The sequence below is a fragment of the Salarias fasciatus genome, chromosome 2 (genome assembly GCF_902148845.1).
Source record: "Salarias fasciatus chromosome 2, fSalaFa1.1, whole genome shotgun sequence".
Taxonomy (NCBI): domain Eukaryota; kingdom Metazoa; phylum Chordata; class Actinopteri; order Blenniiformes; family Blenniidae; genus Salarias; species Salarias fasciatus.
Window position 1 is genome coordinate 5,447,002 of NC_043746.1, and position 60,948 is coordinate 5,507,949.

The following is a 60,948-nucleotide window of genomic DNA, read 5'->3' on the forward strand; positions in this document are numbered from 1 at the left end:
TTGTTAAAACAACACTTCTTTCAGTTTCACAATTCAGAAAGTTTCAGTCCATCCAATCAATCCCATTTTTTGGTTGTTTAAGTTGGACTACGGCCATTTTTTAAAATAATAATTACAAAGAAATGGCAGATAAAATAAAATATTTTTTTCAAGGCAACATTTACTAGTTTTATTTTTTGCAATGTTCCATTTTCATAAGTCAGAGGAGACAGATGAAAATAAGATCATGCAATCTATGAAATCACAAGATTAGAGCCAATATTCAACCAACTAAGTAGTTTTAGGTTTTTAGCTGGAATAGAAATAGACCATGGCAATACTGACCTCCTCATGACTATGAAGCCCCATGAATAAATACCATCAATACACAGCATGTGGAAAAATGAGGACTAGAGGGTAAAAGCAGCTGACATCTTTTGTTTCTTCTTCTTCGCTCTAATATACTAACACTTGTTTTTCTATTATGCGTGATTCATAAAGTGACATTAATGTGTATAGGCCTACTTGTGACTGTGAGATAATTTTCAAGAAAGAATAGTGAACAGGATGACTGAGAAATGCAGAGGAACAAGTTTGGCTCAGCAGTTGAATTGTTCCGTGGATCTGATTTATTTTAACACTTCGCCGTTCACAACTTGGAGTATGTGACTCACGCCGGTGTGGCTTTGCCGTCTGCCCACAGATGCCTATCCCAAAACGGAGATGATCTATACTTGGACGAAAGGGCCTCAGCATTCGGTGGAGGTCCCTCCTGAGTCCTCCAGCCTGGTCCAGTACGATCTCATTGGCCAGACGGTCTCCAGCGAAACTATCAAATCCATCACAGGTGAGCCGGCTCCTCCCAGAATGCATCTCATCTCACCGGCTGGCAGCGGAAGAAATTCATTGTTAGATATTATTCAGGTTTTCATTGTGTTTACTCAGACATTACAGTCAGTCTGTTTCACTGTGGTTTGTACAGAATAGCAGGTTCACTGAGGGCCACTAGTTTTTACCTGTGAGAAGAGATTTTAACAGCAGGAGCTGGGGGTCGTTTCACTGTCTGGAGATCCTTTGTTAACCAAAGCAATTCCTTTCTGTTGCTCCACCAGGTGAATATGTGGTGATGACGGTTTACTTCCACTTGAAACGCAAAATGGGCTACTTCATGATTCAGACGTATATCCCCTGCATAATGACAGTAATCCTCTCCCAAGTGTCCTTCTGGATAAAAAGAATCCGTCCCGGCGCGCACGGTTTTCGGTACGTACCCTCTCCTGCTCCCCCTCCTCTCACCCTGCACAGCCTCTCTGGCTTCGCTGTCTGTTTATTTGATGCCTGCATGCCAACAAAGCAATCAGAGCCAGGAGCGCGTCTCCGCTCGCCCCGGCAAGGTGACACCAAAGTGTGCAGTGATTATGGGAAGTATAAAGTGCTGCTGCTGTTTTTTTTTTTTTTTTAACTCAAGATTTCACGGTGAAATCCCATTCATTTCCGTTCTGATCCTCTTTTAAGCCATTCTACAGAATTGTTATGCCTCAAATAGCAGCTGCTTGCATCCTTTTTAAGATGCATGTTTCTATGAATAGACTGAAGATATTAATGTAGAATAAAAGGCAGGAACATCTTCAATGGAAATGAAAAGAAGCTTCTATGGACTAGATACTCCTGGGATGTAGTTCTGATCCCAGATAACTCTTAATGTTATGTAAAGAAGTGTTTTTAAGAGGTTTTTTTTTTAACATATTGAAGAGGGGGGTGTTTTATTAGGACAAATCTGGAAGCCAGAAGACCGATTGTTTTTTAGATTTTTCAAAAAAGAAATTGTGGTTAAAAGAATGAAGTAAAAGGCAGAGCTGGTACAGCAAACGCAGACCATGTAGAGCATAAAGTCTCACCAGGTAGCTGAAGTTATCAGGGCTGACAGCGATCGACTCAAGGTTTTAGATGTGATAAATGCCTCCCCAGAGGTTCGCGCTCGTTTGCATGTATTACCTCCATCCCAGTCACGTTAGAGCGAACCATAACTGACCTAATGAGCCCTTCGCAGCTTCAGTCTGGGGTTCCTACGCCTGCGTGGTTCAGTCCCTGAGACAATATGGGAAGGTTTGGTCCATGGAGAGCAATAAGCATGAATAGTGATATCTCACAAGACTAAAAGTTCTTGGCTTGAGACGACGGATGTGTAGTGTGAGAGCTGGTGGTTCAAGTCTGGTGAGGAGTTTCTTTCTTCCAAATCTCATTAAGAAGCTGGTATTTTCTTTAAATGTCTGAATAATAATGATAAGACCATATGCCTCTGAGGAGCTTTAACATATCCAAACTGTTTGTTTATTTCCTTATAGAATGCAGAACTTGTTTTGTTTTGTTTTTTAACTTTGGGCATTTGTAGCTTACTGGTGGGTATTGAGTTTATAGACTAACCCAGCATCCAGTTCTTCCATTACACATTTTCACAACTCATGCATACAGTTGATCTCCAATTTCTGATAAGAGTAAATGATTCTACCTAAGTTGATTTTCAAGCTACTGCATGATCTGTTTGTACATAGGTTGTGATATCTATCTTTTGGCTGTCAGGTTTACAACAGAAGAGCAAAAGGTTAAAGTTATATAAATGATGTCTTAAATGTGGGATGTCCAAATTTTCACAAGGGCCACTAACTAGAGAACAACTTTCTGCACCTGCTTTGGTTTTTGATCGCCAGCAGCTCAGTTTTTCTTTGAGTGGACAGGTATATTTAGCAGAATTGAGTTCAACTTTGGTGTATGTGACCAAAAAAGAGTGAACCTTGTGACTTTGACCATGATGTGAATTGTTATATTGGCTTCATCTGCAGCCTGTCTGAAGAAGAACCATGGGCAGGATGGGTTAAAGGAAGAGAAACAATCTAACCAAATGGTTTATCTAAGTCTGTGGTACGTTGGGTGTCATGGTTGGTACTTTGGAGTTTGTGTTTGAGATAGACCTCTATTCGTTGTTTGAATTTGCTGTAGATCAAACCAATTCTCCTCTGCATGGCGTTCATTTCATTACACAACCGCTTGATGTCGGCTGCAAAAAAAAAAGAAATGTAAGTGCGGAGTGATCAGAGGCAGCGGATGTCAGTCTGCACAACACTTTCCAACAACAACCCACAAGGAAACATTTGATCCAATTACATCAATTAAATCCATTGGTGTGCGGCGCTGAAAAGCCGGAGCAGGAACAATGGTGTTTAAGAATCAATCGCCTGCATGTAAGCGGCTCATAGACGTGTAAGAAGCTTCTTCCAGATTTGGCCTGCGACCCAGTTGCGTTGGCCCAGGCTCCCCTGGTGCCATGTTTGGGGTCTGTCCCAGAATAGGCTGACTGCTGTGTGTCGATGCAGAAGTGCTGAAACTAGACCAGTGCTGCCAAGGCTTTGTTTGTTCTCCCATTATAGATTTCTCAAGGTTAGCCGGCTGCTGACGGGGAGTCGCTCACAGACAATATCGCTAATACCTGCTCCCTCCCATTCTTTGACTTTCAACCACCACAATAACTGTTGATTCAGAGCTTTGTGACAACTTTTCACCATTTCATCCTCTCTAATTGGAATAACGAGCATGTTGTTGGAATTCGGTCAAACGGTCACGACACGGTGAATCACGGTGGAGGCTGGGCCACTTGTTACTCACATAAACATGCTACAGTGTCACATGAGGTGAAGAGAGTTAAAGGAACACTGCTGTGCGACCCCCCCTCAACGCCCCCTCGAACTATCCACCGTGACAGAGGCGTCACGACTCCTGCTGAATCAGTCCAGCCTCCGAGGCGGCGGATTTGGGCGGTTATCCCTCCATGTCGGGGCTTCGGTGGCGGGACGGTAGGAGGTTGGGGGGGGGGGGTCGTGTTTGGATTACTCCTCTCCTCCCGCCTGCAGCCACGCTCCCTCATGACTGCTTCCTGCCTCGCTGACTCAAGTGGCGATGACCTGTTTCTAATCGGGGAAGTAGCACTTTTGTCAGGAAGTGGAGGCAGGATTACAGCTGCAGCTTTGCTGGCATCAGACACACAGCTTGAAATTAAAAAAAATCCACTATTACCAAGCAAGGGACTGTGCGATTGGCTTCTGCATTCTTTGTAGTGTTTACAGAGAGTAAATGATGCGACTAAGGTGATGTGAAAATACATCGTTGTTGAGTTTTCATTTCATTAAAGATCTGCGTTGGCACAGTAAAGTTTTGAGAAACAATGTTCAGTTTCAGAAATGTTGAAAACAATGAATTTTTCATGTTGGTGCTGTTGGCTCCGAGCACCGAAAACCCAATAGAAATGTGCCTTTAGTGAGTCTGACACTCATTATTTCTGTAAACAAGCAGGAGAGACTGATTCTGTGGAAATATTGGACTGGATGAAGAGGTGGCAGTGTAGTGGTTGGCTCACTAACAAGACCCCAGATCAATTCCTGGCTGGAGTTTCCATGTTCTCTCTGTGCATTAAGTGGTTTTCACTCGCTGTTTTGGCTTTAATGAATTGGTGCCTGAGCCTTGAAACTTCAGTCTTGAGACAAAGTGATTAAATCTGGGCCTGTTCTGATGGCGAGTAGGAAAACTTCTTGAAACAAATAAATCTACAAATACAGTATCAAACGCAAGAAATCCTTTCCGTGCTCTGGATAAACTACGCTACAGCTACTCCACTGGTTCTACGCTCGGTGGATTTTTTTTTTTTTTTCCACCTAATGCTTTTAGTTTAATAGTTGGGGACCACCTCCCGTCTCGGTTTTTTGCTTATGTAGAGGTTGATATCCTCGATCTGCGGCCTTGAGCTGCGGTTCACCGATCAATGTCATCTAGCCGCGTTTGATTGACAGGTAATTATGAGGCGGTCACGTCCGGGCACGGGGGATGAATTTATGTTGGCCAAGGACTCTGCAGCACAGATTGTTCCAAATCTTCGACGTAAAGGGGATTTTCTCCAAATCACATTATTGCTTTTGGTTAATAATACCAAGGACAAGTGATGAGCTCCAGGCTGATTCTGTGGCCTTCTGTCGTGACGGGAGCCGTGCACGACCTTGCGTACCGGCCAGACTGATGCCTCGCTCTGGTTTGAAGCTCGATCTCTTGGTAGTAGGATGAAGGATAACAGTCCCATGATGGACTCTAGTGATGTATCTCCTCCCTTACCCTGCGTAGCTGGAGGGTCGCTGTTGCTGCTGCTGACACTTTGGTATTTTTGAACAATGTTTAGCTTCTGGAGGAGTTTTATGACGTTGGTGATGATCTTTCTATTGTCAGCAATTATTCTAACCATCGGTCATTTTCTAATCTTAAAGTAAAAAGTGTGTGATTACGTGGAGATAGTCCTTGTATGATGAAGATGATTTCTTAGCTGCGTTTTTGACTGTAATGATGTGAATAAAACACCGTTATCGGTTTTCTTGAACGATCTCTGACTTGCACAACAGCTCTGTGTGCCGAGTTAAGCACACTTGGTGAGATTATTCTTTGGCGGTATTTCACCAGCGGAGAGCTCTCACCCGCAGCTTATGAAATATGAAAAGGAATCAAACCACCGTCAGGAATTTGCTGGCTGCTCATGCCAGCGCCGACCAGGAGGATGCGTTTCGGGGAGGTGGCGGCGGTGCTGACACCTGTCATGTCCTGCGCCCCGTCCATTCAGACGGCTTTGATCTGCGCCGCGTTCAGACTTCAAATAAACTGCACCAGAGTCTGTCGGAGACGGGCCAAGAGAGTCTCTCTCTCTCTCTCTCTCTCTCTCTCTCTCTCTCTCTCTCTCTCTCTCGCTATTTTTTTCCCTGCTGCCTGTTTGGTGCCATCAGGGTTCAGATGGCCACTTTTCACACTTCTACAAACGGTTCAGCACAAACAGAGCAGTCACACCAGTGTTTGTCTTAAACCTGCCTCCTTCTCTCCTTCTCTTATGGAGACCAGTTCTTACAGTAAATATTGGAGTTGTGCTTATCAGGCAGCCAGAGCTGAAATTCCAGAGAAACAGGAAGGCTGCTCGGCTTCGCTGCCTGCTGGATGTTTAAACAGGCAGAGGCATTTGTCAGCCCCAGGAGTGTCTGCTATGTATTTTTACTTCTTGTTGTCTCTGCCTCCGACTCCTGTTGCCTTTTATATCACTCTGAATTAGAAGCGTCTCGATCACACGCTTGTCTGTCGGTCGCGATCAAACCAAAATAGTCATTGTAATTTATTCCATCAGTTGAGCCAAGTTTCTTCAAACATTTGCCCCAGTCGGTCCGTCTGCCCACGAATCTGACCGACCGAACAAGTGACCAACTCACTAATCGATAAGACACATTTTCCTGATAAATTCTTGTTAGTTGGAGGAATAAAATCAAATTTTCGTCATAAATAATGATGCAAAGTATGAGTAAACCCTGCAACATTCAAATGAATATATTTTAAATGTCTTTCCTACTTCTACTGATCTGAATCAGTCCACAAACACACAACCAGCCAAACACAAACAGTCATTTTCAGTGTGAAACGTCTGCAAGCTGCACACATGATCTTGGTTTTCATAAATAATTCAACAGTACCGTTCCTCAGTAACCTTTCAGGCGCCGTATATCTCTTACACTGCAGCAGAATTATTGTTCAATCTCTGTAAAACATGCGATCCAAACTTTGAGATGCTGCAAGACGACGGAATGCGGCGTCTCTTCAGGCTGCCGGGGGATGAAGAGGCAGCTGCTGAGCATGTTTGAAGGCAAAGTGGAGCAAATTAAATGTTTTTGTACAAATGTGATGTTTGAAAGAGACAAATGTTGTCCTCTCGATTTCAGTTTTAACTTCAGAACGTGTCATTAATGTGTTGTGAAGCACTCTGTTCTCAGATCTACTTTCTCTACTGTGATCAGTCACCGATTTTAAATGCAGGCAGATAATATCATCTCGTATTTGACATTGTTTCTGTTTTTCTCAAACAAACCAAAGGCATCACCACCGTCCTGACCATGACGACGCTCAGCATCAGCGCCCGCCACTCCCTCCCCAAGGTGTCGTACGCCACGGCCATGGACTGGTTCATCGCCGTCTGCTTCGCCTTCGTCTTCTCCGCCCTCATCGAGTTTGCGGCCGTCAACTACTTCACCAACGCGCAGCTCGAGCGAGCCAAAAGGAAGCCGGCCAAATGTCCCCCGGTGCCCCAGACCACGCCTGTCAAGGTCAAGGACACGGAGGAGGTGCTGCAGGTGACGCGTGCTTCCTCCAACAGGAGGCTCCATAATCTGATTGCTCTTTACTTCAAGGCGCTCTCACGCAGCGTGTGCTCACTGCGTTTGGCTTTTAGACTTCTGAAGGAGCAGAGTGAGGTTTTCTGAGGTTTTCCCAGCAATGCAGGCGTTGAGAGAGCTGGAGAAACCTCAGCCTGCCACTTTGGAAACCCCAGTTAACCAGAAACTGACGCGGCTGACGACAGGCTGGTTAAAAGTTTTCTGAGAAGCAACAAATCATTGTGTCACGAAAGTGAAAAATCTGCCTTCTGGGGTTCACTCGAACAGCAAGGCTTTGATGAATGAAATATTTTTCCAAAAGTTTAATCAGGAAATTGTAAGGGATGCCAAATATACAGCTTGAGGGCCAAAATGAGCCCAGCAGAGGGTTTGAAACAGCCCATGGGACGACTTCACAGTCTTTTATTTTAAACATTAAACAAGAGAAAGATGCATTTTTGTTTGAAACAAAATTGAAGACATTTTATCATGACATGACTCGGCTTTTTGTACAGCAGGAAAAAAAAAAGGCATAATATTGAAATTAGAATCGTTTTTCTTTGTAAATTCAAGAAAAGTGTAATCAAGGATTTAATTGTAAAATGTGTTGATGGTAAGGGATATGAAATACACAGCTTGTAGGCTAAAATCAGGCGACCAGAGGGTCTTTAACAGCCCTGGGGCGACTTTACAAAGTGTAAAAATTGCAAAGCAAAAAGTCACATCTTTCTATAATTTGCAGCAGGAGGCATTGTTAAAAATGGAACAATGTTGAAAATGGACTTATTTGCAAGGTGAATTCAAACTTTTCCATGTTTTTCATTGTGTTTTGAAAGATATAAAGTTACATCTTGAAGAACTAGCATTTCTTTGCAGCAAAACAGAAGAAAACAGTTTGGATTCAGGTCATTTGTGGGTTATTATGCTGTCATTGTGCTGGTCTGATCCAGCCAGATCAGGCCTTATCCAACAGTCACACTCTGGAGGAAATTCATTGAGTTTGGATGAATAAAAATACCAGTAAAGGTGAGCAAACGCAGAGCAAACGCAGAGCCTGACAGCGGCTTCACGGCACAGATGTGTGTGTGATCACGAGGTGTTTTCTGCACCAGGTTCATGTTCAAACGGCACGTGGATCAACGGGCAGAATCCCGTATTTCTCACATACATTACCACGGCGCAGAGCGACATATGGATTCATGAATATGCCATGAAGCTAATTTGGCGCAGTTATTCAGACATGATGTCGGCGTTGCACACTGCTGCGGGAGTGTATTCTCACCGCCGTGTTGGCTTAAGCGCAGTTTTACAGCTGAGCTGGCTGTGAAACGATCGGATGAGGGCATTTTCTCCCGGACGGTATTTTCTTCTTAAGGAAGTGAAATGAGATTCGCGCTCCTCCTGTGTTAACTGATCAGCGGAGCTGACACCACCCAGCAATGCATATGTCAGTTTCACACTAACTACTTTAAGTTGCCCCCTCCAGTCCAAATCCCAGTGTGGCGTAATCACGCCTGAATGCAGGGTAGTGACAACGGCACTTCAGTGGATTAGCGGGTTGCCATGGCGACGGAGCCCGGGTACATCTGTATAGGTTTCAGAGAGAGAGAGAGGCTCTGGCACTGGGTGGAAAAAAAAAAATTAATGCTCTCTTCCTCGAGAGCAGGTCCTGTTACCAGAGGGCTCAGAGTTACGGGTCGGGGCGTGTTGATGGCTCCAGCACACCACACACACACACACCACACACACACACACACACACACACCTCCTCTGCATGGGAAACAATAATTCTTTCAATTTCGGTGTGGGTGAGGGTGTTGGTGGCTGTGGATTATTTTCTCCCAGCGCCTCAGCACCAGCATCGCTCTCCCCTGCATGGAAACATCAACTCTCAAAGGATAAGCTCCTTCTGACGCTCCACCACATTACCAGCCGACGCAGTGCTACCTACTTTCTGTCTTAAGCTGTGAAATGAGTGAAATCCTTGGTAAGTGACATCTGTATTGCACACATCGCTCGTCTGCTTCCAGATGAAGGCCATCTGTGTCAGGGGGGCTGTAATCAGATCAATATGACAAGGTTTATGCTGCCCGGCAAAAACGCTGCGCCCAGGAAATGAGCTTTACCTTGCCTGCAAGCACCTTCGAACAAGCAGCGAAGAGGAAACACAAACATTAGTCACCCAGAGAATCTTCTAAGACCCCCTTCAGGCATGTGTTCACAGTTTTACCAGTCTGGGTTGCAGAAAAGTTTGATGCAACCTTTGCATAAATCAACAATAATTACAACTAAATTCTTTTTAATAACTTTAAAACTTCATGAAAAAAATCTATTCATCTATTTGAGCCTATGTAATGAGAGAATGTTTTATGAACTGATTTATCAATGCCGCTGTCGTCCACACATTGGGCCTGAGCCACTGAGATCCATGGAAGAATCACACAAATAGCTTTCAGTTCATTTCACAGGTAATCAACCCAGATTTTGTGTGTGTTATTGATTGTGTCTGTGGATGTCCTGGATGGTTTTCTTCTAATCCTCCAGCCCTCTGTGATCTGCTGAGAGTGAGTTGGGAACCACTGTTGTTAATGAAAGCCTTTTAGGTTGCACAACTCACACTAAATCATCGACATTCACAAACTTTTATGTCTTTTTAACTACAATCTTCACTGTCTCCCTTGCTTTTGTGATAATCGTTATGGCCACTAGAGGGCAGAGTGTACAACTGATTGTTTTTCAAACATGGTAAATCAGGGGTGTAAGCACCATAAGGCCAAAACTGCCAAGCAAATGGTAAAAATGTATATAGCAGACACAAAACAGCACTGAGACCTGAGCTGTGATATCGGTGACTTTGTCATGCAAGCTAGCTACCTCGTTGCTATCAAACGAGCCCCAAAGCCGTGCTGTCAGGGTGAGTTTGTTAAAAGAGCGAGAGTTTTTTAGACTTTTCACTGTATTTTGCACCAGATGGTTTCATCAAAATCAGCTTTACGTGGAGATTGTAGTCATTTCCTGTGGTAATCCTTCGGTTCTGTGAAAATATCATCGCGTTTACTCTGCGTCACAACAAAGAAAAACTTTAAAGTTTAAATCTAAAGGTTATCCTGGCACTATTTCACCAGTCCGGCCGACTCCAGATGGAATTGGACGGTATGTGGGCCCTGGTCTAAAATGTGTTTGACAGTTGTGGTGAACTCATAAAGAATGAAGTCTCTCCTCAGTGCCACTTAAATATTGCTTGTTTTTCTCTTTTCACAGCAAAATCCCGACACCAACGGTAACCTGAGAAAAAGGATGAACTACATCCCCCACCAGGAGGCGGGCAGCCACCAGAGAGCCCAGTCCACCACCAACATCTCGGGGCTGGCCGGGGCCGGCCGCTGCGACCTCTGGTCAGCGGGGCCAACGGCAGCTCCTCCACCCTGTCCCGGTCCAGCCCCAAGTCGGAGAGCCTGCTCAGCGTGGCGTCCTCCTCCGCCCAGCTGGTGAAGAGCACGCCGCAGGCGGCGGCGTCCACGCCGGACGTGATGGCGGCGACGCCGTGCAGGCAGGGCGCGCACAGCGCCCAGTCCCTGCAGCAGCTGCTGGGGACCAAGCTGGAGCGCATCCAGATGATGGGGAACAAGCTGGAGCCGAAGCAGACGCCGTGCTCGCAGCCCACCGCCGGCATGGGAGGCACCAGCAAGATAGACAAGTACGCCCGGATCCTGTTCCCAGTGTCCTTTGGGGCATTCAACATGGTCTACTGGGTGGTTTACTTGTCCAAGGACACGATGGTGGCGAAAGGCGGCTAGACTTTGTTCCTCGATCCACGGGGAGCTTCATAAAAGGATTACTGGAGTTTGCAAACAACTGTTTTTGCCAAACAGATAAAGAAAACGTGCTGGACGAGCACTTCCACATGGCGGAGAACACGCTCTCAACGCACTCATTTTGTTCTTCCTGAGGTCCTGGGACAGCGAGCACGGGAACAAATCCACCAAATTAGAAATGTCTGACTCAACTAGGAAAGAACACCTGCACACTGGAATACACTCCTGTCCTCTTTCTGCAGCGTCGTGCTTCATCGGACTGTGAAAGGTCTTCATCGGCTTCAACTGCCTCCTAATCCCGTTTGGCCTGCAGACCAGATAAAGCCTGGGATCTCTTTTTTCTTTTCTTTTTTTGATTTTCCTATTTTTGTACCCTGCACCTGGCAAGATTTGGGGTGTGTGTGCCACCGTCCTGAAGTGAACTTATCAACAATGTAAATATCTCAGTTTAATAGGATCAGCAGATTTATATTTAATGAAAGCCGTCTACTTCCATTTCAATAATAGGACTTGTTGCTTTGTTGCCAGCAGGTTAGAGGATTCAAAGTCAAATTATCAGAGGGTAGAAAGGGACTCTGGTTCGGATCCAGAGGGACCTTCGACCGAAAAAGCTCTGAATGTTAGCCAAATAAGCTTGAAAGTAAAATGAAGTAGATTTTGGTCAGGCTGAGTGAAGCTTTGTTTGATCGACTACAAAAGCTTTGTACAGTACTTATCTGCAAAACATCTGTCTTATACAAGGAGGATTACCTGATCTGGGAAGCCGAAGATGAAATTGCCGATAAAGTTGGTGGAAAATGTGAAGGACAAGCCATTAATTAATGTAACGGTAGGATGTGAGCGTCTCTTTAGCCATAACAAGTTACCAAATAGACAGAGATTGTTCACACCTTCAGAGGAAGAGCCGGGAGGGAGAAAGTGTCTGAAAGTACCGGTACATCGTCCTCTCTGTTAAAGGCACTTCTATGCACTTCCATTTTTCAGCCATATTACTTTATATCGTCTCTCGTGTAACCGGATGAGAGTGGTGGACGCAGCCCGACGAGCTGTAAATGTGCAGCGGAGCAGTGTGACGGGAGTGTCGGGCAGTTTTGCTGAAATAATTGCTTTTGTCATGTAACTCTAGTGTTGGCTGCCATGCAGCTGTCGGCCATTTAGTCCACAGTGTTCATTTGCCCACCTGGTGTTTGGGCGATAGGATCGGATTTACTGCAGCGCTACTAAACAAGCACCTGGTAAAATCCCAATAAAAGTCTGAGTGTGGAGCTGCTCTCTCTATCTCTCTCTCTGGTAACCGTCCGTCTTCCGGTCCAGCAGGGTCCGAACGTGCTGGAGCCGGTCCCAGCTGGCTATAGGCGAAGGCTGCCAGCCCATCACAGGGGAAACACTGAAACAATCACACACACACACACACACACACACACACACACACACAATTCACAGTCATTAATTAGCCTCAAACACATGTTTGTGGACTGTGGGAGGAAATTGGACGGAGTTGGATGAACACGTTGATTGAAGAATGCACTGTGATATCGATATTTAACACTCTTCGTCTGTTCTCTTAATTGGTGATTAAATTGCCCATCGTGTTTGAGTAGGTATTTTACCTTCAGCCCAGATGGAGAATGGAATGAGAAAAGCGAGACGCCTCTTAAAAAGATGTGATCCACCACTTCAAGGGTCCATACTCTGCTTTTGGTACATTTTGGTATATTTAAAGTGTCAAACTATGAGTAATTAACTTATTTAAGCAGATTCTGCTTTCAAAACTCTTGAAACAGGAGGCTCAGTCAGAAGGAAGAGGTCTTTTCATGGCGGGGCGGGCTAAAAGAGAGAGGAGCAAAAGGAGCTGGTTTCAGTAGAGGTGAGCCAAGGACTTCGTATATTACCAAAAAATAGCCTTTAGAATTTGAATCATAGTCCCCGCTCCATATAGAAGCTGCTGCAGTATTTTCAGTGTGTCTGAACTGAAGTGTGTGAAATGTGAAGCATGCAGCTGAGTCAGAGGTAAAACAATTAAACTGCAGCAGCAGCAGGAATAGTTACTACTTTGCAATCAGTATAAAAAAAATGCAGTGTTTTTTTTAATTATTACTGTATTCAGAGGACACAGATGCAGATTCACTGTCTGCTGTAGCATCTTTTTTAAAGTCATCCAGACAGAAAGAGGAGCTTGTTGAGATCCATCTAAAAACTTAAAGCAATAGTTTGAGAGGTGTATAAATCAACTTTGCAGCACCTATAACTCATTTCTCTTAGTTACCCTCAGAAATGAGAGTTTCTGCAAAGCATCAGTATCATATTGACATTATCAGCGATGCCAGCTGAGATTCTTCGGTCCAGGATCAGATAGGAGGGATATCTCAGCAGCTGCTAGCTGTTGCTATATTTGAGACTCTGTTCCGTCTTCTCATTTAACTCTGGCAAAACATCAAATAACCTGATTTCCTCGACGCTGAGTTCCTGCTGCCCCAATTAATCTGTGAAATCTACTTTACACCTTTCAAATGCTAAAGACCAACACATGTGAGGCTCCAGCGCGAGTCAGATCTCGTGCTTTCGTAGATGTTGGTGACCCTCAGAGGCAGCGAACGTTCGGGTAATTGAATCCTTCAATAGGTAAAGGACGCCATTATCCAGATAACCATGTGACGGCAGAAAATCGTCCTGGCAGCGAGGCTGTTCTTTCACCGCCGGTGGAGGTGAAGTGGGGGGGTTTGCTGTCATTGACTTCATTGTGTGGACAAAGTGACATTTGTGTGCAGAGGGGACTCACAATGGGTGTCCTAACAGATGCTTTTGACATTTAAATCATCCCGAGCTCTTCATTCATCTTTAAAGATCTATAATTATGATTTGCAAACCGTTGCCTCACATTTAGATGAAGGGATGTCAGGAAACCACGCTGGACCAGAGGGAGCTGCTGCCTCCTCCTGCTCCTCAGCTGAAGGTTAAACAGTTGCTGGATGAGCTCAGCGCCGCGGTGCAGACACGGGGCGCTGCCCGCGTGGGGATCCATCATGTCGCGGGCGCCCGGGGTTTCTCGCTCTGATAGCCGTGTCATCCGTGCAGCCGTGGCTGGCGGCCCCCGTCGATCGGTTAGTCTAACAGGAGTTATGATGCTGTCACTGCCACCAGGAACACGCCAGCTGATGGACAGATCAAGATGCCCGGCGCCACTCACCTCTCCTCAACGCAGCCATGTGTGAAATTGATTTTGCCGTTATTACCTCCCCATTGGGTCTCTGCTACCCCCCCCCCCACCCCCGCCACCCCCCACCCCAACTCCACCACATTCCTCTCTGTCTGTGACAACAGGCTGCAAAACAGATCTCATCTTGAAAAAGCAGAGAACATCCATGTCCTAATGAGGGCCCTGTCAGCAGCAGATTGATGCTCAGTCTTTATGTGCTGCTCTGAATGTGTGCATGATTGATGGAGCTGCCAGCACCAGGTTGTGTGTTTTCTGGTTGTGTGACTGAGTGTGATCTTTTTCTTTTTTTTTCCCCCCCTCCCTCTCTTGTTTTTTGCTTCCATAAACATGCTGTTCTCGATGACAGGCGAGTGTGGGTAAAGATGCTCAGCGAGCCATTTCCAGCGCTGACGCCGTGCAGATTTGTGGAAAGTAGGAGCACATCCTGAGATCAAGCTCGCAATTAATCATCGTCAGGAGCGACAAAACTACATTTAGAGAAACTAAAGAGTGCAGATGAGCAGGCAAAATGGGACACTGTAGCTGGAGAGCACTGCGGTGATAAAGCATGGTGTCAGGCGCCCTCTAGTGGCTCCACTCAGGGCTTTCAGCGCTTATTTGCAGCTCTGCCTTTAGTTGTGTTGCTCAAGCCAACAACTGGAAACTCACATGGAAAAGGAAGATTGAGTGTTGAAAGATTACAGTTTGAATCAACATTAACAGAGACAGAAAAGCAAAGGAATACCGGAACTTTATTCTTTTTATTTGATCAACACAGTCATCAGAGCAGAGACTTGGTGAAACATACAGTATAGGAACTGGACAGAAGGCAAAATAAAGAAGTGCACTGCATTGTAACTTCAACCTGCAAGCGAAAGTAAACGTTTGCATGATTAAAGTACATATATGTTCCACCTTTAAGGCAGACCAATCAACAGAATGGAGAGTTTGATCTCATCTGAAACCCACAAGTTAAGACAATAAAGGTCATGTGATAAATTTCACTGCTCATTGAAACTGTGATGCTTCTCAAAATGAGGGCAGAGAGTCCAGAACGAAATAGATTCAGTGTTTAAAAACTGATTTGATTTACAAAAAACATTCAGACATAATGATACAAGTCAAGAAAAGAAGTACAAAAATATTTCGTACCTCCTCAATGCCTGATGCTGGTATTAAATTCGATGAGGCCACATTTGGAGAAATAGGTCATAGTTATATATACCTTGTGTTTTCTTTTAAAAGAGGGCACTGATGTAGGAGCAGAAAATGACCAAGCAAAAAGTCAAGTGAAGTTTTGAGTGACCTCTTTATTCTGCTGATGAAGCAAAAGCTTTTCAATAAGATCATTTGGGACTGGAAGACCTAAAATGTACCTAAAATGTACCAGATGCAGCAATGAGTACGGTAAAGTTCCACTGTTTTTTCAATATACAGGGGCATGACAGCATTATAAATAGCCTGAAATCCAGTACTGTGGGACGTTACTGAGACAAAGTCACAACATTTCTCCTTGTGTATTTCACAGAGAACATAAAAATGAAGCAGATTTTTTGTGAGGAATCATAAATGAGCACCAAATGATCTGAGACTTCCTGCTGTCATGCCTAACAAAAGAATAGTAGCGCAAATAATAACAATAAGAAGGTTATGAGAAGAACAAAGAGAAGAGAAGACTGAGTCGGTTCCTGATGTTCCTGACTGGAGTTTGCATGTTGTCCCTTGAATTTCTTCTATTTTCCTCCTACATTCCAGAAAACATGCAGCTTGCAATAATGTGTAACCTTAGAATTGCTCATAGGCGTAAATAACAACAATACTCTTAGGAATCGTACTACGACTGACGTTACACTTGTGTGTGTACTCTAAACAAACCACTAGAGGGCGCGTCACGCTGCATTTTCCTTATTCCCATCAGGATTTAAATGATAAGATCAGAGTCTCAGTTCAATTCGATCAAACACGGCGATGTGCATTGTTCCATCTTCTCATGTCAGTGAACCTAATGATAACCTGATTCCATTCTGCCGGGTCAAAGGTCAGTCTTTACAGACTGACTCCAGGTGAGGTAAATAACCTGAGTCTGTACTGACAGGAAGGAGCCTCCTGGTGTTTTCCTGTTGGTTGAAGCAGTGATTCAACCCTAAAACTTTCCTCGTGTCTCAAACGACGACTTTTAAACTTTCAGATTTTTAGTGGGAATCATCAGGCCGCCCCCCCTCCCGATGAAACCAAGCTTATATTATTGTTTCAACCAGTTTAGAGGCCGACTGGTCAAACCCGCTACAGTCGATGGGGAGACGTCCCCGCCAGGCGCCCGTAGCTTCATGTTGTCTTCCTGTTTGAACTGGCTCGCTTGCAAGCAGAGGCTGTTTGCTCATATGATCAAGAAGCAAAGCATTATGGGAGCCACTGTCAAAACAACAAGACAACCAGGTGGTCTCATATGAACAATAACCGGCTGCGTGCGTCTCAGATGCACATCTGTTCGACAGGTGTTGGTAGCAGATCATCTGAGCTTCCATCTGTCTGATAGACTGTCAGTGGACAAAAACCCACTTCATCGCCACAATACAAGAGCCTATCCTTCTCTCTAAAAGTTTCAGTTCATGTTGAATTCAGTCCACGGCACACAGCAGACAGACTTCCTGGTTTTCTAGTCGGTGCTGCTGAAGTCTTAAAACACTTTGATGCAGCACTGAGCTGCAGTGGAACCAACAGACATTACAGACAGGATTTATCATGAACAATGAAGTTATTGAAGACTGTATGAACTCATACATTCATTTTTTTTTTCTTTCAAAGAAACGATTCCATTTCCGAGGCCTGGTATGGCACAGCTTCCAGAGTCATCCTTAAAAAAGTGAATCCATGTTTTTAATCCCTCGATTAACATGTTGGAGAGCACTGTCAAGAAAATATCTTGTCCTCGTTGTTTCAGCCGCTGCGGTCGGTAAGCCAATCTGTTCATGAGGCAAGTAAAAGCTGCATAAACAGACTAATTCACAGCTCAGATATTGTTTCAGTTGACCGTGGTGTCTGATCGTTTTCCTCCGGGCACACTCCTCATGCAGATTGTGTATCTGAGTGGTTTCTGTGTGTAATAAGACCTCACTTAACCCAGTTTCTGGAGCGCCACAGGCCGAGATAATTAACATGTAGGCCCTCAGTAGCTAATGGGATAATACATTCTAATTTGTGTAACACTTTCTAGCTCACGTGCGAGTTATTTGGAGGGGTATTAATCTTCCCGCTGGAGCAGGACTGCCTGATTCTCACTGTTTGTTGTGTCGCTGTGTTGGAAAAGCCTGAAGATCCTGCTGGTGTCTGAAGGGCCATGTTCACGTCCAAAACCTCTGAGTGATGTGAAAAGAATGTAACAAATCCTCAGTTAGATTACCAGTAATACTCGGTATTGTAGGAGCAATATCTAGACGACAATGATGAAAACAAAGAGGTCAACATACACGACCTCTAAACGCTTCCTGATGTTAACGAAGGCTGCACCAAGGACTCATCACAGAGCTTTTCCATCATGTAAGAAGTTAAGATGAATACCTAAAGACAAACTGGCAGACCGAAGACAACTGAAGATGGACTGGTGGTCGTGGAGTGTGTGTTGTGTCGGTGTTATTGATGCCTCGTTGAATCAAAATCCAAAAGGTGACGACCCACCGCGGTACTGTACGTTAGTCTGCTTCAGCTCGAACTCTCTGTCATCCCGTCAGGCTGTTATGTTCAACACAGGTATTTGCGAACTAATGTTTGGTTGATCATTGGTTGATCAGTCCTAATCCGATACACCGTTTTCAATAAACATGTTGGACACCGAGCGGTGACTTTGTTTGCTTGATGGAAAACAAGTATGAGCTGCTCAGTGGAGCAGTGGTTCGTGCTCTTGGCACACGGTGAGGAAATCCCTGGTTTAAGGCCTGCAGACCTGGATGTGCAACTTTTAAAGCTCCTAGATCTGCTCCTCAAGTTGTTGTTTTTTTTTTTTGTATAAAATGTACAAATCACATTTTCATTTATTCTATAGCCCAATACTTGATAAAACAAATAATTATTATTTAACTTTTTAACTTCCTTCTCAGCAGAGTCCATATTTTGAAGGATAAAACGAGGAACTTCATTCAACCTGACTGAAGCATTTCCACTGACCAGCTGAGGTACATACTGTATGTTATACTCATTTTTAACTTTTTATCTTTTGGAAAAGCAAACTGCTGGTTTCTATTATTGAGACAAATTTTTTAAAAAAAAAAGCTTAAAGAAATTTTAGAAAAATATAGACTGAAAGAGACATATTTTTAAGTACCATTCTTTTTTGTATGCCAGGTCTTATACTCTATGTTCTATAATTCAGTGGAACATACTGAAACACAGAAAATAATTTTTAGATAATAACGTTATCTTCAGAGAATCTTTGACTCTTTAAAACCACTTGGTTGCAAAGTGCTGAGTCGGCTTTTTCTTTGTTGTTCATCACTCACTTTTCCAGCCCTTCGTTCCTCTGTGGGAACCTTTTCAATGAGTTTCTGTCACTGTTTTTCCTGAAATGTCAGTTCTGTCACCATCTGACATATTGTGTGTGTGTGTCCCTCTCTTTGGAGATGATCTGTGTGGATTGCATGTTCTCTCTGGGTGTGTTTGTATTTTTTCCCCGGGACACTCTCCTTTCCTCCCACTGTCGGAAAATATGTGTTTGAGGCGAATTAGAGGCTAAGTGATAAATGTATTAGTCCATTAAGTTTAAAAGAAATGAAGACCTGAGTGAGTGTATTTATTGAAAATTGCTGGATTTCATTACTTTGACTGAAATCACCCAATTTGTGGCATTTAATTGAGCCTCTGCCTCGCTTCAGACACAGATTCCCATCCTTCGATCTCCCAGCGGCTGTTGGGAAACTTGTGCCCTGATATGATGATTACATTAAAGCCCATGCAGCCCTGAGATAAGCTGGCAGCTGCATTTAGCTAAAAGCATGCAGGTGAGATGCAGGGGAGGCTAATCTGATCAGGGAAGTGCAGATGTTTACCGCCTTACACGAAGAAATGTCAGAAAATCTGGCTGCTTGACTGCATGGGCATGACAGTCACTCTCACTTCACCCCAAAAGCTTTGAGAGACAAACATTTATGGCTTTTCCCTGACGCTGTAAACATCAGTGAGCTTCATTTTCAGAGACGAGGGTTGTTTAGAAGTTGTAGTGAATTAATTATAGACAACCAAGCTAATCTTTTTATTATTATTATTATTAGTAGTATCACGATCAGATTAAATAAGAGGTCATTAAGATGTGAACATTTAAAAAAAATGAAATTAAATAAGTAACCCTAATACAGTAGGTATCATCCATAAAAACTGGTTGTGTGAAAATATCGACGTTTTCGTCACGTCTACTGTTTAAATCTAAAGATGAATCCATTTTACCCGTCCAGCACACTCGAGACGCCGTCGGGCCGTCTGCGACCCCTGACCTGAAACCTCTTCGACGCCTCTGCTCGGCCATATTTGTTTGTGCTTTTCTCCTCCCAAACTGCTCAGAATTCTCTTCACACATCAAGAAAAAACAAAACAAAACTGGAATTCTGACCAAATCTCAGGAGTGCCGCCACGTCGCCCTCCATGTGTCCCGGTGGGGAAGCAGCAGGCGGGGGCCTGATGCTACAGCTGACACACACACACACACACACACTGCAGGCGTGAGTGCTTCAGCGCCACAGAAGACATGGAGTTATTTATAGATCCACAGTGGGGAAACTAAATATTCTCTGACGTCAAAGGAAGTTCTGTTAATGAACACAGAGAATAATAAAAACCACAACAAACACCGTCTGCTGCTTATGTGTCCGCACGGCGCTGCTGTGGTCAGTTCCACTCCAGACTCGGGTGACTTGCAATGTGAAGTTTGCATGTTTATCCTGAGCATAAATCCAAAGGTACTTTTCAGGTATTCCTCTCACAACATGTGTAGTCGGTAATTATTGTCTCTAAATTGCACATTTGTCCGTCCTATGATGGAAAGTTTTTTTCTTCAAACTCTTAAATTAAATTAAATTAAATTAAATTAAATTAAATTAAATTAAATTAAATACACCTAATTACATGCATTGCTAGTCATATATATTCATCCATATTACATACTGTATGTTCATAGAAGCAAATGAATAAACAATCAAGGACACAAAACAGAAAATGGATTACTCACATTCATAATGTATAACCTATGGCTATTGACTGAGGCAAACTGCAAGACTAACGTTCAGACGTTCAAACATTTTTCATGAATATTTTATTCACCTAAAGCTGAGTTTGTTTCAGTTTTTAACATAACATCCTTTTGTCATTTAAATCTTTAATTTTAGCCTGTTTTCTAGTCTTGTCTCGTCTTTTCTTGATTTCAATGCATCAATCTTTTTGTGAAGAAATGTTAATTTCACAACCTCCATGAAAAGTGTAATTTGAGTAAAGTTTTTCTAATTGATTGAAAGTTATCAAATGATGGATATTGTATCCAGAAAAAAAAAAAAAGCCGTATAGAGTGTATTTTCCATTTTGACAGCAACATGTCTGAATTCCAGTGTTGCGTATCGGCTGCGCTGACTTCATTACTCGTCTCCGTGCTTCATTTAGAAGAGCTTTTAAGGTATTACTGATGGCTGCCAGGCCCAGCGGCCCTGCCTTCACTTATCGGTCAGATCTGTTACCTGCTCTCCCTTCCTGCTCCTCCGGATCCTCCGACGTGTTTTGCTGCTTGTTCCTCCTCTGATGCACAAAGCCAGCAGAGACTCTTCAGCCTCACCGCTCCTGCTCTTTCAAATTCTTTCCTGGAAGCGATCAAGAATCAGATTCTGTTACAAAATCTGCATTTACGAAATTTAACATTTCAGTTCACATATTATCTTCCTATCCATGCTTAATGTGAAGTGATTCTCTTAAAATGCTGCTCTCTCAAAACAAAACAGCGTAGCTGTATTTACAGATTCAGTGTATAAAAAGTCTTTTGTTTCTGTCCTTTAAAGTTACGTTTCTTTATGAATCAAAAGGACAAATGCAGACCAATTCAATAATGGATCAAATAAAGTAAGAAAGACATTATTTGACATCTTAGATTAAATTGAAGAGAGTTTTTAGTGTTTATTGCTTCACTTGTAAGTCCTGCATCGAGTCCTCATAGAGTCCCCGTGTGCAGATCAATGTCTTTCACTAGGATTGCGTCCCTCTGTGTCTTGGTATCACCAGATTACCTGTTGTGTTCATGCGTCTATACTCTTAAAACTGCTGGGTTAAAAGTAACCCAGATTGGGTGAAATTGTTAACCCAGTGCTGGGCCAAAAGGCATCGAGCCAATGTTGGGTTAATTAAGATTTTGACTCAAAAATGGGTAATACTTACTCATACTGGTGGGTTAAAGCTACCAAGAAACGGGTTATCAGGTTATCAGCCGGATTGGGAAGGTTTCTTTAAAAATGTAATCCCCTACAAGTCACACACCAGTGGAGGCATCTGCCACACAACAAAATAAGACCAGATGACACAAAACTAGACAAGATGAGACAAGACAAGATCAAATAAGATGAGAGAAGGCAGGATAAGATGAGATAAATGAGAGGAGAGAGGATGATGTTACGGCTGTCGCTGTATTTCCTGCATTTTCCTCTGCTAAGTGTGTGTGAGAGTTCCGGTTTGTGTGTCTGTGTGAGTGCAGTTCTCAGGTTGATGCTGCAGCTGTGGAGCCTGACCAGCAGCTCGTCAGTCCCGTCAGCCAATCCCACGAAGCCACCCGAGGGAATAAAAGCGGCTGGCAGATCACCGACCGGCCGCTAGCTGCAACCAGAGGCGCTCACATGGCTCCTGAAGTCAGGAAAACTCTGTTAGCTGCTGAGGCACTCCGGTCTTTGTTGTTCAGTTTTGGTTTCAGGAACCTGTGCTGCTTTTCTCTTAGTTTCATTTTGGCTTTTGTGTTTTTTATTTAAAACAACTGTTGAGTTGTAAAAAGGCATCATTTGATTAAAAAGTTTCTCGGTTGATCAAATTGGTAAGTGCAGAGAGGACAATCTGATGGAAACAGCTGTTCACTTAAATGTCTCTTTTGCAAAAACCCTTCTGAAGAAAGATTTAAAAACTTATTGTTAATTGGGGTTAATTGTATTGCAGGTACTTCCTGATTCACCCGAGTCTGAGGAAACCTGTTGCTGAGATGAGATCAAACACACTTCCAGTGTTACAACAGCAGAAAGGGAACAAGTAACGGGAAATAATGCAGATAAATCAGGATACACATATAAAGATGACTGACTTTTTATCCCGGTTTTCCCGTCCCGACCAAGAACGGCAAACTCCAGATTAGCTTATGTCTTATAAGATTGTCCTTTAAGATGATCCTGTAGTCTGAAGTGTGTTAAGATTGAATTTAACCTGATAATTGACTCCTAAATGAGTCGGAGCTGAATCTTTGCTCAGAGAAAAATCCTTATCTGTGTACAAATTTGACACCCAATATTATGGGTGAAATTCACAGCACTTATCGCCTCTATAAAAAGAAACACACACATTCTTCAAATAAGTTTTTGTTTCCATTCAAAGCGCACAGCTCCTCCTGCTATTTCTGTCACGCCACCTCAAAGTGCCCACCCACAGGTCTCCGCTCTCATCTTTCCCTTCCTCCGCTGCGCCGTGATGCCGAAATGTTTTCCGGCATGTGACAGTAGAAAAAAAAAAAGCAGGTGCGAGAGCCCACGCTTCGGCTCGCTGCTGTTTGTACACCAGCTCGGCTGTTAAATATAGCCCAGGATGAAACGAGACTTATTGTAGAAACTCTGCGGCTGGAGACGGGAGATGCAACGTGGCCAGGCGGCGTGCGCAGGGCCGCTGCAGTTTCCCTGGTAACCTGCAGGAAACTAGCAACGGCCAGAGCAGAAAACTCCTTCCCCATAAATAACATCACCGAGGTCACGAAGCAGCTGACCTTCTAATTTTCATGAGCTGAGTGTGGCCGCGGTTCATCTGCTGACTTACAGGAGAAAACCCGGACGCCGAGCCGCAGCGTTTTGCTGTGGTGGGATCATCTGGCACCGGATCTCCTGAACTCTGAGTGAACTTGGCTTGTCTCGATCTGCGGCGTCCTCTGAAGCGTCTCTCTGCTCAGCACCTGTCAGTCAAACACTGCGTCCGCGGGCCTCACGGTCCTGGCGATGGCGCTTCAGTTTGTGTGGACGGTGCGTTTCCCGCTGGTCAGTACAGACTGTAATGTATTCATGGAGCGCCACACATTTATTCATGGGCGCTAAATGCTGAATTCTTGATAAATGATATCTCAGAGTAACGGATAACATCAGAAATGACAGCACGACTGCTACATTTGTATGATTACACTAACATAAGCATTATAGAAGAATATTCAGCATGTTAGTTATTCATGGAATGATTGAGGGAAATGGAACATCCTTTATCTATTCAATGTATTTATATAAATTATATTTAAATATTTCATATGTTCTGTGTATTGTGCACATTTTTCACATTAGCACTGGGACATTCTACAGACTGTATCCTTCCACCTCAACTTGTTTTTGATAACAGTAATGGCTGAAACTCAGATCTTCACAAATTGACAACATCCATTCAGGAACCTGCGTCGAGATCAAATTAAAAAATATATTCAAACCCCAGCCATAGAACAAAACAAAATATTTCTAAAAGAAAGTTTAGAAAGGTTGATCACATGCTTCCACCTCGTGCCAGTTTTCTGATCAAAGATGTCAGAGCAGCTTTCCACTGCGTTCGTCAGATTTCCGTGGCCGTGTCCTTGAGCAAGACGGTTCTTAAGAAGCAGGTGATGCAGCCTCTGTGATATGTAAGAAAATATAGTAACCGGCTCACGTTACACTGAGTAGACCGGTTTGAGACTCGTAGGAGTCGTAGCACTCGATCGAATCAGGGCTCAAAATGTAAGGAGTCCACAGGAATTGCTTCAGGACTGTTTGCCCTGGCTGCACCTCTTCCTCTCTGACCTGCTCTATGCTGTCACTCACCTTCACCCATTCACACACACCGTGGCCACAGAGCCATTTACAAGCTGCTGGTCCTCCGCTGGGGGGCAACGCGGGTCAAACATCTGATCCAAGGACGCTTCCTAACAACCCAGCTCTGTGAAGGCCAAGCCCAAGCATCTCCGCTGTGGGGTAGCTGGTTAAATCCACCTCAAATAAATAGGAAATAGTCAAAGCCGCAGCCCCGGGTGGAGGGGAGGAGAGAGAACCCACCACAGGAGGAGGATTGCAAGAGATTGGAGAGTGATAGGAGGAGGGATCATGAGCTCAGCCTCAGGCTGGGACCAGCTGCTTTCTGTACCCGACTGTTTTGAAGGGAGAGAAATAAACCACGAGGTTTGGGTCTGACGGGTGGGTTTACACAGCCCCCCGGCCCCGGATCATAAACTCTGAATCAAACAAGCAATTTGAAGGAGTTTTACTCCTCTCACTCCTTCACATTGCAGCCAAGATGAGGTAGTACCAACGTGTCACATCGGTCTACCAGATGAGGCCATCAAGGCAAGACTCAGGACATTCAGGTCCTGCTGGAGACATTCAGGCCCCTTCTATAACGCTTAAGTGAAACCGCAGCGTCCTTTGTGATTTTGACGTCTCATGAACTGGCCCAAATCCCGTCAGGTGGATTCTGGATCAGGATGGATGAGGATCTGAACAAAGACCCAAACACACTGTCTCTTGATGTTGTGACTCACCGTTTGGAGACACCAGCATGAATATGTGCTTCTCTACAGATGTGAACATTTTTAGTTGGTCAAAGTGACACACATGGCTACAAAAGCTCCAGAGATGGTTCAAGCCAACCTGATCGCCTCCACCTTTTCCTGGATTCCTGTGATTAGCAACAATGGCAGATCAGTAGGACAAAAATAGGCTTCCATTGTACCCTCAGCTCCTGCGACCTGTTATTAGTTTATCTGGATCATGTGACGAGCCCCTGCTCTCATAAAATTGTCCCCTCTGCTGCGAATGCTCCTCCACAATTATAATGCGAACACTTGATGTGTTTATTTGAGAGCTCCCGACCTGCGGGACCGTTAAATTATTTTCTGGCAGTCATGTGTATGAAGATCCAGTCGGGAGGGGGTCAGAGGGAGGTCTTTCACACGCATGATTTCAGGCGGCTTAGCACATGTGCAGTGCTCTCCGTGAACCCAAAAGTGAAAAAAAAAAAAAAAAAAAAAGAAGAAAGAAAGAAAGAGAAAGAGGGAAACAAAAGCCTGAAAAAACCTTTCGGAGCACGTGCAGCCAGCCAGCGATTCATTTGAGCCAAATGGAAGCCTGGGATGTGGGATCCATTTGTTTTACTGCCTCCATGACAGTGGTGCGTGTCCGCTCATTCACACAACTCGTCCTCAGCCAAGCCTCGTCCCCACAGACACGGCGGAGGACGGACGGGATTAACATTATTGGGGCGGACGCAGTAACGTTACATTGCAAATATTAAAATTTCATTTGACACCATGAATTTAGGTCACCAGCAGCCAGTCAGGCAAATTCAGTCAAACGGAGCCTCCAGTTTGAAGACGAGGAGCACCGAGGTGGATGCTGGGTCAGGAGTTGGGGGAGGAGGAGGAGGAGGAGGAGGAAGAGGAGGGGTGCAGCTTGTGTGTCAGCTGGTTAAGTTTTCCCATGATTTTTGTTGCTATGGAATAGAGCTGCTGCGTTTCAGCGCAGGATTTCTCTTTTTGTCGAGGGCGACCTATCACTTTAAGAGTGTCAGAGCCCCTTGATGGGCTCCTCATCTTTTTTCTCTCACAACATCTTTCTTCTGCTGTGCATGGCTTGTTGCCGAGGTAACCGGCCTGAGAACGGTTTTCCAGCACTGCCTGGTGAATCAACTCACGCTGACATGCAACTGACAACAAAACGCCGACGACGGGCTTAGGTATTTTCCTCACAGACACACACACACACACACACACACACACACACACCACACACACACACACACACAGCACGCAGCAACAGCACGCCTGTGGTGTGTGTGTATGATGGAGACATCCTTTGTTGTGCCGCCACAGTCACATGTTCCGACATCTCCCTCCAAGTTGCGGCGTCTCTCCAGCAGAGGACACTGTGTTTGTGCATCATGTGCGTTGAGCATGCCAGTGAGTCATATCACTTCATACAGCTCCTGCTTTTTTTCTTTGCACTTCCTTTTACATGGCTGCAACAGTTAACTCTCAGATTGCTGAGCGGAGAGGCATTGGTGAATGTCACGGCTTTACCACAACCAACCCCTTCTTACATGCTGAGGAACATTATTGTGTTACCTGCTCTTTTCTTTTTTTTTCTTTTTGACTCCCCAGATCATTACAGAGTCGCTCCCCCCGCTGACTGAAGGCGCATCACTCAATTCCTGCCCGTCTCTGCCCACATTTGTATTCCGCCCCTGTTACAGATAATCTGTGATTTGGAGACCAGTGGAGGTAAAAGGGTTATTGGCAAGTCTGTCTTGCCAGCAGCAGTGACAGATTGGACTTACTCAGCCCTCCATTAATCATACTAATGATAAATACTTTGCATATCTGGATTGTAGCGTTTGTGTTAGTGTGTGTGCTTCGATTAAGCAACATTCAACAGCTTGCCTGTTCCTGAGCATGTTAAACTGTCAGTGGCACTTAGAGAGAAAAAAAAAAACCCCACACAGATTAAATGGCGGCTTAAATGAAACATTTACGGCTCATAGTCGACTCACCTTCCTCATACGTGGAGTTGATCAATATGCATTGTCACTCATTGTGCCCAGGCCGGGATGCACTCATGCCTCGGCAGTAGGCTGAGCATGAGGCAACATCTTGCAATAAACAATGTGCTGTAAGAGTATGTACCCAGGGGCGAGCAGGCAGCGCGAGTGAAAGCCCCGGCTTAAAGGAAAGCGAGACGTGTACCCACACATGCAAACACAGTTTAACCACAATAAAAACAAAGCCTGTGTGGCGTCAGCCTCTGCGGTCCGCGGCTTCCTGCCTCTGCCCGTCTGCTTGTTGGACTCGATGAAAGGCCCAAGGGGTCGCTGTTATTAAGATGACCTGCTTCATCGGATCACCTGCCACAGGCACTGATAAAAAGAGAGATCAATGAGAGATCCTTCTTGTCTAAAATATAGCAAAGGGGGAGGCTGTGGACGCTTGATAATGGACCGACCTCTGAGGTCCGGGGCCTGTTTTGATCTGTGTGTGTGTGTGTGTGTGTGTGTGTGTGTGCCTCAGCTCCTTTGCTGCTTCTCAAATGAGGGTATGTGCTGGGTTATCAGTCACTGGCTCCTCTTAATGTCCTTTTCCCAGCCTGTCTGAGCGTCTCCTGCAGAACCTGCTCCGTGCAGGACGCACGCTGATGCACACTTTGAACTTATTAAGGCCGCGAACATTATGCACATTGTGACATTTATGTTCTCCCTTTTTTCTTTGAGTGTAGTCTGCGGGAAGGCGTTGCACTACAAGGACTCACGACTGGATTAACCTATTGCTCTGGTGTCAGATCAGCCTCCTAATAGGGCTCCAATTACCAGGAACCAATTAGTGCACGGTGATCTTGAGGGAATGTTACCCAGCATGTCAGCTGATATTCCATAGCAGTTAAATCCAGAGATAAAATGTTGATGTATTTTATTGCATCCACTTCAATCATAACAGGTGTGAATCGTTTGAAACCAGTATTCATTTAGTTTTTGAAAACAGAGACCTTAATGTTTTCAAGAAAAGTTCATTAATGAAATCATGTTTTGTGCTAAGGACTGGTCCAAAATGTCACAAGATTTCTATGAAGTCACATCTCACTAAAACGGAAGTCTTTTACAGGTTTCTTGCAAGCCTCGCAGATCTCAACATCTACAAACAAGAATTTTTTACTGTAAAATTACTCGATTGACAGCATTCAGTCAACAAATACTTAAGATGATGTGAAGTGTGTGCAGAGCTGGCACTTCTGTTTTACTCTGATATTCTGTTTTTGTCTGTTCAGCTGGTATTTAATCAAGATGAAGAGTGGAGAAAATGTCCCCTTCCTGTGACATAAATAATTTAGAAGAAGACAGGATACTTAGACTAGACGGGGTATATTACCTATATTACCTGTTCCCCTTTTTGTGTGTTGTCATCAGTATCAGAATACAACAAATTTTAATTTTCTCTTCACGAAGTATCACAGAGCTTGTCATGATTAGACTTTATTACTCTAATATAAAGAAGCACCAGAGGACTGTTATCACCAAAGCAGTGTGTTGTTCAGTTTACAGACTGCTGACTTGATAAACTCAGATCCGACATCAAACGTGATGAATTACACGTTCATGCAGATACTTAGATGATGTTTTCAGTTTTTCCTGCCTTCTGTGCGTGATCGGCTAAAATAACACCACGAGTGAAAGCATGTACCAGGAGAGGTGCTCAAACGAGGGCTTACAGGGTTTACAAGAAGGATCTGCTGCAAACGGGCGTTGTTTCTGTGTTTGTGTGCTTCTTTCCTTCACGGAGTGAGGCAGACGGAGCACTGAAAATCACCCTGACAGCATGGCTTTGAGGCGAGTTTTACAGCATTGAAGAAGCTCGCTTTCCAGGCAGCATCACCAATATTTCAGATCAGTTCTCAGACCTGTTTAGAATTTGTTATATGAAAAAAAAAAGAAAAAAATCAAAGTTTGTCTGAAATATTTGCTTGTTCGTCAGGGCTGAATTGGAGCGTCCTGCGGCCCTGTTCTGGCCTGCAGGCCTTTGTTTGGCACCCCTCTCATACAAGAGATGAGTGACTTTTTTGCTTGTAAAATAAGAATAAAAAATGTCTAACTTAGTAGAGTGAATATCACAAGAGAACCAGAGGACAGAGAGCGCGTCGCCCTCTCTCTCTCTCTCTCCTCTCCTCCTCTCTCTCTCTCTCTCTCTCTCTCTCTACATCCGCCCCTGGTAACGTTCCTCTACTGGAACGTATAGTGCAGTCATTAATTTGTATACTGTCTTCTTTGTTGCATTTAGAGGCAGTAACACAAGCAGAAGTAATGACATATGAAAGGAAGTGGCTGTTTGTGAGTGTGTGGTGCTGAAAGAACAGCTCCACTGGGGCCGATGCAGGAAAACCACTGTGAGGGAAAACACTGCTCATGAAACGCAACAACTTCTCCCCACATTTTATTTAATTTGTGGGTGGATTTCAGATTTGAGAGGAAGCCACTGGCTGTGCGAAGTGCAGCATGTGGGTTTTTCCTCCACAATAAACCGTCTTGCTGCAACACGGGGAGCGTCAGGAGGGCCATTCATCTCTCCTTCTGAGGAGCTCAGCAGAACATGCTTCTTTATTTCTTATGCATTCAGCTGTACCCTGGCTTGACAATCATCTACAATAATAAAATAATAAACAAACATGTTTTATGTGACTTAGTGTTCACAACATGTTGGGCCACCTATCAGAAAGTGCTGCTCGTGCCACAGACAGTATTTCAGTGGATGGACCTCTGTTGTAAACTATACTGGTCCCAGAGGCAGAGCTTACTTGATCAACTGATCAGATACCCGGACGTGCTTCACTAATGATCAGTGCTTCTGTGCGATCTCAGTTTTTACGTAAAGCTGAGACGCATTCGCTCTTATAAAAGTCTCCAACCTGAACTGAATGTAATACCATTATATGTACTGTGTTTACACCAAAAAATACTGGACAGTCCACTGTGCAATAATTTGTATAAAAATATTGCTTTTGCACCACTGAAGCTGCTTTTGTTTGTTTTGTTTTTTTATAGCAACATAAGGTTGAAGAAAGTGAGAAACCGAAACCGAGTGGACACATCCAAGGAAATGAAGTGACCAAAAAGCACAGAAAGACAGCTGAGGTGGAACGAAAATGTGATTTAGACTGGAGCTCTTCTCTCCTTTCTTCATGCAGTGCAGGAGTGAACTGGAATTTCAGGCTTCTGGAGGAAGGTTTATATCCTTTAAGGTCTAATTGGAAGGGAAGTAGCATTTGATCCAGCGATAATTCTCCTGAATGACGATTCTTCTTCACTAGCTGGAAATCTAAGAAGACTGTAGTCCAGCAGTGGAAATTCCCACGTGATATCGCAAAAGAAACTAAAGGAGTTAAAAAAGCGTAGCTGGTGGTCATGGTGGTGGGTTGGTTGGTCTTGGGGTGAGGGTAAAGGACGAGGTGGGATTCAGAAATATGGAGAAGAAACTCATCAAGGGTTTTGTTTTGGTGGCTTTCGGACAACTTGTCGATGTTCTAAATATCATAAAAAGAGAGAAGTGTCAGCAACAGCCTTCATTTCCACATTTTTGGCTGCTCAGCTTCAACTCTTTGTTTCCCATTTGCTCTCCTCCAAAACAGGATTGTATTCAGGTATTTTTTGCAGGTTTTTCATAAAACACTTTAATTCATTCATTAAAATGGAATCCAAACAACACTTCATAGACTCTGTTTCTCCAAGTAAAACCCAGAGTAGGGTATCCCAATGGAGCAATGCATTTTTTCTACAAGAATGAATACTTGACTTGCCCTGTTTCCCAAATAACATCACTTTGAATTTAAAGAAACACACAGTGGAAATGACTGCAAAAGCAACACATTTCTTTCACTCAATATAAAGCTCCAAAATGAAAAACGATCCAAGTTCAACAGTTGCAGATACTGTCCTTTTTTATTTTTAAAATCATTTCATTGTATTAATTTAAGGATACATCTGACAGGTCCCTGAACTGGTGAAGCAGAACTTGACATTCCCATCCCTCCATCCCAGCCTCTCTCGCTCTGTGGCAGCAGCACCAGGGACCTGGTCTGGGTCTGGGTCTGCAGGGCGGCAGGCTGGTGCTGCTGATGCTGCTGAGTGCATACCAAACTGCCTCTAGGACCCAGTGCGTCTCCTCCTTCAGCCTTTGTAGTTTTTGTGTGGAGACCAGGGAGACTGAGATGTGCTCCTTGCTTATCACGATTCACATCGAGCTCCTCTCCAGCTGTGGAGGATGCTGAACAGGGCAGTTTGAAGCCAGGATCAGCTCCCGCCACTGCTGCTTTTATTTTCTTTTTTTCTTTTTTTTTTATTTCCATTGTCATTCATTTTTACTTAGATACACATTCTCTGCAGGTCACTGTCATGATTTTCATTTAGCTCTTTTGCTTTGTCCTGCATTTTATGATTTCTGGGGGACACATATCTAACCGAGAGGGAGAGAGAGCAGGGGGAAGACCATGACAGACAGCGCCTTTATCATGGCATTCCTGCTGCTGCCGGCTGGGACCATGATTTTCTCCACGCTCGCATCTTTGTTCTCATGTCCAGACTTGCGCTCGTTCAGCCGCACCGAGACCGGAGGCAGCGGGGGAATCGCCTTTAACTTTCACTGAGCACCCTCGACGTTCGCCGCTTGCAGCAGGTACTTCTCAGACTTGAGGTGAGTCTTCTTTCTTCTGTCTTCCTCCTGCGCGGCACAAAGACGCGCTCCGTGCGTGTTTATTATTGATGGCCATTATTATCGTCGGAGGGGAAGCGTGGGAGAGGAGCTGCATGCTGGACCTTATCTCGTCTTACAGATCATTCTCCTTTTCCTTATTTTTGTTTTCTTTGCTTGTTTCTAAACATTCCCATCTCCAGATGTTGCTGCTGTTATTGTCGATCAGTCTTTGTCGCCTGAATGTGGCTTCAGATCGGCTTGATCTCATATTTTTGGTAACAGTAATGTTCGGGGAGTGAATGCGTGGGACGTGTCAGTGAATACTAATTACTGTCAGGAGCTGTCTCTGCCGCTTCCCCCCCCCCCCCCCTCCCCTCTCTCTCCCCCATCTCCTCCTCCCCCCTCCTCCTCCGTCTATTTGTTTATTTATTTATCTATTTATTGCGCGCTGAAGGGGAATCCCCAGAAATCAGTATTTCATGCATGCATGGATCTGCAGGCCTTTATGTCTGCACAGGTCAGGCTTAAATCCACAGGCATGTCAAGCCGGTTAAAACTGAGCCTCGTCCATCCATTACAGAAGTGCGTGTGTGCGTGTGTGCGTGTGTGTGTGTGTGCGTGTGTGTGTGTGTAGGTGTCGAAGCAGCCATGTGGAGCAGAGAGAGCGCTCCTTCACTCCTCATCTGTCTGCTGGCTCTGGCAGTCCTCTGGAAAAGCAGGTGAGCCCCCCTGAAATGTGGATCACACACACTCACACACACTCTGCCTCCAGGGGCGGACTCCCACTGGAGGGGGTGCCCCCCTGACCCCCCCTCCCCTAAACAGATTCATAAAAAAAAGGGAGCATGGAGGTAATTTTCTGTTGCAAGAACCTCGATTTTTTTGTTCTGTTTTGTTTTGTTTTCCTGTACTGGCCTATTTAAAATGACACATTCCTGAAAGTGTTCTTGCAGTGTTCAGATCAAATCATCCACAGAAACTATGTTTTGTTTAAAATAACAAAAAAGAAAAACATTTCTCATGACCAGTTATTTTCCTGCTGCTCTGTGCTCTTCCTCTTCCTCTTCCTCTTCCTCTTCCTCTGGCTCGGCCTGCACACTGAGGACATCTCACATTATCACGTCAGGTGTGAAGGTGTCTTTTTAATATAGGCCAGAGTGACAGATCAGGCCATTCAGCTGCTTACACTGAGGGACTGTTGACAAAGGGAGGAAACATCCACTGTCTGAGGAGGAGGGGAGAGATTTAAATAAGGCCACTGGAATAAAAAAAAAAAAAAAAAAAATCCCCTGAGGCATCAGGATCCCACTGATTCTAAAAAACTTGTCTCCGACAGTTTCATCCACTTGTGATGCTGAGGCCTTTTTTTTAACCCTTCTTCCAGAGAAGGCCTTTTGATATGTTATGGTCGGAAAAGCAAGAAAACAAAATAAAAGTGCAGCTTTTGTTCATGTTTGGGTCACTGTCACACCGACGAGGCTCGGTGGGGGGGGAAATAAGCCACTGGGGAATATTATAAGTAGCATAAGAAGGATCTAAATCCTCACTTAATAAAAAAAAAACAAACAAAAAAAAACATCATGTGTCTTAAGAAGCTTGAAGAAAACAGGAAAATCTCTTGATTTCTCTGCAAATATTGGCACCTTTTGACTGAATCAATAGAAAATATTAAAAAAATATTTGTTTTTTAATTAACCTGGCTCAACACACAGTGCCTCGGTGGAGCAGTGGTTAGCATGGCTGACCCTGATCCCGCTCCTTTATGTTCAAGTCTTCTCCCTGTGTCTGTATGTTGGTTTTTCCCAAATAGCAAATAGCCTCCCACAGTCCAAACACAGTCCTTGTTGGCTTTAATTGGTGACTGTAAATTGCCTGTAGATGTGTGTGTGTGTGTGTGTGTGTGTGTGTGTGTGTGTGTGTGTGTGTGTGTGTGTGTGTGTCTGCCTTCCTTGCCAGCCTTGTGATGAACTGGCGGCCTGTCCATCATGGGACAGACTGCAGCTCCCACGGCTCTGCTCTGAATAAAATGGGTGGACAAACAGACGGATGATAAATGGGTTGATGTTAGCGACGTAAATTGATTGTAATTAATCAGAAACTCAAACAATAAATACTGATGTGATAAATTAGACAATCATATTGAAAACCTAGATTAATACTATAGTGAAGAACTGACAGAATTACATCAAATATGCTATATTGTCGAGGTGGGATGCCAGTGGGACAGAGCAAGGACTTATGGGATGCTATTTCCTGGGACTTTATCTTGGAGTTAATTGTGATAATACCTGTGTGGCTGCTGCTATCTGGCCACCCTGCTCTGTGTCATCACCCCCATCAGAGCAGGTTATGCTTTAATTGTTGTGACACCATGATTGAGGCGGGTGTGATCACACCCCTCTGTGTCGTCTCGTGTGTTTTAGTTAATAAAATCAGATTTCTGGGTTCTAATACGAAGTCTCAGGAATCCATTCCTGTTAACACATATGTCAAACGGCTTGAAAATAAATGAACAACTCAATAAATTAAGTGAATTCCTACAGCAGGAAAAGATGCCCTGTGTCCATAGACAGACTTCCATTCAGATGCAAGGTAAAGAAATAAGTCGATAGACATTGGGAATGTTTTTATGGTTACTAAAAGTAAAGAGAAATGCTTGATGTATCAAAATAACATTTTCACATATTCATGTGTTCACTGCAGGTAAACCACTGAAACACAGCAGTGGAAACATGAGACACAGTTTTTCTGAACATAACACATTCTGATTTAAACATGTAACTGACATTGTTACATATAATTGAAAAACCATCTTATATTTAATTAGAAATGAAGACCAGCACCTTCCTCAGACATGAATCTTTTTGTTATTGATCACAGCATATATCCTCCTGGACAGCAGTGATTTATATCAACGGACACGTTTTAAATTCCACGTTGTTTTCTCCCCATGCTAATGCAGATTTTAAAATTCATGCTCTTTTTGATGCTCGCAGAGCTTAAAGACACGCCGCGTTGATGATTTGAAGTGAAGCAGCCACACTACAGAACTCCTGGAAATTAGAAATGAAATGCTTCCAGTATGTGAGGTGATAAGTAGGCTACACTAATCCAGCACTTTCACTGATGCTAATTAGAGGCGCGTGTACTAAACAGAAAAGGAAAAGGAGGAAAAAAAGTGATTAATATTGTATTCCCATTGACAGCTTCAAGTAAAATATGCCCATAACCTGAGGCTGCTACACATGAGCTGTCAACAGTGGTGATTAAACCCAGCTTTAATGTAGGACCTTATCTGAATTTATTTACCATGAATCTTTGCTCTGATTACATTTGCATATTCAGTTGTGTTTTGGCTCCAAGATCAGATGGCTCTCAAATGTTCTGCCTTGAACTGGGTCATCCATGTGGCTGAGAAACGCTGTGCGTGCTCGTGTGTGGGGGGGTTTTATGCATGCGGTCTCTGCCAGATCGTAACGACCCCTTTGCTTTCTGCACGGCCGGCCTCCGACGGGAAGCTAAATCTAAATCTATTTAAAATGTGACCAGACTCCGGTGTGCTGACGTGTGGCCCCGGCCGGTCACGCTGATTTCCTGTGTCTGCCAACCAGATCAGTGAATGCAGACGCCACATCTGATGCCTTCAACACCAACATCACCCTGTTCACCCGCATCCTGGACAGCCTGCTGGATGGATACGACAACCGTCTGCGGCCTGGACTGGGAGGTGAGAACTTTTTCACTGCGTGCAACTTGGGAAGCTGTTGTTACGAAGTGGCACGTGTCCCTCTTTTTTATTTATTTCATTTTTTTTTTTTTTATAACGGTTGAGGACTCATTTGGAGTGAGAACACTTCATTTAACATCAGCTTTTGTGGTGCCGATAACCTTTGGCAGCAGTCCCCTCTGGATGAACTGACAAACACACTCTGTCCACAAAACATTTAGATTATATAACTCACACTCCACTTCCTGGAAAGCAGCAGCAGCCAAAATGTCCACATCAAACCCCGCAGAGAGTTAAGTTCATGCTTGAATTTTTCTGGAATATTCACACCGAGCGCATCAGATCTTGCATCAAAGACTTTGTTGGTGCACATAAAAAATAAAAATAATAAAAAAAAAAGTCAAAAAAGGGAACAACTGTTTTGTTTTTCTGGTGTTTCTAACAACCATGTAGCGTAGTTGAACAGGAATGTGCATGGCAAGTAAAATCCCAAACAGCCCATCAATCAATAACCGACAGGTCTCGATTGCACTTCGTGTGATTGACCACTAGAGGTCGTATACGAGCACCGCGTCACTGAAGCCTCCAGTAATAAACCACTTCTTGAATCAAGTGTCGAAGCTTCCACAAAGCCGGGATCGGCCATCACTAGACCCGGGTACCGTATCGGTTCAGATGTGAAAGGTCGCCATCCCTCGTGGCTGAATGTTGAAGCTTTCTGAAACGGAGCTAATTGGGCAAATCCTGGTTATCTGCCAAGAAGTGTTATACCCACAATGCATTGCATTTAGGAAAAAAATGGAGGAAAAACCTGTAAAAAAATAAATAAAAAAATAAAATTCCATCATATTACCACAGTAGCTTCTACCGTATTATTATGGAATTTTTCTTAGTGTACCCACAATGCATTGCACTAAGAAAAAAAATGTTGGAAAATCCTGTAAAAAGATCAAAACAGAAAATTCCATCATATTACCCCAGTAGCTTCTGCTGTATTTTTACGGATTTGTTTTAGAGTTTGGGTTAGACTCATTTAATGATGTAAATGTTTCAAAAACCTATATTTTATATTTTATTTTCTATATTTGACAGTGTCTGTTTATATAGCTGTGACACGGCTGTAGTTACAGATTTTGGACCCCTGCAGTAATTATTTGTTCATAAGTTCACAAAACCATTCTTAATTTACTGAGATAAAAGTCATAATACGATAGATTTACAGCAATTCATTTGCTTTTGGTTCATCGGTTGCTTTGTAAAGTCTTCAAATTTACAGTATTTAAACATGAACAACTTAAAAAATATTCTCTTCACACTGAGGAGACGGTGTTTTGGTATTGGAGGAGCCTCTTCTCCTCCACAGCGCTCCTCTCTTTCCTCCTCACCTCTCCCATTATCCTCCATGTTTGGCATCTCATTTCCAGCTGGCCCCTCACCCCCAAAGCTGAGCTCCTCCCTCAGGATTTGGTGCCATTTGAAATTCTAATTCCTGGGGCCATCAGCCCAGCCCAGGAGCTGCCATATGGGGAGCAGACCTCCTTTGGCTTGGCAGCGTGAGCCTGTTCAACTGGACCTGCGCTTTAAGTGCTACAAGCCTGTTTGCTGGGCGGAAAAAAAATGCTAATTATTAGATCCTTCCGCTGGTCTTTAGTGCAGGTAGATGTATATATGGTATTATGACAGGTGGAAATTCGTGTGGAGTTTCAACTGAGAAATTTCCTCAGCTGTGAGGACGGAGTCGCGTCGAAGGCAAGACTTCCGCTGTCTGAAGTAAAACACTTCCATGAAACATTAAAAACATAAATTAGAAGCTTTCAAGTGTGCTACAGGACCAACGAGCCCATACATTTTTATAAGAGTTAACCCCAGCGGAGGCCCGGCCCCTCGCCGCTCAGAGCTGTTCCCACGCCGCAGCCATTAACGTACAGCGGGACGAAACCGCAGCACGAAAAAAACGAGAAAAAAAAAGAAGAAGAAGAAGAAGAAGAAGCACAAAATGACATCAGATGCAATTTTCCACATCGCAGCCACATTAGATCTATATGTCTCATCTGTGGGAGAAAACATGTTAACGCTCCGCTGGACGTTGGTTTATAACACGTTTATAATGACTGAAAAAGAGCCTCATCACAGCTGCATGAGTGTGCTCGCTCATACATGCTCTGTATTCAGGGATAAAGAGTCCGTCCCTTTGACGGCTTTCATGGTTCAAGTAGCGGGCCAGGGAGAGAGAGAGAGAGAGGGAGAGAGAGAGAGAGAGAGAGAGAGAAATGGGGCTGAGTCCCAATGCATCTAATGTACTCTTCTTTCAGTGTATGAATCATCAAACATTCAGTCGTTTCCTTCAAAGCAAGGCAGCACATACGAACACGCTGTACATACACGGCACATCGCTGAAAAAAATGGTGACTTTCCTCAAAAAAACAAAAAAACAAAAAAAAAAACCACACATTTGCTCGTCTTGAAAGCAGCTGTTCTGGACTGCTACACATGTAGACAAAAAACACAGGAAGGCGAGCTGCAGCCTAAAAATAACCCAGATGAGGCCAAAACAGCCGAACAGCTCACCGAGGTAGACGTGGCAGCAGCGGATTTCATGAAACTGTACCAAATGGGAGGAAGTAGCTTCATTTATTGCCTAATAGCAAAGATGGAAGATGAATCTAGGGCAGAGGTTTTCAAGATGAACCCAAGTGTCCCCTTGGGGCTGCGAGGAGCTTTGAAGGGGGAGGAAAAACAATAACAACAACTGTAAGTGTTTCAACAATTAATTCATTACAGCGCCGCTCACAGAGAACAAGACAGAATCCGACCGCCGTCAGATTTTACAATCAAAAACAGATTTTTTTTTTCCTGCTCTCGCAGTTCAAGCTGCTTTAATCCCACGATGAGTTTTCATACTTCTCGCCTTCAAGTGCTCTTTTAAAATGCATCAACTGGTTCTTTGTCGCCTCCCCTGAAGTCGAGCCAGGCGGCGGCGGCGGCGTGAGCGCAGGAAGCACAGTTGCTCCTGCATCGTCATCGCTGTGACTGCACGGCCGCTCGCTTCTGTTCACGTTCACACTTCTTCCACTAATTTGTTTTTCCACCCAAAGAAGAAGAAGAAGAAAAAAAAGTGTTATGGAGCTACCAGTTCGTGCTCGGAGCTGCAGCTCGTGTCGACAAGGGGAGACCTCTGAAACCGCACCAAGCCTCGGCTCATGTCAACAAAACTCTGGTCTTTTATTTGTCACTTTTCAAAATGAGAGTGGGTGCAAACATCTTAAAGTATTCTTCAGTGTTGAACTTATGCACTGTCAGGTTCAAAGCTCTGAGGTGGTTATCAGCTGGGTTGGTCAACAATACTAGCGTTAAACTAACACATCTAATCCAGACATCAGTCCAAGATATTTACCCTGGAAGTGGATATATTCATGTTTTTAAGCCACTGTTGTGGCGGGGCGTTTCACACTGCGGTGCTCCAGCAGCGGGTTTTTCGCCGATGCGCTCTGCGGCTCACCAAACTGGGAAGAGTTAAGATGACATTTGGGTAGTTGCACAGTGGAATGCACAGTCCCGGACACAGGCAGGTCGTTTCTTACCAATTAAACATGGTTCAGCAGGCCCATCTGTACCAAATGATTCAGATCATATGAAGAGCACGTGTTTATGACTGTTCCTGCTGAATAAATGAACTTTAGGTATTGTCCTCGTTCCCATAAATAAGTATCCTCGTGTCCGCCGGCATTAAGTGCACTCTTGGTATTTTTAAATGCGTATTCTCCCTCAGGGCTGTGCTTTTCTAGCTTTGCTACTGCAAAAGTGGAGTCAGTTTTTGCTGGTGGATTTGTTCCACCGTGTTTCATGTTTCACAATACAAATAGAATGGAGCTTGTCATTTGGGTGGTTTTTCCACACACTTGTCTTTTTTTTTTTTTTTTTTGTCATATTGTTTATTTGATGCAGGGCCGTGTATCCAATCACGATGCAATCCCAACATGGCAAAAAAAAAAAAAAAAAGAAGAAGAAGAAGAAAATCATCACCTGCCCGGTGTCAGTGCTGATGATAAACTGATTGAATCTGGCAGCCTTCATCAGGAGTTTCCTATGACAAATGTCAACGAGGCTGCATTTACATATACAGTGGATTCACAACAAGCAGCAAGCAGTCCAGGAAACCGAGCAGGGGGAGAGGCTGTGAGCAGATTTCCACTCAGATCCCTGACAACATGAAAACTACAGACAGACCAGTGCAACAAGTCACACACAAAAGGCGATTTCAGTAAATGTTTCCAGAACAATGCTATTTATCAGAGACATGAACATCATGGTCTTTGTGTTCCTTGCAAATCACGTAGTTATTGCAATACTACTTAATGCTTGTTGCATTTTATTTGAAGCTCGTCATGCTGAAAAACAAACAGAGTGAAAAAAACATCCTATTGTTTCATTCATAATTCATACCTTGTGGAGATTCATGTTGCAGTAGAAACATCAAGAACGCGTGTTCACAAGTCATACATTACTCATCTTTCTTCACATGTTCTGAGAAATTCACCCGGTCCTGTGTTTTCACTGGGCGTGGTGTGTGTTTTTATCACTGAACAGCGGGAAACAAGGCGAGTAAAACGATCAAATCTGTGATGAAGACTGCTCCACCGTCAGACCAGACCATATGTTTCAAAGATATGTTGGTTAGTAAGTCAGTGATAAAAGGTCAAATGAATTCCACTTATATTGAGCTTTTCCGTCGCTTGAGCAGCCCTCAAAGCTCGTGTTAGTGTTATTCACGTTCACCCATTCGCACAAAGCGGTCAGATCTGTGGCTGAAGGCAGAACTTTCTCAGAATTCACATCAAACGATGTCTGCATTCAGCTAGCAACAGCTACACCATACGGCCCTCTTGTAGCCATGGCTACGAAGTGCTTCATATAAAAGACAACAGAAAACAAATGTTTGAATGAGTGAAGACATCATGAAATCACATGAAAGAGAAAACAGAATATCAGAAATATTCACAAATAGAAATGTGTGTACTATAAAATACTGCAGGACGCTCCACTCCTCAAATCACAGTTTCAACTTGATGAGGGAACTTGTGTGTTTGGCTGCTGTGCAGCTTTGAAAGACTTTATGCATCGATCTGCATCGTTTCCGTACGTGCAGCCTGGCGTCCATTAGCGGCGTCTGAATGTTGTGGCCTGTGCGCTAAAGCCCAGAGTGTCTGAAGGAGAAGCACAGCAAGATGGCGTTTAGTGTCAGACATGCTTTCTGCTGAGGTGCTGCTTCTTCTGTGCGTCAACAAAATAAATAAATCAAACTAATGGAGGGCCCCATGTGCAGGGGTAAATAAAAAAAGATCCCTTTAAATCAGGCTTATTCACATACCAGGACGCTTGTTTGTGTTATAAAAAACACCCGGCTGCACGTCTCACTAAATAGATTGAAGCTCTTGGCCAGCAGCGAACCGGTCCGTCATGATTTACTTCACCAGAACCAGAGAAGAAGACAACAGACCGAGATTTACCATTTCTGTTCCATTCATCGATCTCATCCTGACGCCATGCTTCGCGGATCCCGTTAACTCTGAGAAAACAGTTTTTTTTTTTTTTTTTTTTAATTTACAATCATGACACACAAAAGAAAAGATCTGGAGAGAAGACAGTTCTGTCTGTGGAACTGCAGAGTAGAACCCTTTGAGAAGCCTGCGCTCCATTATCAACCACTTCCACCCTGCGTCCTGATGGAGCCGCGTGGATGGAGGCTCACCTCGCCATACACGAGAGCACTTTACCAAGAGTAATGATCTCTTTAGACGCTATGTAAGATGCTGTTTGCGGCGCAGCGCCGAGTGTGGAGTAAAACGTGAAAGCTTTTCGAATTGACCAAGCATGAGAGATTGAGCTTCAGTAATTATTGAAAGAGACAGAGTGTAGTGAAAGCAAATGGACCCGATGCGGCGGCGCAGTCACACTATCAGTCCAGCGGCAAACACAGCAGGCTGTGGCATCGGCGTGAACATTCAGGACAAATTTTATACGCTTAGAAACAAAGCTTTTACGTCGCTTTGGCTCAATAAATTGAATCCTGTGTGAGCGGGTTGTGGATTTGGGTTGTATCGGTGAGCTGAACACTGAATGGTAAAGAGAGACAAACTGTAAATGAATAACGTCCTGATTATTCACATTTTGCCTGTATAATACTGCTGCATTCTTAGATGGCGGCAAATTTTTCCATTTGCATAAATATAGCGTTGTTAAGAATCTTGTCTGGTTTGTTGGGTGACACCTGAAACGTCTTAAAAATCCACGAGCGTTTGCTTTTCTGAGGAGACCTCGCTGTCGGAGCTGTCCACTGTGATAAATGCAGTGTATTCATGTTTTTCCAGATGATTGTTTTTAATTAGAGGCAGCAGTTTCAGCACCTGCTGGGTTTCACAGCGGCTGTGAGACAGCGTCGGCTTGATGTCAGTGAAATCACATTACGCTGCCGTGCCACATGCGTGCAGCAGCAACATGAATCCGGCCCCTCAAGTGGAACACACAACTGTTTGGACAATGGCGAATGAAAAGAATGCGTGGATTTGTGATTTCTCATTTGTAGCTTGAAGCCAGTGGAGCAAGTTTTTTTTCATTGTGTAGCTTTTATAAACAGCAGCGAGGAGGTGAAGCTCTGCAGAACAGTTCTTCTTCATCTTTGCTGAATGTATGTATTTTTTCATATGTCAGATGTTTTCTGTTGGTGAAAAGCCCTGTGAAGGCAATATGTGGTCTAAGGCTAACACGCTGAAATATGAAGGCGTTTCCTGAAAGACAAGTCTAACAAAGCTTTGCACATTTAAAAACTCACACAAACTGATATTGTGCACACGTGTTGAAGCGGACCCCCTTCACAGTGTACTTGTACATATCGTTTTGGACCACTAGGTGTCACTGTGTGACAACAGAATGTTGCTACAGCACCACAGAAAAACCCTCCTTTACTACTGACAGAGCAAGTTGAATGTCACCTAAAAGCAAAATATACACAGCAGAATTTAAAGTGAAAATGATTGAAAAGTGCAGCAGAAAACAGAGTTAGAGCAGCAGAAAAGAGTTCAGACTGTGAGAATCTTGTGAGTTTCGCAACGGCCGATCCCACGTTGTAAGATATTTTCCTCCTCACAAAGCCTTCATTTGGTTCCTTCTGTTCAGCATCACTCATGGCGTTTATCCTTAAGTCATTCAGCACGCTTTGTGCAGGATCTGGCTAAACTGGGCCCATATTCTCAGGAAGACGTGTCTTCTTTACATCCTCCACGCCTGTGGTTGATGCTGCTTTTTCCACACGTAGAAGCTGCTGAGTCCATGGACACTGATGTAACCTCATACTATCACAGATCCATTCCGCCTCAGTCCATTATGAATTATTCTCGTTCCAGAAAACATGGGCAGTGTTTTTTTTTTTTTTTTTTTGGTGTGTGTGTGTCTTCCTTCAGGTAACTGTGTTCACAGACAGTGGTTTCAGCGTGTGCTCCTGATATGAGCCCATGCAGTGGTTTCCAGCTCAGCATCATGTCTGTTCTGATTCCAGCGCTGCCTGCGGGCCTGGAGACCACCAGCATTCACTGCTGACCTTCAGCCTTGTGCTGGTGTCCTTGTGCAAACACGTTTCTCCACTGCGGCTTATTGGTTTGATGACATTATACACCGCAGATGGAGGGATATTCAAAGTTCATTGTCATGTTGAGGGACTTTTCTTCCTGAAATTATTCTAACATTGAGGATGAGATGTTGTACAGATTGGCAAACCTCTGCTATCTTGGTCCCAGAATGCCCTGCTGGCTGTTTTATGTCATTTTCTCTCCTGTTCGAACTTTTTTAGATGTGTAGCTGTGAACAGTATGCACGACCCAAACCCATCCGTGCTTGTTTTTGTGTGTTTTTTTTTTCAGTGTTTGAACTGTGTTTTTTGGTGCCTCTGACTTGTTTTCTCTGATCCAGACAGGGTAACCGAGGTGAAGACAAACATCTTCGTCACCAGCTTTGGACCCGTTTCAGACACAGACATGGTGAGTAAAGACTTCGGTTTTATTCTGCTTCACTAATTGTTTCTGTTGTTGTGAGGAGTAACACTCCCTGCTCCCCTTTAAAAAGAGGAAAATATGCCTCTGCGGATTTATTTTTAGGCTTATTATGGCTTCTCCTGCACTTATAATCGCATCACTTTGTTTTTTTTTTACGTCCCTCTCTGCTCACTGAAGTAGGACGAATATTCCTCACTCCGGCACAACGCCTATTCATCTGACAATTTTCATCTTATAAATTATTGAGAATCATCTTGTTATTCTAGTCACTCCTTTGTTTATCCTGGGCTTCCCTGTTTATCATTCGGAAACATGCGCCCACCTTTCACGTCATATCAACAGCATCCTTTCTATTGTCCGGCACCCGTTTTCCCAGTGATTGATGTATTGATTGAACAATGAAGACGCTGGATGTTCAATGCACTGGCCTCTGAAAGATATGCTAATCAGGAGGCTCTTAGCCGAACACAAACCACCACTTAAGAGGGAGCAGGTCTAAGACTCAGACATATTAGGCTAAAGGCTGGGATTTTTTTGCTTTAATTTTACCAGCAGTGATCAGCGCACGCTCCCTGCTTCGAAATGCATCCCTTCAATAAACAGATGGACAAACACACAAACAGCTGACAGGAAAAGCTTTTTTTCCTCCTCCTCTTCCACGGGCGGTGGTGATCACAGTGGGTCTTCGCTGCAGCCGTTGGTGCTCATAACCGAAAAACCGAGCCAAACCCGGCGAGGTCAAAGGCACAGATGCAGTCCAGCCAAATGTCCACGGGCTCGTATTCATCGATTTATGCTCCGATTTGATGCATTTTATGACTTATTCACATGTAAAATGAACATATGGCACGGGGGAAAAAAAAATTGGGCAGGAGGCTAAAAACACATGATTTATTTCAGCCTTTTGCTCTGGCGGAGCAGCTGTCTCATAAAAAATGAGAGAGAAAATGAAATATTTCCTTCTGATGTGATTGATTTATTCAGACACCGGAGCAATTCAGCTGATTGCTGAGGTCGGCCCCTTGTTGTGTGGTCTGCAGGATTTATTAAAGATCTCTGAAAGCCAAGGGAAATAATTAGAAACAGTGAAAGGGAAGGAAAAAGTGTGGCCATGTCCGTCTTCATGATCCTGAGCCGCACAAAGAAGACAAAAACACCTCAAAGATTTCTTTTAATTAAAGATTATATCACATTTCTAGAATGTGGGATCCCCTGCCTTCATTCAGCGCCCGGCAACCGCTGCTCAATAGTGCAGTATAGAAAACAGCTATAGAGAATTAATGTTTATTTTAAAAAAAATTACACAAAACTAGGAAATAAGATGCTGATTTTCCTGGTTTATTTCCCAATGGCAGCTTCTTATCCATCCAGCCATCCATTCACACACCCTATAGATGCAGCACATTTGCCTACATAAGTATTCAGTACCAGGCGAGTGTAACGAGTCCTACGAAATACTGGGAGGAATTTATGCTAATAAATAATGTACGACTGGCAATGTCACAAACGCCTCGGAAACATGTTTTGTTCTGATGATTGCGTCTGTTTTTTTAATGTGTTCATGAAGGATGTATAAACCGGGTTAGCGGTTTGCAGAAGTGTTGCTACAGCCTGGTGTACATCCTGAACAGGTACAGACGACATCAGAGACACAAATGAACCTCAGATGCCTGTTTTTAGACCCTCAGAGACCCTCACCTGGGCTCAAACTGAGGATTTTCTCAATGTGAGGCGAGAGTGCTAACCACTGCTGCACTGTCACCACGTTCACTTCAGTGAAAGGCTCTCAATTTTGGTGTTTTTTTGTGGAGCTGTAGAGATGTGTGGCAGAGAGAAAGCAGCTGTTTTAACTTAAATATATGCAGTAAAAAGATCTCCTCTGAATGGATGAATTTGAAGATAAAAACAAACATTGAGACTCACAATTAAATCAGTATCTGAATGATTTTCAGTGGAAAACAAGCAGCAGTGGCTTGTTGTGCAGACTGAGGGTTTTCTTTCCACATCAAATGGCTCATATTTCCTGCATCGCTTGATTTGTTGCACCCTGCTGGATTGAAGGCTCCCACAATCAGCCAGACGACGGCCGAAACTCCCCGAAAAGCAGATTCGTCTTCATACTGTAAGAGCCGCCGAAGGATTGAATTAGACGCCGTTTTACTGGACACCTCCATCGTCTGGAGGTCTAAATGTCAGAGGCTTTTCAGCTGTGACAGGGAGGGAGGAGAAGAGAAATCTCTGGAGGAACTCGTGGCTCTGCATCTCGCCCTCGCGAGCTACGTGTGAATCACACAGGCGCACGCACTCTCACACGTACACACATTTCACAGCGCAGCGCTTCCTGCCCTCAATCCCTTCCCGTGTGTGTGGTCTCTTTTGACAACAGAGGATTGTGGGTCAAGAGGTTGTCGTGGCCCCGGAGCCAGCTCGGGAAAGAACCGACTCAGGAGAGCGTGCAGACTTCACCTCGATCGAGCTCTGACAAATAAAGAAAGCCATTCAGGGCCCCGGCTTGCTTTTTTTTGTTTTGTTTTTTTTTTAAAGCAGTGGCAGGTGAAGTCAGTTGTGAAGAAGCGCTGCTTGTATTCGAGGAGACGTGCGCTGTTTTTAGTTCATGCTGAGTGAAACTTCATTGCCATTCATGGGAGAACAAAAGAGGACCGATTTAAGCTGAACGTATGGCTGAACTGTGTGAGACACACTCCGGGGCTTTTAATCCCACATCTGCTGACTCCTGAGCGCCAAACCAAGATGACAAGATACAAAACTAAAATAAGGTCGGGCAGTGCATGAGAGAAAAACTAAAATAACCAATCCATTTCTCTGAAATGTGTCCATTCGTTCAATATATTAAAGAAATTTTAAAGCCAAATGCCTCCATAAATTGTTGTGAAATTCCTTTATTTCTTAGCCGAATCATCATTTTTCATCCAAATAGAAATATTGTTCATGATAAATGTGTTTTCTTAATAGTTTATTGCTTCCACACACATAAAAAGTAGAAATGCAATTGCACAATTGAAAGGTTCATGTTAGGCTAAAAACACACGACACACACTGTCAACTAGTATGAGCTTCCAACTTGTAACTTGAATTAATTATTTTTGCCTTTTGTCTGATCTTAAAGACATTAAAACTCCATTACAATGTTTTTGCTCCATGTCGGCCTCTGGATAGATATTTGAAAAGCTTTGTCGATGCGGTTGAAACTCAGGTGAATCTACAAGTTGGATATTGGTCGAAAGTGTGGAGGTATAAACACTAAAGCAGACAGCTTACTAGATTGATAATCTTATGTCAGATGTAGTTTCCACTCAGGAATTTCTTCTAAAAGGTCAAAATTAGCTAAAAAAAAACTGGTGTGTTTTATGTTAAATACACACGGATCTGTTTCCTTACCTGAAAACTTCTGGATGAAGGATCCAGAGATGCTAAAATGTCAGCGTAGCTCGACTTTACGACATTAATCTGTCATCTATCAGTGTGCAAGAAACCAGAAAAACTTTAAATGGACTTGAATGTCTTCAGTCTACAATGAATTCTTTCAGCCCTGTAAAATAAGGTACCACTCTAAAATCTAAAATATTTTGTAGATATTTTGTACCTGTTATTTCACATTTGAACATGAAACGGTGACTTTCTCTCTAACCCTGGTTCAACCTGTGTATCAGGACATGCAGGCAGGAGACGCCGTGAGGCTCACCTCTGTTTCCCCGTCCTCAGGAGTACACCATCGATGTTTTCTTCCGGCAAAGCTGGAAGGACGAGCGGTTGAAATTCCGCGGACCCATGAACATTTTGCCCCTCAACAACCTGATGGCGAGCAAGATCTGGACGCCCGACACCTTCTTCCACAACGGGAAGAAGTCTGTGGCTCACAACATGACCATGCCCAACAAACTGCTGAGGATCCAGGACGACGGGACGCTGCTGTACACCATGAGGTCAGTCCAGACTCCACAGATTTTATAGTTCAAACTCCTAAAAGTAAGCTCTGATTTACCTCTGCCACCTGTTGCACATTGCATATTGACACTTTTTAGCACGTTTGACACGTTTCTTTCAAATCTGTTCACGACCGCGTGCCTGGAAACCAGACAGTTTGAAAATCTTTATTCGAGAAAGATGATTTTAACTGACAAAACGTTACAAGTTATTTTGGAAGTGGTGGAATAATGTTTTTAATAATACATGCAGTGCAGATTGTTATCATGTAGCTGCACCTCCAGCCTCGCCACAGACACACACAGACCGTGTGTGTGTGTGTGTGTGTGTGTGTGTGTGTGTGTGAGATGCGTGCTGCTCTCTGCAGTACCTTGTTTACTTTGCTCCGCTGATTGCAGTTAAGGTGAATTATTTTCCTCTCAAGGCATTACAGATGGGAAGGGTCTTGAATAGTGCATGAGGGCTGCGGGTCGCCTGTTTCGTTTGGAGTTTGGTGCCTAATCTGTGCTGTTTACTTTTCTCGTGCTTTTGCAGAGTTTTTCTTAATTTTCTGTGAATTGGACGCAGGTTAACTGTGCATGCAGAGTGCCCCATGCATCTGGAGGACTTCCCCATGGACTTTCACTCCTGTCCTCTAAAGTTTGGCAGCTGTGAGTAACTCTGATGATGATAGTGCCTGAGGGAACTTGAAAAAAAATGCTGTCTTTCTTTCTTTCCTTCTTCTTCTTCTTCTTCTTCTTCTTCTTCTTCTTCTTCTTCTCACCGGTTCTTTGGTCATAGACAGCAGCCTAAGAGCTGAGCGCAAGCTGAAATGCATGGCTCATTTTTCTGGCCCTTCAGTTCAAACAAAACATGCATCAGCATCTGAAGAGATGTGAAGGAAGCGCCGTTAACGGACGGAGATGATATTCTCATGGCTTTAAACTCATCCAAATAGAAGAAATTAAAACACTTTGCTATTGCTATGGCTCCATTTCATTTGGATGAGTTTCTTTCTTCTTTTTATTCTGATTGAAGCTTTTTTTTAAGGTGTTAAAAGCAAAATACTGTAAGTTATTATCATCATAACATGTCGGGTCACGTCTGAAATGCCTTGACTTCCCATGTAATGGAAAAGCGCCTGCTTGGCTTCAGTGCATTCGAATGGTGACCTACACCAGTCCCACATGGTTTTTGCTCATTTGCAGTCTTTTGCGCTGCATGATTGGCAGAATGTTTCAGTTCTAAGTAATAAACTAAGAATATGAGTGGGCTGGGAGGTCTTTCTATTTCATCAGACAAGCTTTCGCATTTCATTTCCAGTGTTTGCTGGGAGTGATTGAAAAGGCCAAATGTCACCACGCATCGATTGCTTGTTGGTGTTTTACAAATGACATCTTCAACTGAGGGAATTTTTTTTTTCTCTCTCTAAAGATTTTCCCCTTTTATAAATCCAGCAACAAGAACAATATAGTCTATCTCTTTTTTATTTGAGTCTTTATAATAATAAAAAAACCGCCAAAAAACCAAAACATCAATAGCAACATCTGCTCAAGACATCTGCTCACATGGGTTTATCTATTTTCTTTCCCTCGTTTTAGACGCCTACACCATCTCAGAAGTGACTTACGCTTGGACCCGGAACGCCTCGGACTCGGTGGTGGTGGAAGGAGAAAACTCCCGCCTGAATCAGTACGACCTGCTGGGCCAAACGGTCGGACAGGAGACCATCAAGTCGAGTACAGGTGAGCTTTGAAGCCAGCAGGGAACCAGATCCGCGGCATGACGCCTCTGTTTCCTGCTGACCTCCGACCTCTGCTGTAGAGCTTAGAGAGAACTCAGAGGGAGGAACAGAAAGCGTGTCTCTCCAGATACTTAACATATAATGAAGGCCAACACTCGGTCTGTCAAAGATGTTTCTTATATAGCCTGAAGCAAAGCAACAGAGCACTGATCTGTGAGTTTTAAGGACGTCAGTTGTTTCGTTTGGATTAGTTTCCTGGAATCAGAAAGCCAAATATCTTCATCTCGGTTTGGGTGTGAAATCAAACTGCGATTTTTTTTGCCTGTTTGGGTGGATGTTGAGCTCGTCCGCCTCCTATCGTGTAGGAGGCGGCCGAGCCACGGCTTGCTGTGGAGCGCTCGCTAACTTTCCCTTCTTTTTGTTACTCACTTTATTTGGCTTGGAAAATGCAGAGAATTGTTTGTTCTGGCCTCCTCTGCATGACAAAGATCCAACACAAATCGGGGATTTGGCATCCGTGCGTCCTGAGTTCCTCACTTTGTTAATCTGCTGCTCAGCATGGGCTGGAGACCCAGCAGCAGCGTGACAGGTGAGCCGCTGCTGCTTCCTGCTTTAGAAACAAAGCACGGTAGATTTTCATACACTGAATATTTGACACCACTGGATCACCGATCACCTGATTGTGTTGGTTGGGGCGGGTGGATGGATCACACAAATGCTTTGATTCAAGGGTGATGAGTTCACGGGCAGCGAGAAGAGTCGGTAAAACCTGCTGCTGTTTCTAACCAAACAAGGAGGTATTTTGTGTTCTGTTAACCTATAAGTCTGAGAGCTTCATGAACATGACAGGGAAGACTGCATGCAGTGGTTTCAGAGGTTATACCAGTCGTTTTCTTTAGGTGTAATACCATGTGGGTCCTACAGAGGGCGTGCACTGCTATATAGTGCAGATTGTCTTGGATCATTTGGTAGATATGTTTGGATGTTGATGTGCAGTGGAGAAAAATGGCAGTATACATGTCAAGAAAACATGTTTAGACACATTCCCTTAAATATTGCATTATATCTTTTGCTGGTTGCCATGGCAACAGTATCAGGCACCTCGTTGTCATTTTAACCTATTTATTGTTGTTTCTTTGAAGTACATTTTTTATTTGTTTTGCCAGAAAGAAGTGATTTTAGTGACTGTACTGCTTCACATGTATGGAACTGACACTAACACATTGGACTGTGCTGAATCCTCGTCACGTTGAGGTTTTGCTGCCTCCGTTTGGGGCCTGGACAGAAATAGAAAATGAGTTTATTCCAAGACAATCAGATGTCAAGTTGAATTATTTAAAAAAAAAAAAAAGAAAAGTATATTTTCCACAAAGTGAATAGAGAAAACAAAGAACATAAATATATAGAAAAGAGGCTGTAGTATAAAAGAAGGAGATAATGAGAGCTAAAAATAGACGCGGCACATTTCATGCGAACCCACCAACACGGACGCCAAGAAACGAGGGCAGACTGTGTACACACGAGCCTGGATGTGCTCCTGACTGCGAGTGTGGAGATGAAAGCGACACGATTACTGTCCAGGAAGCAAGCAGCAATGAGGAGCAACTCGGAAGATTAGATCAAAAAGTGCTTGTAATTTACGGGAAATTAAAAGGTTTGGAGTCTGGATGTGAATTCTGAGGCGTTCGGGCTTCTGCTTGAAGGTCGGAAGCTGTTTTCCTTCAGGGACTTGACATCCAGTGCCAGCAGATTGTGTTACGGCAGATGATGAAGCGGCTGTATAGGGAATTAAAAAAGAGACTGAGGGGGCACTGGGCATTTACAGGTTTTGTGTGGTATTCAAACATATTTTAACACATAGAAGAAGAAATCTGACTTCTTCTGACGTTTGTCATTAATTTCCCAATATTCAAAGTTCAATTCTGTCAGGATGTATCGCACCAAACGGTGAATAAAAATGGAAATACCAATTGTCCCCGTGATTCGGGCCTTCATCTCGGCGAGGTGCCCTGCTGTGGCAGCATGGCGGAGCAGAATGAAATACACAGCGCGGCAACAAATAACATGCAGGGACCATTGCAAATAATCCCCCAGTGGTTATTAACTTAGAAATAAACACCCTCCGGGGTGTGTGCAAACAGTGCAGCAGGTGGAGGCTGGGTGGACTGGAGCAGCAGTAACGGCAGCAAAGCACACGTAATAAATAGGCCGGCGGATCAGAGCGGCGAGATGTGATGGCTGTGGACGTGGTCGGTTAACTCTCGCTGCAGAGGGATCCTCGGTGCTACAAATACACCGTTTATCAGCCAAGACACAGCAGAGCACGATATCTCTCTGCATCAGTAACAATAATAATAATCACAATAATAATAATGTGTCTAAAAGGCCTGAAAATATACCCAGCGGAGGAATGAGATACAGCAGACGGTGCATGTTGTCATGGTAACGATACGTGTTGCTGCATAAACTAATCATAAAGTACTCATATAAGGCTTTTGAACCCCCAAAGTCACAGAGGGCTTGTGAATCAGGCTTTAAAACAACAAGGATGAGAGAACATGAGTGACCGTGAAGTGGCGGTGCTCAACCCGAGGATCGGGACCCTTCGGAGGGGTCACAGCGTCATTTTTTTCCCCCTCACATGTTTCTGAATCTGTGCTTCATTGTGGCGAAAGTTGTAGGAGCTCTTAGCAGTCCCATCTTTCCACAGAAGTGCTCACGACTCGCGGATTCATGCAGTATGCATGTCAGCCGTGATGGACGGGTGAGGACGATGCCTCTCTACAGTGGGAGACCAAAAGGCTGAGAGCCACTTATTCCCTCCAACTAGGCCACAGCGCAGGCCACGGCGGAAACGCTACAAGGCGTTCACAATTGCACGTGGTCGGGCAAGCATGTAAATGAGTAGGATCTCAAAGTTTTTTATGTTTGGTTGAATAAAAGAAAAAAAAAAATCCTTCAGTCTGCATTATTTCACATTTTCAGTACATTTAGACGACAGTAAGAAGCCACTAGCAGCTGAGCCCCAGACACTGTAGTGATCACATCGATAAGCCAACACAAGGAGGAAATCAAGCAAGAAAAGTCAGAAATCTTTCTGAAAAATAACATGGAGATTGTGGTTTCTGACAATGCTTTCAGGTGAAAACACACACTGTTCATTCTGTTTTAGGCGCTCTAACTTTCATACAACGGTGCTCAAAGCACCTGAAAACGCAACCTTTTGAAACGGCTTCCAAGGTGGAACTTTTTGTAGATGCTGTGACTCCGTTTCCATGTAGAAAAAAAAAAAAAAATGGCAAAAACGCAACTTTTTAAACCTTCTCAGACTGTCTGGAAATAGTGGAAACGCTGCTACTGTGCATGCGCGTCTGCTGTAAATTGTTCCTCTGCACATGCTCAGTAGATGGACCTTAACAATAATTTAGACTTTCATTACATCAACAAGAATTTCAGACTTGGTAGTTTTAGAGTTGAGAGTCGCAGAACAGCAAGCAGAATCGTGTGTGTGTGTTCTGTGATGGAGTGTGTGTGTCTTCTGTGATGGAGTGTGTGTGTGTTCTGTGATGGAGTGTGTGTGTGTTCTGTGATGGGCTCTCAGCTTGTCCAGGGCGTGCCCTGTCTTTGGGTGCGGTCATTTAGGAGCAGCTCTAAGACATTTGTGTGAATTCCCTCTCAGAAACTCGCAGCCTATTGAAGAAGACGTGTCTGTTTTGATGTTTCCAACACAATGAATAATTAAAACTTGTCAGTAAAAACAACAGTGACATGAATGAATGCGTAAAGCTGACAGTGAGGTGAAGCTGAAAAATAACATACATACAGTAAAGTGAGTTAGATGTAACAGTGGATGAGAGCTGGTGGAGATCTGTTCTCACTGGGTGATGGAGATGCTTTCTCTGCAGTAAATACTGTATAGTGACGGAGGAGACGATGGAAGAAGCCTTTAGAGAGGCAGTTCCTGCAGGACAGTGATACCGTGGATGATTATAATGGTGAGATCTGTGTAGGCAGCCTCTTCTTTCTTACTATATTATTTTCACATCGATTGATTGACGTACAGTTTGCTTTGTTTCCGGGCATGGAGACACTTGTCTTCTTTATGTTTTTGATTTGAATGAGATCCCCGGGTTGAATAAAGTTCCTCTGCAGAGTGATCATCGCTGATCCGAAGACCAAATCAAAGGAAATATTCTTGATAAAAAGTAGCCAAGCCCTGGAGTTTGCAGAAAGATGTGAATATCAGGATGTTTACGGCTCACATCTGAGGATCACGAAAGACTTTGAGGAGATTGTTCCTGCTGGAAAATATCGACCTTCAGCTTATCACCTCCAAACTTCAGTGGTGCACCTGAGGGAGGAGTGGGTGGTCTGCAGAGCTTCTGGAGGCAGACGCTGTCTTTATGTGTCCAAGCATGTACTGCGAGCTCTCCTCTTCTCTTGGAAGATGTTCCTTTTTTCATTTTTGGAACTTTTCATGCATTTCTTTGTTTCTTTTTTCCGTGATACCTAGGATTGTGCTGGTAGAAGCACCGAAAACCAGTTCCTCGTATCCTCATCCAGCCTCATATTAATCAGAACACGTGGAGATCATTCATCCTCATAATGGAGGAACGGGAAGTTTAATTCAAGCTGTTTGGTAAGCAGTGAAGGGTTTCCACCGCTTCTTCCCTTCAGGTATCAATTACCAGTATGGAGTGTTTCCCCCGTGACTGCAATCCACTATCAGGGGAATCCCTGCCTCGGTTTCATTGAGCAGGAATACCCTTTCATGCACCAAATGCCTCTATCTAGGTTAAGTGGTGTTTGATGCCTTGGTAGAAGGCAGAATGCCTGCCAGTGACTGTTTCTGTTGTTTAGCTCGTCACTCCACATTATCTGATTGGCTGACTTTAAATTAATCATTCATTACCAGTGTGTCAGTGTTTGGTGTAGCGTACTTGCAAACTAGGTCATTTGGCACGACTGAGCGCGCGCGTGCTCCGCGGCGCCACGGCGACGGACATCTTGCATAAAGCCCGGACGCAAAAATACCAACGCCACAAAAAGATCCCGGGGTTCGGCCATACGTGGGTCAGCGTGCAGGGAGTCGCTCGCCGCTTCCTCGAAGCCCCCCCTGCTTCCGGCGGGCAGCGTGAAACGGTTTCTGTGTTGCTGCATACATTATGGATAGAAACCCATGACCTGAGCAGGAGTGAGAGTCTCACCTCACACGCAGGGCGGAGAATAGCAGGTTAGAGCCGCTGTGTCACGGGAGACGTTTTATTTTTTCATACCGTGAGTTTATGAACTGAGTTCGCTGCATAAACTGTGGCAGGAAAGTCCAAACTGTGAGGAATCAGTCAAGCGTTTATTTATTAAATATTGCAATATATTACAGCTTTTTTCTTTTTGCTTTCACACATATCTACACTTTTTTTTTTTTTTTACACAAAAAAGAATTGCACTTCTGTTTATCTCAAATCAAAATATCGAATTATTTTCTCCAAATAATAACTTTGGAAAAACCCATTCATTCATATTACATCAGTGTCTTTTATAAGTAAACTCCAGGGTCAGGGGGGGTCATGGGGGTCAGGGGGGTCAGGGGGAAGCCTCTTCTAATCTTTTTTTTCTAAGAAAATATAATTTACTATCTGAATACATGTCATTTCTTAATACTTCATTAAAAATTTTCATAAAAATTTAGCAAACTTTATGGTAAATTCCTCTTATTAAAATGTGTCCAGATCCTGTTTTAACTGCACTGACTGTCCTAAAGCTCAGTGCTGTGTCACAATGTGTGTATCTTACAGTGTTTACAACAACAAATATTATATTTTCACCTCCACTGAATTTTCATCACTACTGTAATCAGATTACTTGGGGTGTAATTTATGCACTGTATCTCTGAATGGACCGAAGGCTCCCATGATGCATCACTTGGAGCAGAACATTTTAAAACGGCCATGAGCTCAGTTTGTGTCTCCTTTTTCACATCAAGTAAAATTGATGGAATTAGGATTTTTTTTGTTTGATGTTATGATTATATGACAAAAAAAAACCAAACAAAAACACAAAAAGTGGAAAGAACAATAAAAGACCAACGTGTAAAAATATAAACTTGTGTTTTTAGACCAACTTTTTTTTCATACTTGCTCATATTTAAGACTACAGAAGACTGTCGAGACAAGCTGAACTGATCTCACATGTAGCGTAGAACAGCAGGGATTCTGGCGGCAGTGGTTTCCTGTGTGGTGAATTCCGGTGCCGTCATGCTGTACATGTGTGAAGGAGAGCGGGGAACCTCGTTCCCTCACATGAGACGATACCGTCTTCATGCTGTGATTGTTGTCTCCTCTCACAGTGAGGCGATCACAGAGGAAGTTCATCCACGAATTCCTCGCTTGTACATCCACGGGCTCCCCCTCACACACACACACACACACACACACACACACACACACACACACACACACACACACACACACACACACACACACACACACACCTCAAGCCACAACACAGGCACAGAGACCGGGATGCAAATTAAATTACAGAAGATGTAGAGCTCCATAGGGTACGGAGAGCGCGCTCAATTCCCTCTAAATCGTGTGTGTGTGTGTGTGTGTGTGTGTGTGTGTGTGTGTGTGTGTGTGTGTGTGTGTGTGTGTGTGTGTGTGTGTGTGTGCGCGCGCACCACGGAGTGAGAATTAGTCTCCACAGAACTGCTGGGAAAACAGGCGATACAAATGCAGCGCGGTGAAAGAAAAGAAGGAATAAAAAAAAAAATCTATTGGGATTAGTCCATGGAATTGACACCCCCCACCCCCCCACCCCCCCACACTGCTGAAAAAGGACTTCCCTCTTGCCAAGTGGCAGCATGTATCAAGGCCTTCATTTCAAAATCGCAGCAAATGAGCTGTGTTTCTCTGTTCTGTTGCCATGGGTAACACATCTTTCTTTCCCCTTCTCCTTCTTCTTCTTCTTCTTCCTCTCATGTCTAATCTTGGCTCCTCTTTGAGATATCTTCCATTTGGAAAGGCTGCCTGCTTCTGCGGCACTGGCGCCGTTTCACGGCCTTGTCAGCTATTAGGACGTCACACTGCCTACTCCTGCATCGACGGACGGATTATTCTCTCAGGCGCTGACAGTGGACACTTGCAGTGGGCCGTTTAATCTCTGCCCGGGACCCGCTCAGGCCTCCACGAGCCGGGATCTTGTGTAACGTCTCACCGATGTTAATTACATAAGTAATGAGGACGGCGAGCGGTGTGGGCCTGCCCCGTTCAATTTGACTAACGTTGTCTCTGATGGTGTGTGTGGGCTCCAGCACTTGACTCATGCGCTCATTCACTCTGAAATTCACTCAGTTCCGGCCTCGTGTTTGGGTCGTTGATATCGTGTTAGTCACGAATCGTGACAAAGCAGGAGTCCTCACTGTTTGGGATTCCATGTAAAAAAAAAAAAAAAAAAAAAAGAGGAGTCCTTTTTGTGAAAACAGTCCTATTTCCACTAATTAATCAAAGAAAAATCTGCACAGTCGAGGCTATAATGATAATGTTTATAGGAGATCTGCAGCGTCTCATCGATTTCATGGATGCTAACACAAACACATCAATTTTTACTGCCCGTGTTATAAAATATTAACGGCGGTGGCAGCCTTCTTCCCAATCATTACTAAAGTGTGAGGAGCAGGCTGGAGCGAGCTGTAGGCGAAGTAAATACATATGTATACAGAGTGTTTAATGCTTTTTTCAGTGTAAAGACAGGAATCGTTACTGATACATTATACAGCTGTGCTATTTTGCCATCAGAATTATGGAAACCCTCTTATGTGAAATCGATTTTTCATGCCATATGCAGAGGTGTGATAAGTACTGAAATCGAGTATTGGAGGACATTCATTGTTAAATATGCTTATTCATCGTGATTTTTGTGTTTAAATACATGTAACTGCTATCAGTTCAATCTGTCTATATGAAATATTTACATTCGAAGCACTTTTTTCAAACAAAATATTTTAAAAGCTACAAATGTTCACAAACCAAGTGCTGTGAGAGCATTAATTAAAATAACAGGCTTTCAAGTCTTTACTGGAGCTGGGTTTTCCCAGAAAGCATTGTTCCACCCTCCTCCAGCCTGCAGAACCATTGTGAAGCCTCTGCTTCACACACCGGTGCAGACGGGTAATTAAAAGTATTCAGGTGTCAGACGGCAGCTGAGGAATTTGCATGGCGGCTTTGTGAGCCTGACCCTGATTGTTGTCTCGGCAGGTGAATACACGGTGATGACGGCTCATTTCCATCTGAAGAGGAAGATCGGCTACTTTGTCATCCAGACGTACCTCCCATGCATCATGACCGTCATCCTGTCTCAAGTGTCTTTCTGGCTCAACCGAGAGTCGGTGCCGGCCCGCACTGTGTTCGGTGAGCAGCCGATAACGCCGGCCCGAGGGCTGACACACAGCTCCGTCTACACACACACAAACACACACTCACTTTCAGACCCAGACTTCTTCACTTCAATATCCAATATCTGAAGGTACAGGGTGTGTTAATGTGCGGTCCAAACCTGCATAATGGCTCATCACGACGGCGGCACTAAATACAATGATCATCCACTCGTCCATATTTGATGGTTCAGTAACTTAATTGCGGGTTTCATGCAGGAGGTGGCTGTAATTGTCCTCATGCTTCCAGGCTCAGATAAACAGAGGAGCCGTTTAACCCGGTTCCTGCAGGAGCCTGGCAGGTGGGTGGGGTAAAGGGCAAAGGGTGAAAAGCGAGCGCTAGATTAGCGTTGTGCTCTTCGAAGACGCCCACCAGGTCTTTCAGCATCAGGAGAGTTGTGTATCCACAGCTCAAGCTTGAATGAAACCCTCATGAAACGCTCTCTGACATGCTTTCTGTGGAACTACCGTGACGTTTGACTGAGATAAACAGGAGGAAAGAGGAGATGTCACTGAGACTTAAGTTAAAAAACAACATGCAGCATCAGGAAATGATTAAAAACCCTCCTTTCATGCATTTTTTCCTCCATCCGCTGAATTAATTGTGTTATTAGTGGGAAAAGGAGGATTGCAAAATGAATACAGTCTATTGCTGAAACCGGCTGCACAATGCATGGCAACTTTATCATATCGCAAAACATAGAATGAAGCCATAAATTACATTTCTATGGATATTCATGCTCTCTTTGTCTTAATACTTAGTCAGTCAAACTGTTTGCCCTCGATGTTACCAGGCGGGTTAGCCTGCTGAGAGCTGAGCGAGCGCCACGGTGGCAGAAAACAGGAGCCAGGTGTAAATTAGGGATGAAGTGTTACCGCAATACTCAACAACATCGTCACAAATCACACGTTCACCTGATGCGGTGCAGTGCTATTTGAAGCTGTGAAATTACAAATGGATTTTACCTCTCTGCACTGAAGTGCATGGAAACAAGAGAAGAAGCCGTGAGAAAAAAACAGCTCCAGATATTGCTGTAATTTTGTTAAGATTTGGAAATATACAGACACTTGCATCATATATGAACTTTACAATGACAAAGCAAAACTTTAAAGTATCGATTTGGAGGTTTTTATGCTTCTGTTTAACCGATCCGACTCACTCAAGATGAAACTGGACTGATTCTGTCTGCTTACTTGTGCCATTAGATGTCAGTGCCAGCACCAAGACGGTTTCTGTTAGTTATGTTTAGTTTGCATGTTCTCCCTGGGCCCGTTTCTCCAGCCTCTCTCTTCATGTTACCTGAAACGTCCCTCCTCTGTCCTGACTCCGGTCCGGATGAGGCGGGTTTGGGAGGCGGGTGGATGACGGGTGTGTCGGTTCGTCTGCAGGTGTGACCACCGTGCTCACCATGACGACGCTGAGCATCAGCGCCAGGAACTCCCTGCCCAAGGTGGCCTACGCCACCGCCATGGACTGGTTCATCGCCGTCTGCTACGCCTTTGTCTTCTCCGCCCTGATCGAGTTCGCCACCGTCAATTACTTCACAAAGCGCGGCTGGGCCTGGGACGGGAAGAGCGTGGTGACTGACAAGGTAATGAAGAAGAAAACATGTCTTCTGACAGGCTCCATTCTCAGGGCCGATTCATTAGCAGTCGCACTGTACGTGGAAGACGGCGCCGCTCTGAAGGAGGCGATTGTGCGAGGCGGAGGGAAACGGCGATAATGGATCCTGCAAACCCGCCGAAAATGGAGCCAAAGTGCTGCAACTAGTTTGGAAGAGTAATTAGCAAACAGAAACATTGAAATGACAGGCTGGGAAAGTCGACCCATCAGCAAAGAATATAAATGAAGGAGGTGAAATCTGAAATGACCAATGAGCCAAATAAACTGCCAGTTTATTTACAAGGGATATATTTTTTCCTTTTATACACTGAAATTCGGTCTGTCCAGCTCTGCCGACTGAACATAACATGGAATGAAGAAACCAAGAAAAATCCTTGTCTTGTTCCAGTTATCAGTGCATCGGCCACTAGGGGGCACTCGTGGAATCAGTGAAACGATCAATATTAACACCATTAAAGTGCCAGAGTGTATTCCTGGAACCAGAGCTTCAGATTTTAAATAACCAGAATAATCCTCTCACTGTGTCTGGTCAACCTCCACCTCTGTTCCTGAATCTCTGAACGTCCTGAAAATGCTCCGAACTTTCTGTGAATCTCCACAAAGTGCTGACTTATTTGACGTCTGACGTCTTTTCCTTGATCCATTACCCGACCCCATCCGCGGCTGTCTCCATTTCCATGCATTTTAAATTCATGGATCGGTGACAACGAGACAGATTGCTTTTCCTTGCACCGCACCTGATCCTTTCCGGTCTCTCAACAGAAAAAAGAGAGGGCGTCCATCGTGAAGAAGAACAACGCCTACGCCGTAGCGGTCGCCAACTACGCACCCAACATCACCAAGGACTCCAGCACTCTTCCAACCATCGCCAAGGGCGGCGCCGCCGAGCCCAACAAGCCCAAAGCGGACGGAAAGGCCCCGGACAGCAAGAAGACGTTCAACAGCGTCAGCAAAATTGACAGGATGTCACGGATTTTGTTCCCGGTCCTCTTTGGCAGCTTCAACCTCGTCTACTGGGCCACCTACCTAAACAGAGAACCCGTTATAAAGGACATGGTCCCGTCCAATTAGAGGCCGGCTTCTGGTCCGGGGGGGCCGAGCGACGAACCAAATACCTCCAGCAAACTGTGTACACACTTCCCTTTGCAGCGTGAAGCCCTGGATTGCAGTGTGATCCTCTATCTCCGCCTGTTTTCTACACTGTCTGCAGCACTTTTGAGAAGCCTGGCTTTTTGTAAATGTGTATGTATATTTCTATCCATGGTGACATCGTGTGGTTACGTTGGTTAGAGTGCATATTTCCTTTAAAGTCTGTCTCCAGTTACGGTACGTGGCCACTGTACATACCGATCCAACCAAGAGTGAAACACACCAACATGATCACAGACATTTTATTTACGGTTTCTTCTAAGTGTGTTGAATTTTTGCTGGTAATTCCCACTTTCTTGATATCACAGTATACATAAATATATATATATATATACATATATACATATATTTTTGGGTTTGAGTGAAAGAGACTGGTTGTTTTTCTTTCTTTCCCTTCTTCTTCTTCTTTTTTCTTTTTGTCCAAGCCGATGCAAAAACACACTTGTATTATATTGTTGCCGTGTGAAACTTGTTTTACTCTCTTTTGACTACAGGTATGGGGCTGTACTGACCTCCAGATTCACACCCCCGAGGCAAACAGGCTGTGAAAATGAGCAAAAATGTGCGTGTGACACTGTGTCGTTCTCACAGTTTTACAAAAAAGAGAGAAAAAAAAACTACAGGATGACAAAAAGATGCATATTTTTCAAACTTTGTACTGGTGTA

General features: G+C 44.0%; 2 protein-coding genes across 2 annotated transcripts in view; both read left to right on the forward strand.

Annotated features, from left to right (window-relative positions):
- Positions 1-11,031, forward strand: part of LOC115402295 (gamma-aminobutyric acid receptor subunit alpha-6-like) — a 20,307-nt gene extending 9,276 nt beyond the window's left edge. The window contains 6 exon segments of the mRNA XM_030110811.1: positions 683-826; positions 1,092-1,209; positions 1,211-1,242; positions 6,916-7,172; positions 10,455-10,557; positions 10,560-11,031. Of these exon segments, the coding sequence (XP_029966671.1) occupies positions 683-826; positions 1,092-1,209; positions 1,211-1,242; positions 6,916-7,172; positions 10,455-10,557; positions 10,560-10,990 (1,085 nt within the window). The 3' untranslated portion in view covers positions 10,991-11,031.
- A 21,255-nt stretch (positions 11,032-32,286) lies between these two features.
- On the forward strand, positions 32,287-60,560 carry LOC115399173 (gamma-aminobutyric acid receptor subunit alpha-2-like). Its single transcript, XM_030106408.1, has 9 exons — positions 32,287-32,357; positions 35,250-35,365; positions 43,328-43,395; positions 47,134-47,354; positions 47,923-48,005; positions 48,936-49,079; positions 57,334-57,486; positions 58,899-59,101; positions 59,896-60,560. The coding sequence occupies exons 1-9, from the start codon at positions 32,287-32,289 to the stop codon at positions 60,202-60,204; spliced, it is 1,368 nt and encodes a 455-aa protein (XP_029962268.1). The 3' UTR covers positions 60,205-60,560.
- The last annotated feature ends 388 nt before the right edge of the window (positions 60,561-60,948 follow it).

What these genes read in the sequence shown, in the direction of transcription:
- LOC115399173 (XM_030106408.1), top strand. Translation starts at nt 32,287, where the DNA reads ATGTGGAGCAGAGAGAGCGCTCCTTCACTCCTCATCTGTCTGCTGGCT. An exon ending in TCTGCGGCCTGGACTGGGAG is followed by an intron (nt 35,366 to 43,327) that starts GTGAGAACTTTT and finishes TCTCTGATCCAG; the next exon opens with ACAGGGTAACCGAGGTGAAG. An exon ending in AGAGCGTGGTGACTGACAAG is followed by an intron (nt 59,102 to 59,895) that starts GTAATGAAGAAG and finishes GTCTCTCAACAG; the next exon opens with AAAAAAGAGAGGGCGTCCAT.